At 40.5% G+C, this 72089-nt stretch overlaps 1 long non-coding RNA gene across 1 annotated transcript; it reads left to right on the forward strand.

Moving 5' to 3' along the window:
- Positions 1-30002: 30002 nt before the first annotated feature.
- Positions 30003-48788, forward strand: LOC307223485. Its single transcript, XR_013842109.1, has 2 exons — positions 30003-30088; positions 48596-48788. It is a non-coding gene; the product is annotated as an uncharacterized lncRNA (long non-coding RNA).
- Positions 48789-72089: the final 23301 nt, after the last annotated feature.

Raw genomic sequence — 72089 nt, forward strand, 5'->3', positions numbered from 1 at the left:
ACCCATAACGAACCATCACATTCGTTTCTTCAACTCTCAGCTCATCTCTTCTGTGAAGCCGTTGGCTTAGTCTCATCCAGAACAATCTTGAAAGGTTCTGAGGTTTATCAGGGAAGAAAAACCACTGCTACATCTAAAGCCCTGCCAGCTCCTAACAATCCAGACAGACCCAAGTGGGCAGGTTTGCATTTCCTGCTACTATTCAGCAAATGGGTGGGCAGATGATCCAGGGATCTTCCCAGAATAAGGCCCCAAAATAGGACATTTCAGAGATGGGGCATAGCAGGATTGGCATGGTGTCCAGCCTTTGTCTGCTTTGGTACACCCCTCTCCTAAAATGCACTATTTCAGGGACTTCTGCTGACAGGATTCCTTCTGTTGAGTATTTAACAATCATCCCATGCCTTTGGTAACAGGGACGCAGGTGGCGCTGTGGGTTAAAGCCTCAGCGCCTAGGACTTGCCGATCGAAAGGTCGGCGGTTCGAATCCCTGCGGCGGGTGCGCTCCCGCTGCTCGGTCCCAGCGCCTGCCAACCTAGCAGTTCGAAAGCACCTCCGGGTGCAAGTAGATAAATAGGGACCGCTTACCAGCGGGAAGGTAAACGGCGTTTCCGTGTGCGGCTCTGGCTCTGGCCAGAGCAGCGATGTCACGCTGGCCACGTGACCCGGAAGTGTCTCCGGACAGCGCTGGCCCCTGGCCTCTTAAGTGAGATGGGCGCACAACCCCAGAGTCTGTCAAGACTGGCCCGTATGGGCAGGAGTACCTTTACCTTTACCTTTACCATGCCTTTGGTAGGTACAGTGTGGGCTTCTGAGGTGGAAGATATCTCCCCTGGGTGGTGGAGTCTGGTGGTAGGGAAAAACCAGCAGTGTAGATTGGGTGTTAGGATTGTGCCTTTAGTCCAGCTCCTTAACTCAAACAAATGTGACATACATGCAGCTGCCTTCATCCGTTGTCAATGTCCACTCACACTTTCCTACTCTTCTGCAGTTTGTTTTCTCCTTGTTCCTTCCATTTCCTCCCTTATTGTCTTTAACAACTCGCTGTCTAAACTGAGATTGTAAACTCATCAGTGACACGCCTTTTGTTTATGCTGCTCCATAAAGTGCCATTTACACTGATGGTGGTATATAAAAAGTTAAGCATGCCTGTTCTTCTCTACTGCCTCTTCTTCCAATCCCACTGGGGGAATTTAGTTCATAGCTGTACGTAGTGTGTCCAGGCCTCTAGGAGCTGAAATGGTAAGTGCGCCCTAGTCAATCATCTCCCTACTCCACCACAGTAGCATCAGGTTGTTGACATTTTTAAAGGGGCAGCTGGTAGCACAGCTGCATTAATACAGGCCACTGTGTCAGTCTGCCATCCCAATCAGATCGCACAATCAGTGTAACACCACAAAACATAATGTTGCAGTGGAGTTTCAGCTATTTTGTCTCTTCTCAATGCATTGGTTTGAGCTGCAGGATCAAGTGTTCTGGATTTATTTGCATTTCATTTAATAATGATTTATAGCAGCATGTGGCAGCCATAGTGATTCCTTTGTCCTTTTTTTTCCTTCCCTGAAAAAAAATAAATGTCTATTTCTTCTGTCAATGCTTCAAATTGCTAAGTGGTCTAAAAGGCAAAGAGCATATTTGATTTTCAGTAAGGTATTTTTCTTTCCCATTCCCATAGCAAATTGCTAATGACAATTTCCAGAAAATGTATTCCTTACTCACTAACCTATTGTTACTTGTGTCTTGATCTTGTGCCTTTGTCAGACAGAATTCATCAATAGCCAACATTCTTAAGAGGATGATTGTAATGGATGAATATTGCAACTGCCCAGTGCTGTTTTGTATTTATTCTATTTCAGAGAAACTGTCTGTACTATCTTCTAGAATTCGTATTATGCCAACAATCCAATATTCTTTATGTCCGTAAGTCCAATTGAAGATACCAATTCATATGCATATAACTTCGTTTGTTTGTGAGGGATGGGATTTCATTTTACATTACTAAAAAGCTAGGCATGATGTGGAAGATTCATGATGAGGAACTCCTGCAGTGTCTTGAAGTTTTGTTTTATTTTACTCATCAAAAGATCCACTTTGTGCCCTTCCTATCTGCACTTCCCCCCATTCTTTCTCTCCCATTAATGAGAAAATGAATTGTCTTCTTATGTGTAAAGGTAAAGGTAAAGGTACCCCTGCCCGTACGGGCCAGTCTTGACAGACTCTGGGGTTGGTGCGCCCATCTCACTCAAGAGGCCGGGGGCCAGCGCTGTCCGGAGACACTTCCGGGTCACGTGGCCAGCGTGACAAAGCTGCATCTGGCGAGCCAGCGCAGCACACGGAAACGCCGTTTACCTTCCCGCCAGTAAGCGGTCCCTATTTATCTACTTGCACCCGGGGGTGCTTTCAAACTGCTAGGTTGGCAGGCACTGGGGCCGAGCAGCGGGAGCGCACCCCGCCACGGGGATTCGAACCGCCGACCTTCCGATCGGCAAGCCCTAGGCGCTGAGGCTTTTACCCACAGCGCCACCCGCGTCCTTCTTATGTGTAGGGTTATGCTTACCTTACTTTTGAGGTGGCCAAGCGGTGTCTGTGAGTGTCTTTTATTTCATTATGCATATCATCTCACCTGTTGCCTGCACTCTGTACCCTTCCTGAAGAAGAGTTTGGATTTGATATCCCGCTTTATCACTACCCAAAGGAGTCTCAAAGCGGCTAACATTCTCCTTTTCCTTCCTCCCCAACAACAAACACTCTGTGAGGTAAGTGGGCTGAGAGACTTCAAAGAAGTGTGACTAGCCCAAGGTCACCCAGCAGCTACATGTGGAGGAGCGGAGACGCGAACCCGGTTCCCCAGATTACGAGTCTACCGCTCTTAACCACCACACCACACTGGCTCTCTCCTGGGTGCCCATGTTTTAGCTAAAGCCTGGGGAAATACATCAGGAAGCAACTCCTCTTATCAACGGCAGAGGAAGCTGCTCAGGCGCCTGGGGCGGTGCACCCAGGGGCGGTGCAAGCTGGCCATAAGAATGGGGCACACTGCGGGGCCTCCAGAGTCTGCCTGCCTCCTTCCACTCAGCCACCCTACAACTGGGGGGGGGGAGGCAGTGGCAGATCGTTTGGGCAGCGCAGAGCCTGTACACACCGAAGCCACCGTGTCTCTCCCAGGAGAGACACATAGCTCAGGCGTGCTGCAGGCCCCACGGTGAGTGCTGCCCGGCATTTTGTCACCCCGTCAGTGGTGACACCTGGGGCGACCCGCCCCACCACACCCCCTTTCCTCCACCCCTGCCTCTTATTGGGCTTTTTCTGATCAGGAAGTGTGTGCAGTCAGAGCAGCTCTACACAGAAATGTTTACTGCAGGGAAAAATACACCTACTTCTCTTGCCCACCTTCCAACAATAAGATATTCTAAAATTCCATCAAACTGCTAAATAAATTCTATAGTGCTTGTTCCTCCTACTCTTCTTTATATATTTCTTTTGATATCAAAAGAAGCTTAATAAAAAACCATATGGTATTTTGAGAAGCATTAAATACAGAAGGATCTATTTAATACAATTCTCCAAAACAGCTGTATGATGTTGCTAATTATAGAAAATGAAAGCTAACCATGGCAGAGCCAGCTCACTGGTCTCCTGTGTTGAATTGATTCATGTCTTTTGTGCCCATCCCCAGAACAGTCAAGTGTTGAAAAGCAAAAGTTTTATTTTTAAGAAATCACTTTTGCCAACACCTATACGGAAGAGAAAAATTAATACTCAGAAATTCAATGTAATCTAGCCACAAACACTTCTTTATGTAGCATGGGTCATGAAGAGTCGGACACGACTAAATGACTAAACAACAACAAAATACCTTTATGAACTGGCTCCCTGCAATTGCTACTGACACTGCAAGGGACCTTGTCAATTTTACTTTCAGTTGGCATGCAAACATAAATTGGGTGCAAAACTCATCTGTTGTCTGGCCTAACATGATCAAATTTTAGCACAGAGAAATATGCAGCAATACAGCACATTGTTACATGACAAAAGACAATTAACACCTCAGTCCTAAGATTCCAAGGAAATGTGTTGATAATCTCAGTCTTGGACCATGAAAGAGCATTTAAGATCTACGTGTATATTGCAGAGCTTTTGTTCCTTTAGCCGAAAGAATACCTTGAGCTATACGTATCTGTCAGGCCGCTCTTGAAACTTAGTAGGGGTTGTTTTTTTTTAAAAAAAAGAGTTTGCAATGTTGTACATGCATGTAAAGGCTCATCAGATTATGCCTTTTTATACATTATTTTGTTTTTGCAAAGAACCAATATGTGAAAGGACTCCAGTCACAAGGAGCACTTACATGCATCCAGCAGCTGACACATGACTTTTACAGACACTGCAGCAAATGCATGGGCATTGTGTGCTGCACCAGCATGTGTGGGTTGTGGTTTGGCTCCCCACTGCCACATGTGTGCATTGTACATATAGATAACATGAGAAATAGACCACTATGGCCGATATGTGGACCACTGTTAGTAAAAAAATTGTCTACTTATTTCTTTCCCTTTTTTTAACAATTGTCTTTCTGTTTCTTTCCCTTTTATGTGGTGTCCTGAATATTTTAATCCCTTGAAATCAAAATTGTTTCTCAAAAAATAACAACAAAATATTAAGCAGGGGTAGGCAACCTAAGGCCCGGGGCCCTGATGCGGCCCATTCGCCTTCTCAATCTGGCCTGCGGATGGTCCGGGGATCAGCGTGTTTTTACATGAGTAGAATGTGTCCTTTTATTTAAAATGCATCTCTGAGTTATTTGTGGGGCATAGGAATTCATTCATCCCCCCCCCCAAAAAAAAATATAGTCCGGCCCACCACTTGGTCTGAGGGACGGTGGACTGGCCCATGGTTGAAAAAGGTTGCTGACCCCTGATATTAAGCTTTAAACGCTGAATTGCAAGAGCACTAGGATGTTCTGGAGCTCTCTGCTGGCTATGGCTAACAGGAGAACTGCTCTTTGTTGGCTGTCCCAAGAAAAAGTCATTTTCTATGCATCACCACATGGGAATAATTTGTGCTCCGGAGTCCTGAGCGTACTTGTTCTAAGATACAACATAAAAAAAAAAATCCTAGGCTAAAATTAATTAAACCAAAACCAAATACCTCATATTTCCTTTCTTATCCACCGAGTCATTCTTATCCATATGCCTTCTAGTGATAGCATTGGTTTACGGGGCTGTTAAAATCCAGCACAAATTGGTATTTCAAAATGTATCATGTGGAACACCAGTTTTGACCAATCTATTTAAAGTGTTATAAATCTATACCTAACATGGCAAAAGATTTTGCTGTTTAGGTTGCACTCTGTGTGGATGAACACTTCTAAAACAAGAGATGCAAATTTAATCAATGGATTTAAAACTTTACGCCACTTGAGGCCCTTGATGAGCCTTTAATCAGCCTAGCAAAGTGAATGCATCATCTAATTGTTTTTCATCTCCCACCCTCTAAATGAAAGACAAACAGATATTCGGGGGGGGGGATTTAGGTGCTATTTACATTTTTATTTATAATTTCTCCTACTCTGTGCCTTTTGCTTTTTAGTAGCATACTGTTTAAAACAGGGGGAGGGAATATCCTTCCAAAGTCTTCTTTCAAATTCAAGTAGTCAAGTGCTGTACTGACACTTCTGAGTCATGTCAAGAGACACCTTTTTGTACCCCTAGGTTAACGCAGTTGTGCTAACCATGAAAGAGGCTTCTATTTTTCTGACACATTCTCAGGGCACTTCAGAATTTATTCAGATTATTGGTGGGTGCAGAGTTTAGCTTGCTTTATTGTAAGCTGGCAATAGGTGAAACTCCATTCTAGCATGCTGCATTCTCCCTGGCTGCCTATTCCTCCTGTCCTGAAAAAGCCCCATCAGACGAGTTACCTTATAATGTATTATAATGTCTTTCCCTGAACTTTAATCGACAGGTAGGAAGCCTGCGAAGCTGGTTGCAGAATGTCTGGAATTAGTGTGCTCAATGATGTTATTTTTAAGGGAAGTCTTTCTCTTACCTTTTATTGTTAATAACTCATGATTTATTTAAAAGCACAATGACCTAAAACAATAGGTAACAGTGAACAGCTGTTAGGAGCACATTAGGAGTGGTCTTCCCATTTTACTGTGCTTACAGGTAAATCCATTGGAGATGTCATCAAATTTTCAGGAGAAGAGAGCACCCAGAAAGGCTGCAGGGTGCAGAATGGGAAGAAATGACACTCATAAAACATTGCTCAATGACCTTAAAAGTAAGCTTCACATAACAAAGTCTTGCACCACACCCATAATAATTTCACTGTTTAATCTCCCCTTTTCTATTTCTTTTCTCATTAATTGATGGAGAATAGTTGGAAAAAACATGTGGCAGAAAGTTTAGGCTCAGCAGCAGCTAGAACAGACTCTGTTGGCTATAAGGACTGGTAGGGGCCACTGCATATTGAAGTTTGGATTTCTTCTGGACTATGGGTACTGAAATAGATGAGCAATTGTGCCTGATTGCGCCGTACTAAGGCTGTGATCCTATGCACACTTACTTGGGAGGAAGCCTCACTGAACACAATGAAGCTTAATTCTAAGTAAGCATACATAGGCTTGCACTGTAAGCCTTTTTGAACCATCTGAAGTGCAAAAGACTAAGACCCACTTGTCCTGCCCACAGCTCCCCTCCCCATACCTGTTTCTTCAATATAGGGTTGACTTCCTCATCTTCAGCTAACAGTGATGGCAGCGAAGGAGAAGCTCTTTGAGGTTGGCACTGGATATTGCTATTGTGCACAGGCTTGTTATCATCTCGAAAGTGCTTCTCAACTCCTGCTGCTTCCAGTACTGGCTAGCAAAAAGCTTTAACTGAACGTTTTGTCTAAAATTTAAGTTCTGGATCTTGCAGTTTGACCCCCACTATCCCCTTGACCCACAAGTCTTCAAATCTCAACATTTCCAGGATTGAAAATTTCCATACATCCTATGCATGTTACTGAGTAGCAAGTCCCACTTGACATGAGCCAACAGTGTGACGCGGCAGCTAAAAAAGCCAATGCAATTCTGGGCTGCATCAATAGGAGTATTGCATCTAGATGAAGGGAAGTAATAGTGCCACTGTATTCTGCTCTGGTCAGACCTCACCTGGAGTACTGTGTCCAGTTCTGGGCACCACAGTTCAAGAAGGACACGGACAAACTGGAACGTGTCCAGAGGAGGGCAACCAAAATGGACAAAGGCCTGGAAACGATGCCCTATGAAGAACGGCTAAGGGAGCTGGGCATGTTTAGTCTGGAGAAGAGGAGGTTAAGGGGTGATATGATAGCCATGTTCAAATATATAAAAGGATGTCACATAGAGGAGGGAGAAAGGTTGTTTTCTGCTGCTCCAGAGAAGCGGACACGGAGCAATGGTTCCAAACTACAAGAAAAAAGATTCCACCTAAACATTAGGAAGAACTTCCTGACAGTAAGAGCTGTTCAACAGTGGAATTTGCTGCCAAGGAGTGTGGTGGAGTCTCCTTCTTTGGAGGTCTTTAAGCAGAGGCTTGACAACCATATGTCAGGAGTGCTCTGATGGTGTTTCCTGCTTGGCAGGGGGTTGGACTCGATGGCCCTTGTGGTCTCTTCCAACTCTATGTTTCTATGATTCTATGATTCTATGTATTTATTGGGGTTTACTTGTAGGTAAGTGGGTGTAGGATTCTGGCAATAGTGATATATTTTTAAAATAAAAATGGGACAGGGAGCTTTTAGTAATCCTTTTTACACTAATAAGGCTTTCTCTTGGGGGTGGGATATACTTAGATCTCATTGCTTAGACTGGAAAAAATAACAGTGAAATAGAAATTCTGCATAGCATTTCAAATAAGCCACTTTAGCCTTCAAATGTGCATGTTGTTAATTACATTTTGTTTTTTGTTTTGTTTTTTTTAAAAAATACTTATTACCTTCCTATTTGTTATAGTAATGTATTCATGATCTTTTAATGCTGACCCCATGTTGAATACCACATACTTTTGCTTAAATGTTCCATTAACATAATTCATTCTGTAGGCAGCACATTTTCCTTTGTTATATTGAAGATGCTCTGTTGAAACATGATGCTTTGCCAGTGTTCCAGTCCCCACACTGTTCTTAATTATTGTACAATATTGTTTGAGTATTTGAACACTATCCAGACCCGGTGACCTGTGTAATTCATTCCATGGATATGCTGGAGACTAAAGTGTCAGCTATTTATTTCCTTTCATTGCTTGTATATGAAGTATTGGTTATCCTTTGGCCTTAGTTCCCTGAAGTACTTCCCATCTGTCATGTGTTTCTGTAGTTACATTTGTTTCTTCTTTACATCCATTTTAAAATGCAGGCATAAACCCAGTCTTTCTGATACATAAATAAAAAAGGAGAAGTGGCGGCAATTCAAGTTGGCAACTACACTCTAGTATTCTTTCAGTGCAATTCTATGCTTATCTGCTCCAAAATAAGTTTCATTAAGTTCAAAGGAATTACTCCCAGGTGTGTGTAGGATTGAATGTAGTGAGTAGTTTTTCCCATTTTGACTGTGTACTGCACTCAATGTTGAAAATATATATCAAACAGCAGGCAAATCGGTCATATCTAACTTCACTGTATTTTGGGCTGATTGCAAAAATTGAATTGCACAGAAGCCAGATACATATCATTGATGGGTATATCAAACATTTTCTCCATAGTTTCCCTCCCATCTTCATTTTGTCAATAGTAAATAATGAAGATAATAAATTAAGCCATTATAAGATCATTTGAGTTTCCCACATAGTTTATTATTATTTATTTAGATAGAATTTTCTGCTTCTGTTTGTGGCCAGTGCTCTTCATCCTGTGGTACGCATAACTGCCTGGCATTTTGTGAGTTACCATTGGCTGAAAAGCACCATTTGGTACATGTGTTTGCTGCAGTTAATAAATGGTGGTCCAGTCAATCAGTGAATAACAAGCTGATATAAAGGGAACCGATGATACTAGCACCTGGCTTGCAGAACTTGAAGGTCTGACAGTGTGAATTGAATATTATGTGAAGACCAGTTTCACATGTGCTTTCTTAAGCAAATTTAGGAGGTAAAAAGAAGAAGCAATTCATAAGAAATCAAAATAAATCATGGTAACCTTGTTGAGAATCTTAATATATCTCTGCACTGATTATGAAGCTCTTGTCCAAAGCTATACTCCCAAACCATTAAGTACACAAGACAGCTATGAAATACCATCTCATCCTTTGTGTTTTATTGTATCGCAAATGTGAGTCATTGATTTTACAGCTACTTTGCACAGAATTGTTTATGTTCCCAGTCAAGCTTGTAAGCACTCCATTTACATGCCTGAGGAGCTGGTTAAGAACAGAAGTGTTGCCATAGAGACAACTGAGTGGTGATATTCTTTCAGGAGGGCTAAGACTCCCCTCACCTCCCCTGGCAGAATGCTGCATCATCCTAGGGATAAGAGGACAACAGGCCAAGGACTGGTCTTTGTTTTAAGTCTGGTCTGAAGCTGGGAGCTTGCTCTCTGTGAGGAATCCGAAGCTGTGACTTTGGGGACCTTACTTGAAACTTAATGGACAAGCAAGATCTGTTGGTCAGACTCACAGCATTAACACTCCATCTTATGCTTAGGTTGTATATATGTGTAAATAAAACCATATGTACTAAAGACACTACAATGTCTTATGACCTTCTTTCCAAGGAAACTGAACTCTGGATAAGTGTTGGTACCCCTGGAGTCTCTCACCACTCAGATATTGAGATGCATCACAGCCTCCATTCTGATAAATGGTGATGAAGTAACTAGGGCTAGCCCACATATGAGGCAAGGTGAACAACTGCCTTGGGTGCCAGGATCCACAGAGGTAGCAGATCCAGACTCCAAGGAATGCAGCTGATATGAAGGTGTATGAGATTGAGGGCAATTCACTCACTACCTTAAGCCAATTGTGAGCCAAAGGTGAGCCAAACCACAGATTGGTGAGCTTGATGTTGATACCAGGAAAGGTCTTAGAACAGTTACTAAAACATCCAGTCTGTGAACATTTAGAAAAGGATGCTGTGATTACTAAGACCCAGTATGGCTTGCTCAAAAACTAGTAATACCAGATGAATCTTATTTTTTATTTTGATGCAAGTTTATTGGATCGCTTGGTGGATTAGGAGAATGCTGTGGATGTAGTGTTCTTGATTGCAGCAAGGCTTTTGACAAAGTACCCCAGGAGCTTCTTGCAGAGAAGCTGGTAAAATGGGGGCTAGATGAGGTAACTGTTAGATGGATTTGTGGCTGGTTGATTGACTGAACTCAAAGAGTGCTCACTAATGGTTCCTTGTCATCCTGGAAAAAAGTGACAAGCAGGGTGCCTCAGGGTTCTGTCCTGGACAAGTTCTTCTTCAAGGGCTTTATGAATGACTTGGTTGAAGGAATTGAGTGGATTCACATCCAATTTGCAAAGTGGGAGAGGGGCTAATGCCACAGAAGACGGAATCAGGATTCAATATGACCTTAACAGATTGGAGAACTGGGCCCAATAAAGGAAATGAATGTCAATAGGGACAAATGTAAGGTTTTGCACTGACAGCAATAACGAGCTGTACAAATATAAGAGGGGGGATATCTGGCTTGTTAGTGGAACATGTGAAAGGTATATAGGGGTCTTAATAGACCACAAGCTAAACATGGGGAGGATTTTGTGGTTGACCTCAGGTGCTAAAATGTCTTGGGCTGGTCCTGGACGTAGCCACTCCTAAAATTATGGCAATGTTTTCAGGTATTTCATGGAGAAAAGTATTTAGCCTAGAAGTTATACAAATATCTATATTCATGCAGGAAAACTAATGATAAAAATAATTTTAAACTGCTGGAAATTGCATGCACACACACACACACATTTTTGTAATGTAGCAACATAAAAATACTCACAATTTGCTCCTCACTGAATATTTAATTTGCCACAACATGCCAGCATAGCCTAAGACCCTTTTGTCAATCAATGTAATTGCCTGAAACAATGAGGATCCCATGTTACCTCACTCCACATGTTATAAATTAGTTTATAATGGATGAAATTACTTGATGAGAATTTGACAGTATATGGTTATGTGTTCAAAGAAATGATAGACTGTCCAAAGAGAGATATTAAAATCCAAATCTACAACCACTGTAATCCCAAGTTATTATTCTTATAGAAAGAAAAATGTTTTTTTATGAAAATCATTTTCTCCATCATATTAAATGAGAATATGGATTTGAGACAAAATCCTTACTGCAGAGAAGGACAGACGTGAAGGGGAGGGGGGCATCACTATTTATGCAAGAATTGTTCAAATTGTACCAAAGAGAGTCTGAATAACTATCTTTTCAGTCTCAAATTAAATATTCTATTATATGCTCTGCTTCCTTGTTCATTGTCTAATTTACCGATGTGTTTTAAGTCAGGGAAGATCTCTATCTTTGCTTCAGTTGACTGGCACGCCTAGTTTTGATTATTTGTATTGCTGAGCTGTTGTGTGGGGAATGTAGTGGATTTCTGTCGTAGGTAAATGTATGAATTGTTGGCTTGTTTAGATGAAACTTATTTGTTTCTCAGTAGGTAGACTCTGTTGTGGTTCATGTCATTTCACATATTGCCAACAACACTAGACAACCCTCATGTTCACTGCAATTAACAATTCAGGTGGTTTTTAATTGTTGTTCAGTTCTTTATTTAATTATTTATTTATGCATTTTACATACCTTAGTACATCAGTTATACAACTGTCATCTTTTATCTTACACTCTTTGACTTCCACACTCATCCCTCCATGGGACCTTATTTTGTCCTTGTTAAGCTGCATCTCCTTAATTACTACCCCACTTCTGCTTATTTTAACTGCTGCTCATATATCTAACCACAGTTGGAAGTTTATCTGATTGTTATATTTCTTTAAATATTCACCAAAGTATTCCCAATCTTCTCTTATATCAGACGCATCTTGATTTCTTATCTTTGCAATCAACATAGCCTGTTTATTCTATTAGCTTATTCTGCCAGTCTATTTTTGTCCTTCCACCATTGGGCATAAATTATTCTGGCGGCTGGTATTTCCCCCTCTGCTATACTCAGTAAGAACATCTCTGGTTTCTTGGGAAATGAGACCCTTAACATCTTTTTTAGTTCTGAGTATATCATCTCCCAATACTCTTTGGCTTTCTTGCAACCCCACCACATGTGTATAAATGTCCCTTCAATCTCTTCACATTTCCAACATAAATTGGTTCCCTTTTTATACATTTTAACAAGTTTTCTAGGGTCAAGTACCATCTATATATCATCTATATATCATCTTTTGTAGATTCTCTTTTAGAGCATAGCATGCCAAAAATGTATTGTTGTTTTCTACAATTTCTCCCAAGAGGCCATATCTTTGTTGTGTCCTATGTCAATTGCCCATTGAATCATAGAGGCCTTTGTTGTTTATTTTTAAAAATAACAACCTCAGCCCAATCTCAAACATATTTACTCTGAATAAAATAGTAGTCCTTATTCTGGAATGTGTTCAATATCAGTGAATGTGCCTTAAATTCATGGGCATCATAGCCACGGTTGATTGCTGGAGATGCAATTTGCCACAAGCAGCCATACAGAAATAGAAATTTATCCAAACAATATCAGAGGCATCAGAAATAAGTGTGCTTTAAGGTTGTTGTTTGTTAAAAAATAAAATAAGGGGAGGGAGGAGAGCTGGGAGTGGGGAAATAAGGAAAAATACTGTTTTATTGTAGTAATGTAAAAACTCTAATAAACTATAGATTTTTTAAAAGTATACTGTGTAGTTCAGTACTATAAAACTATGTATAAAGGGGATGTAGAATTATATTGCAAAGAACCAAGAAAAAGTTTTCATCAAAGCTTAGCTTTGGATCTTTAATCAGAAAGGAGTGATAGCTACTGAGTTGCATTTTTTTGCTTACCAAGCTAAATCTAGCCTTACCAGCAGCCGTTACCCCTTAGTATTTTCATCCACCTCATTGACAAGAAACATGGTGTAACTCATTTGATCTATCAGTAATGGAGAAACAGCTTGAAAGACATTCCTTCATTCCTGTCAGAATGAATCAACCTTGTAATATCTCAGAAGATAAGACCATCGATTCATGACTATAATAAATATGCCAATTTCTATTGTTTTCTGTTAGCTATGAATGCATTGATTGTTTAAGCTCCAGTGGTAATCTCAATCCCAAATAATGTACAAGAGATATTTTCGGTGCTTTAGTTATTTCTCCAACTGCTTTGCATCTCATTTTCCTACTCCCCCCCTCTAATGAATCATTTTACTACTTCTAGCATAAACATGGAAAAGAGGAGAAATCTCTTGATTCCTTTCAGTAGTCTCAATTGCTGTGTGCCATTTATGGCAACATCTGCTTAGATTAGATTTCACTCCCCCCTCCCCATTCATCCCCTGTCATAATAAAATATTGACAGAAACAATTTCTACAGGGAAAATGGAAAATTAATAGATAAGATGAAGCTCTACATGGTTTTTCATTAAAGTTCTGGTGTACTCTTGTATTTATTTAGATGATAATTTTTCAAGTATGAAACTGAACTCTATAGTCTTCTACCCACACTACACAATTCAAAGGATTCTAACTTCCCTAGCACTGAACCACCTCTTCACATGTTAGCACTAATCCAGGAGCCTTCACTAATGTGGCAGCATGTTTTATGGTCTTCTTGTGGGGTTTTAAAGCTGAGAGTTTGCTAGCAGTGAGAGACTTCCCTACCTTAAGTATCAGTTCGGCTACATATGAACTAAATCCTACATTCTTGAACTATGGAGCAGGTCTCCAGGGGGAAAAGGATGAAGGAAACCTGACCATGTGAGGGAAATATTGTGTATATATCTGTTTATGTTTTATTCTTTGAAATGGACTTCTGTGGCTTTTGGCGATGCCAGAATGTAACTTTCAGAGTCCAAGGCCTTGTGCTGCTACTGTGCTGCAGGACTTTCTAGCATTAGTTGATTGGTCACAAGTTCTAAAGAGAGAGAGGAAAGCCTCTCACGTTAGAATTTATAGGCAGGGCCTGGATCAGGAAAATGCATTCTGATTGGTCTGGTAAGAAATGGACCCTAACTGGTTGGAGATTCTAGCCAGTGAAGAATGGACAATTAACTGTCAGCCTGGACTTCATTGGCCACTGTGAATTTCAGTTAAGACACAGTAAGGAACTTTGATGGTGCAGCTAGACATATGTCTTGGCATGCTTTGTTTGAAGAGAGGGGTCTTCCAAGGCTCAGGAGGCACCTGTAGTCAACAACATAGACCATGGGGAAGCACTTGGACAGGACTTGCTCTTAGCCTAACTATATGCCCAAGCACAGAGCTTTATCATAGGCAGAATGCTCACGCATGAGTAGACTGGCCCGAGGAGTAGCACAGAGAGCCAGGCTAGTTCCTTTGGTGGAAAATACAGACAGATTGATACTTCTGCAAAGTAATGCATGTTGGGGTGTAAAATCTTAATTTCACATTTACATTCATGAGTTCTGAACTGTTGATGACAAACCAGGAATGAGACTTTGGAGTCATAGTAGATAACTTTGTGGAGAGGTCAACCCAGTGTGCAGCGGGTATGAAAGTGGCAAAATCTATGTTAGGGATCATTAGGAAAGGCATTGAAAATAAAATGGTACAGTTCTGGTCACCTCACCACAAAATGGATATTTAGAGTTGGAAAAGGTTACCATTAAAGGGCAACCCAAATGATCAAGGGGATGGAGCAACTCCCCTATGTGGAAAGGTTGCAGTGTTGTGAACTTTTTAGTTTAGAGAAACAGTGAAACGTTTATACAATTATGAATGGCTTGGAGAAAGTGGGTGAAGAAAAGTGGTTTTCCTTTTCTCATAACACTAGACCTCATGGACATCTGATGAAGCTGAAGGTTGGAAGATTCAAGAGAGAGATAAAAGAAAGTACATCTTCAGGCAGCACATAGTTAAACTATGGTACTCACCCCTGCAAGGGATGCGGATGGCACTGTGGGTTAAGCCACAGAGCCTAGGGCTTGCCGATCAGAAGGTCGGTGGTTTGAATCCCCGTGATAGGGTGAGCTCCTGTTGCTTGGTCCCTGCTCCTGCCAACCTAGCAGTTCGAAAGCATGCAGTGCAAGTAGATAAATAGGTACCACTCCGGCAGGGAGGTAAACGGCATTTCTGTGTGCTGTTCTGGTTCGCCAGAAGTGGCTTAGTCATGCTGGCCACATGACCCGGAAGCTGTAAGCCGGCTCCCTCGCCAGTAAAGCAAGATGAGTGCCGTAACCCCAGAGTCGTCTGCGACTGGACCTAAGGGTCAGGGGTCCCTTTACCTTTACCTTTTACTCACTCCTGCAGGAGGCAGTGGATGGCCACCAACTCTTTAGAAGTGGATTATACAAATGCACAGAGGATAAGGCTATCAATGGCTACTAGCCATGATGGTTGAGCGCTGCCTTCATGGGCAGTATTATTTTACTGCTATAAAACAAAGGAGGGGCGAGTGCTCTTGTACTCCAAACCTGCTTGATGGTTTCCCACAGGCATCTGGTCAGCCACTGTGATAACATGATGCTGAACTAGATGAGCCATTGCCCTGATCCAGCAAGCTCTTCTTATGTTCTCTGCCCTCCAATATTCTTTGATTGGGGTAAATGACTTGTTCATTGACAGAAAAACTCCAAGGTGTCAGAGAGTCTGTATGACATCCAGCAATGGCTGCATCCACTCAGGACAGTCATAACTAAGCAAATAAGCTGTGAGGTTTTCCCGCTGGAATTTTGAGTCTGGGTATAAAAGTGTGGGCATGGGGAGCTGTTCTTATTATAATTAGTTGGTGGGATATTAATGGACCTATTGACAAACTTTATGCTCACCTTTCTTTTATATATTTTAAATGATTTTTTTTTTAAAAAAAAACTTGTTGACCTGTTAGTGCTGTAGTGATATTGTATTTTTTATTCCAGATTTTGTACTTACATCTGTTTTGCTTTTTCCCCCCTTTTTTGTAAATCACTGTGGGAAATGTGGTATATAAATAAACTTTGATCATAATTAAAGTAAAAAGATGTAGTCCAGAGTTACAGAATTTGGAGAGCTCCGACTGAGCAATTCACTTGGACAAGGTCTAGAGCCCAAATTAAGCCTTTTCTGTCTTTCTCAACACTAAATGTCTTTCTCAGGTTTCACCTCTTTACTGGAGAGTGTTGTATTTAGAAGGGTGTGTTTCTAGCCTGGAGATTTTGTGTCTTCTCAATTATCACCATACAGTGGAACTGCGGATTATGTACCATCTTCCTTATGAACACTTCAGGTAACGAGCTCCGTTAACCCGGAAGTAGATGCCCATAGTTGCGAACTTTGCCCCAAGATGTGAGCGGAGGTCACACACTGGTGGCACGGTGGCAGTGGGAGGCCCCATTAGTGAAAGCGCGCCTCAAGTTAAGAACAGTTTCGGGTTAAGAACGGACCTCTGGAACGAATTAAGTTCATAACCGGAGGTACCACTGTATTAGTTTTATGTCTACACTGGTGATACAGCAGTGGAATTTTGTTCCAGACTGAATGTCCACCTCTTTCTTGTAGCCACAAAATGTAAACCTTAGTACCATGGCCTGATTGTGTTCTTGAGCACACAGTTAGAAAAGTGGAGTTCCAACAAGTTATTTAGTTATGCTATTAAATTACCCTAGAATTTCAACAGGAAATGACAACTTTAACAATATGAACTGTCTGCCATCATCTCACTTCATTGCTATTTTTTGTCATAAAATAAATTAATTTTGTATTTCTTCTGTTCTCATTACCTTGGCTGTCAATGAGGAAGCTGTGAAAGTTCTAATAACACCTGATGTACTTTGATAATTATTGTTCTGTGCTCCACAACTTTTGACATTTTCAATTTTGCTCTTGATCTGCTGAATGGTTTTCTCTTTTCTATATGATTTTAAAGCATGTAAATATGAAATCAGCTCCTTGGCTTATATAAAAAGGGCCGTTTTCTCATTAGTCTCCTCCCAAGCAAAACTAGGGCATAAGAAAAAGGCAACAGAAAAATCAACATATTGGCTACAGCAAATGTTTTCACAAGCTTCATTGTTACTTGTTATCATACCAACTTTAATCATAAAATTAGGCTGATATCAAACACTACGGGTTGTATTCCACACTAGTCCTACTCAGGGTAGATCCATGAGAGTTAACGGACATGACTAACCTAGGTTCATTAGTTTCAGAGGGTCTTCTCTAAGTAAAAGTTATTTCAGTGCCATACTCCATTTGTATCATGTTCAGTACAGAAATCAAATATTATGTTTACACACATGTACAATTCTGTACCTGCATCTTTAAAATAGCCAGTGGCAGATGTAAATGTATGATCTTGTTGAGATTCCTTCAAGTATTATAAATGAACTCATAGTTAATAAAGTGCACATGTGTTCCTCCCTGAGTACAGACTTTAGAGTGTTAAGTAGAGCTGTACAAATCATAGCATGCTGAGGTTGGGTGCCTTCAAAGAATTTTTGGATTCTACAAGGTAGGCATGAGTCAAGGCAGAAAGCCCTTGAAGTGCTGTGTCTCCCTCAGGAATCCAGACACTAAATAAAAAGATGAAATCAAGTGTCCTCAAAAAATTAATGTCAGGATGTGAGAAGATGAAGTAGCTTTGTAAAATCAAAATTTACATCCCATCCCTAGGAAAATGTCAGGAGTTAGGGGAAACTCCTTCATGACTGACAGGTCTGCTTTGCAATCAAAGGGGATTATTTTATCAGTGCACTCCAATCCCAATGCTTTGGAGGAGGAAGCAGCATGGTGGGAGAGCTGTGCTGTGATTGACAGGCCATGTCTGCGAGTGCATAGCACAAAATGCTCTGGACCTATTATTCTGCAATTTGGCAGGCAATTTGGCAGGCAATTCTTACCCAATAACACCCCTGTCATGTCTGCAGTTTTCAGATCAATTGGTCATGCAACACCAACGAAAGATAAATAATTTTTTTTAAACTATCCTAAAATGTAAAATTTCTTCTGAAATTTTGCCAGGATTCTTTCCCCAAAAAAGAATAGACTTGCCTGCAAATTTCTTCCATTTTGTCTCAAACAGTTTAAAAATTGTAAGTATTGATTTTATAAACTACATATGAAAATTTAGATGTATCAAACACAAAAAAAACCGTGAGGCTGCTGCCTGCAATCCAGCAGGCTTTATCTATTCTGGAGGAGCTACAGTTCCCCCACCAAAAAAAAAAATCTTCTTCTGCCCAAAGTGTGGGTTATATAATTTTTTTTAATAAAAAAAGAATATTAACAGTGAAATTGAAGGCGGGAAGCAACAGGGACTTGGACTGATGAGTTGAATTGGGCAACCTATGAAGCATCTCAGATCGAGACAGTCTGTTTTACAATACACTGAATCCAGATCTAAACAAAATCTGCTCATCAGTGCAACTCCTAGTGTTAAGCTTCTCTTCTGTCACAATTGAAGAGTTATTATATTACACTGACTTTTTAAAATGAAAACCCACATACTTTATTTTATGCTGAACCAATATTGCATTTTTCATTTCTAAATACTTAAGGTAAATTAAAAAACCTTCATGAATCAATGAGACGAAGCAACAGTAACTTGTGAAGGGCTAATGTCATAATTTGCCTTCGTCTAGTAGAGTATGGATGCACTGTATGGCACCAGAAAGATAAATTCCCAGATTGTCCCAGATTGCCGGTACAAATCAGCAGACAGTGTGTCTGCTCCTTTGTAAACAGTATAAATTCCCTGTTCCTTAGTGAATCATTAGGTCATGGAGTACATATCCACAAGGTTGTATGAGTAACATGATTGCCTATCTGGAGCACTCAATAAGTTGTTTTTTTTTTTTTTAGTCTTGTTTTTATTTTTTATAAAAAAACAAATCAATTATCTTTATTTTAAAGCCCTATTGTATCTGAGACAGCCATTACTGTAACTTTTCAACTGCCAAGGCACATCAAATATATCATTTAAAATTCTAATGGCTGCCAAATACCTTGGCAGAGATCCAGAATCTCTCGACATACTTAACTATTTTACAGGAGCCAGGGGGATGGGGAATGGTTAAAATAAACCTATTAAAAACACAGTTTGCTTTCAAAAAATGTTGAGCCTATTCCCCCCCCCCACACTTTTTGTTATCACAGCTCAGTTTTTTTTATTGATGTGGTGGTTTTTCTTACATGGATTACAATGGTTTTTTGGCTGCCATTTCAAAATTCCAAATGCAGCCTTATACACTATGATATACAGGAGAAGTAGCTTTTTTCATACTTCAACTTAGGATGGGCAGAATTCACACTAAGAATCCCCCTCTCCTTGTGCTGCTGTCTCGATGAAAATCACTTCCCCACACCCATAATTTATTTTAAATCCCTGATATGCAACCTAGTGATGCATTTAGCATCCCATCTAGCATGACCCTTGTTTTCAAATGTTGCAAGTATCTCTGCTTTCCCATAATTATCATATCACATGAGGATGTTGGCACAGACTTACTTCACTAACTTGATAAGCATCTAGTAGGACTCTTTGCAAACATCCTGGAATAGCATCTGTCAGTTCAGTGGCAGCTCAGATCATGTTCTGGCATGCAGCAAGCTGGGCCTTTAGTAATTTTATGTGCAGTCAAGAACAATTAGGTGCAACTGTGAGATTTGCCAGTGCCTTCAATTCAACTGGTAAATAAAAGAGCTATTTGAAAGACAGTTCTCAATAGAAAATTCTTTCTTAAATTTGGTTAAGTGGCCATTATAATAGCCAACCCAAGTAAATATTTTCTTTTTGTAAATTTTTCTAGCAAGGGTTAACAGCATCAGGGGACATGGTGAACTTTATACGCCCCATAATAGGCTGAAAAAAATTGATATATAGGTAGAAATCAACCAAGTATGAAAAGTGTGTAAGAAAGAAAAATGAAACATAGGAGGTTGAGCCACAGCCCCATGTTTACCACCTGGGACGCAGGTGGCGCTGTGGGTTAAACCACAGAGCCTTGGACTTGCCGATCAGAAGGTCGGCGGTTCGAATCCCCATTACGGGGTGAGCTCCCGTTGCTCGGTCCCAGCTCCTGCCAACCTAGCAGTTCGAAAGCACAAAGTGCAAGTAGATAAATAGGAAAGGTAAATGGCGTTTCCGTGCGCTGCTCTGGTTCACCAGAAGCGGCTTAGTCATGCTGGCCACATGACCCAGAAGATGTACGCCAGCTCCCTCGGCGAATAAAGAGAGATGAGCGTCGCAACCCCAGAGTCGGGCATGACTGGACCTAACGGTCAGGGGACCCTTTATCTTTTTAACATGGGGCAGTCTTGTTCACTGGTGGCACTAGTGTTGTGGAGCGCTTTCTTTGCTTGCATCTGTTTAGATGAGCATTCTCCTCATCTTTTGTTTTTATTTTTTTAACCGCTGCTTTAATTGCTGGGCTGTTTTAATGGCCTTGTTTATTGCATATTTTAATTATGTGTGTTTATTCCAATGTTTTGATGGAACTGTTTTATAGTGTATTTGAATTATGTGCAGCCCTTATTTTAAAGTGGTTTTATACTTGCAAACCACCTACTAGCAATTTTGGCAAGTAAGCAGCATATAAATTAATACAGTAGAACCTCTACTTACAACCACCTCCACTTGCGGATGTTCCAAGTTGCGACCACAGCAAACCCGGAAGTAAACAGCGGGTTTGCCGCCGTTCACGCACGTGCAGGAGTGGCAATTGCCTGCACCTGCGCACAACGGCACCTCTCCCAGTGACACATTTCGCCATAAGGACGGGCCTCCGGAACGGATTGTGGTCGTGAGTAGAGGTTCCACTGTAAATACTTTTCCTGCAGCACTTTCCTGCAGAGTTGATTTTTCTGAAAAAAAAAAACCCCAGGTTTTTTTATCTCTCACATTACCCTTTTCCAGACTTTTTGCCAAATAGACTTGACTATCTTACCTGGTACCGCCACCCCAACATACACCCGCACAGTGATCTGGAATGATGCTTGATTATAAAGGATGCAAAATGGTGGCTCTTCTGCTAACATAGTTACAACTTCTGAACCATCTTCAAGGGAAGTCCCACTGAGAGGTTACCATGGCATGGATCATGGTTGCCAATTCCTTCTCCAGGAAGTTCTATAGTTTGCGAAACAGCTGGTGCTGGAAATAGGCATGCCTTGCCAATGGGACCACTTGGACGTCAAGTGATGGAGACAGATCAATGAGTATCCCAAAGTGTTGATATCCTCTTTACCCTCTATGACTTGGAGGCAAAAGTCTGAAGTGGGGAGCCTCCTCTACTAATGGAGTTTCCCTATGTAATTTATAACCCTGGAAATCGGGGGTTCTAAATCATGCCAGGCAGGGAACATCTACAAATAGAGGAGGCTTCCTGCTTCATATTTCCTGCTCCAACTCATGGAGACAGATAAGTATAATGATACTGGGGTGTAGCCTTTACTCATGAGCAGCACACCCCCAACAAGATTTATGTTAAAATGAAGGAACTGGATTAGCATCCCAAAATTTGCTTTGTTGGTAACTCTGACATTTTTGGACAGGTTTAAAGTAATAAAAGGTGCACTTTATGCTTGTCTAAACAAATCCAATCCAAATAACTCAAGTGATAAACTTAAAACATCCATTTGGGGGTGTGGGGAAGAGCAATGTTCATCTTTTAAACTTAGCTACAGGCCTGTGTACAAATGCAATACAACCAAAACCAAAAGACTTATGTTTCTTCCTAAATGTCATTGACACCATGCTGAATTTCACAAAGCACACCACTTCTCTTATTATTAATCTTGCATAAGCTACACATTTGAAAATCTTCCTTTCTTTAATTGTTTCTTGGAGCACTAGTGCCAACTAATGCTGTATTAACTTAATGCTCTTTGCTGTTCATGGGGGTGGGGTAATCTGTAGGCCACAATCTGTTTGTTTTATTCCATAGTGTATATTTTGCTTCAGGTGAAATCAGCAGATGGTTATTTCAAACATTCCTATTTGATTTACTGTATTTGGTAGTAATTAACTTTGCACTCTTTGGCAAATGTCACAAAGAAAAGGACATCTTAGCAACATTTTCTGTGAAGGTTTGCAAAAAAAAGTACTTTTGTGTAGCTCCGTTTTGGTTCTGAATAGTTGTAGATGAAGATTTCTCTTTCTGGGCTAATTCATTGTCACAAAGATGTTACTCTCTATGTAAGAAACAGTTAAAACATAACTAGGAAGAAGCAGAAACAGGTGGGGAAAAGAAGGACAATAGGTTGACTTGTGGGGTTTTCTTTTGTTTCTTTTGTTTCCTCACCCTGAGCACAAGTTATTGTGTGTGTATCTGTTGGTTGAAGGTGGGGAACCTGATTCCCTGGGGCCAAATGCCGTTCTCCAACCCCTTTCTAACTGGCCACAACCACTTTCCCCATGCCATCCCCTCACTAGCCTTGTTTCATATCCTTCTGTCATATTTTTGGTCACGCTAGAATGTGTCATTAAACTCCAATGAAGTTGCTTTCTTCAGTGGAGGATAAAGAGGGTTGGTGTAGAAATGAGCCTACGGTATGCAAAAGTAATATTTGCATTAGTTGCTTCACCCACCCCACCCACCACTGTGGGATATTTCCCCCTGATGGTTCCCCAAATTGTAATCCAGCTGTCAATCTGAAAAAGGTTCCCTTCCCCTGCTCTGGAACTTTCTTCTATTGGTCTTTACCCAAAGACAAATAGGCATTGTAGAATGATGCTCAGAACACCAATTAGATTAGTCCCTATTAATGCTCTGCTCAGTAAATACCAGCGTCATTCATTTTTAGTGCTGTTGACTTCCAGAGGTGCTGCCTTCTACAGTAACTGTTACCACAGTTTCTGCTAGCAGCCGAGACCCCTTATGCTGTGACCTTCACAGGGGTCTGAGGCCTAATCTATCCCAATACAGTTTTTCTTCATGTTTCATTTCATGCTGGGGTATCTAATCACAATCCAAAACTTGTTATAATTCATAACTCTAAACACATAATATTTTTACATTAAAATAGTGCTAAAATGCACTCCCCTCACCACAGGGTCATTACCTCCTAGTGGTGCAGCAATAAAACCTGCTAGCAGCTTTGTACAGCAAAGCAGGGTCTGGTGTGGTTTGAAATTGTATGGGGGAGGTTGAAATTGTATGTATGTTGAGATGTGTTCCTGCATTGCAGGGGTTAGACTAGATCATGGGTAGGCAAACTAAGGCCCGGGGGCCAGATCCAACCCAATCGCTTTCTAAATCTGGCCAATGGATGGTCCGGGAATCAGCTTGTTTTTACATGAGTAGAATGTGTGCTTTTATTTAAAATGCATCTCTGGGTTATTTGTGGGGCATAGGAATTTGTTCACCCATATATATATATATATATATATATATATATATATATATAGTCAGGCCCCCCACAAGTTCTGAGGGACAGTGTACCGCCCCCCTGTTGAAAAAGTTGGCTGACCTCTGGACTAGATGATGCCTGGGGTACCTTCCAACTCTACAATTTAATGATCATAGGATTCAAAACTGTGCTTCCCCCACCTGCAATTTGGTGTGATACATCCCAGCATACCACCTCTAAGAGTTCGTTCTGCTGCATGTATCGATCAGGTCACAGACTGTGCCATATGTGGGCAGCAGCTCACCATGCAAACTACAAGATATTACTACTACAAATGTGTATTTTTACAACTAGGATGACTATTCCTAAGTTTGCATCAAATGCCTCATTAAAAACAGCTTTACATTCAGTTGCATTTGGTTGTGCTGCAGTGAGATGGAAGAAAACACCCCTTTCTCTTGTTTGGAACTGGCACTGCTAATGTTTGGTTTTGTACCTTCTTAATGCTTATTTGACATGTACGCATATTTTTTAATGAGCAGATAGTGACAAACATTACATAAATATCCAGCAATTTCCTCCATAAAGAAAACTGAATACCTGACTGCATTGAATATTTCTAAACTCTACTTGATATTCTTACTGAGGTTTTTTCTGTCCTTGCTCAGATGATTCAGAGACTGTAATATGCATATCCTCTCCAGAAAGATGTGCTCACTGAATCCGAGCTGCCATTCATTTGCATCTTCTCCCCGTTTTTCCTACATTTTTTCCCATTCCAAAGCTCCAGGCATGATCATGTTTGTGGTAGAAACCTGGTCTCAGTTGGAGAACTGGAAACGGCAATTAAAGCAACAAATATCCACCATCACAATCCGTGATCAGCTGGAAACACAACATGCAAAAGGCTCTGCCCTAGGGCAGTAGCACTGTTTTCATAATGCAAATCTGGCAGAGATGGGTAAGAAAATCTGATCCAGATTGCCAGTGATGTTTCAGAGATTTAAATAAAAGTAACACCATGCTTAGCACTGGAACATGTTTGTGTTAAGAAGAAGAAAAAAACAAAGGAAACAATTACCTTTTAGCAATCTTTTAGCATTTTTAAGTCAGTATAAAAATTACCCATGGCATTATTATTTTTTCTTCATCTGCCTTTATAATGACCGACAATAGTGAATTTTCAATAAGGGTGTTTCAAATGATTCTTAAAAAATAATAATGTGACTGTTGCGCTGGACAAGTTCAGAAAATCTGCAAGGGGAAAAAACAAATGCAGCACATCCCATATCATAGTATTTCCACATGTTAGATCCGCAGTTTAGCAATCCAAACTATAGGAATACAGCTGTAGTAAATTATGGCAATGTAATGTACCACTATTCCAAACTCGGTTCAGGAGGGGGGTTACTACCACATAAGCAAGCCCAAGCCTAGCAGAGAAAGAAGAAGCATTTAAAATAGAGTTTGATTTGCACCAGCCTTTTTTCTAGTGTAGTGTCCAGTGGGTCATGTGTGACTGAGCAGAATAGAGTTTGGAAAAGGGATAGGTTCCCCTCTCTTCCAACTCCAGAACACCCTTTCTGCAGGACATATACCAGCCTCATCTTGGTTGGCTCTGGCTGAGCTGCAAAGGAGGACTTACACCACAGTATCTATTCTCTCTCTCTTTTTCTCTCTCTCCTGGAACCCAGGGTTGGTCAATAAAGCCGAATGGTTGAAGATTTAGCACACATAAAATGAAGTCCTTCTTCACTCAGTGCATATTTAAACCGTGGAGTTCACTTCCTCACTATGTGGTGACAGTCCCAAAATTGAAGGAAAATTAGGCAAGTTCATGGACAAGAATGCTACCAGTGGCTACTCATCTTAACTGCTGTATACTACCTCCTGGATCAGAGGCACGTTTTTGTTTTTGTTGGCATCTGTCTATTTCAAGAGACAATGGAGTGCCCCTCTAGGGATGAAGTCAAACTGCTGTGTTGGCAGCACCAAAATGACATCCCCAGGACGCAAGCCTTGGCAGTGTGTATGGAGGTCCTGGGCTGCCCAGATAACAAGACGTTCCTCTTGGCTTCATTGATGTAGACCAAATGAAAGCAGAGCAATACATTAAACACCAGCTGGGCTCCAGGAATGGCTGAAAGGAGACGTGCAAGGCACCATCCAACCATCTTAGGGACTCTTTTCTGGATTTTTTGTAGGATTTACTCATTAGCTTTTTCTTCCCCCAAAGACATCCCACAGGGCAGTGGAAGTTTAGGGTCAAAATTATCCTTCTCCTAGATGAGCTAGCTTTCCAGGTTTACAAGCCCTACCTGCTCCTCACTTCCCTCTAGAGCACATGCAGAAACCGCCTTCTTGACTATTGGACCCAGTACTGGTCTTGTCCGCTTAATTTGCCTATCTTCGCATGCAGGGGGAGTACCTAACTCACTCATTACCCTCACCTAATATACTCACCTGTGACCCTCACCTAATTTAGCCAGCCAATCAAAGCCACTGTCACAAGTGAGAGCTGAGTGCAGGGTGGAGGACCAAAGGTGGACAGACTATCCCAGAAGTAGCATGACGTGTCCCATCAGAGGTACTACCCCTCCCCTAATACATCTGACATCCCATTAGAGGTACCATTCCACTGAATATCAGTTACTGGAGAACAGCAGCAAGATAGAGATGCTATCCTCATGCCCTGCTTATGAACATCTCACATGTCATCTGGTTGGCTACTAGGGAAACAGGAATTTGGCCTACAAAAGTCTCTAATATGATCCAGCAGTGCTATTGTTTATGTTCTTAGGATTGGTGCTGTTAACCCTGTAAATAAATGCCTATTCAATAGGAAGAGAGGACTAAAGGCATAACAATATTATCTTACACATTAAGACTTGCTACCAATGAAACATGTATAGGATTTTAGTGTTGAGTAATGATCTAGCCAGGTTAAGCACTTTTAAGGTCCATTCAATTCGCTGCAATGTGAGAAGTGTATGCATATGCCTAATCTTCCCCCATTAAATTCAATGAGATGTAAAAATTCTGAATTTGAGCTCAATTGTGCCTCAAACAGTTCATTCCCTTTACAATAAATTATTCATGGGTAGAAGAATGAAACTGTGTCTTTTGTGAGATTTATTTTTATCTTTAGCAAACAAACCTTCAATTAATTCTTCGTCTTCAAGGCTGTGAAGGCTTGACAATGGCATTAGGGGATTATTTTTTATTAACCTCCATTAATTTGGTATTCCATAAACTTTTGAGAACATGGGAATGCTAAAAAGGAAGCACAAAATCAGAGTTCAAACTGCACTAGGGGAAAGTGAGGGCCATATGCCTCTCTCACACTTTTTGCATGCCTGGAAAAGCAGCCAGTCATTCTCAGTGGCAAAACAAGATGGAAATCCTGGAACTCACAGAGCAGTTCTCTAACCATCCCAGCAGTAGACATGAGTCAGGCATATTAGAGAATATAATAGGGTCTTCCTATCCCAAGACCCAGTCATGGATGTCTGTAGCACAAAGGCTTCAGGAGGAGCTCTAGCCTAGCTTACATGCACAGGGTCCCAGCTTTAAACCTAGGGTATAAATGCCCACTAGACATGGTGCTGGGCTGAGCCAATCAAGAGGAGCACCACATAGACAAATAGCCTGGTTCCTTTGTGGGCTAACTAACCCTTTTGGACCACCTTTCTCTTGGCAACTCTTGTAATCAATCATTCCTGCTATTTGGCCTAATAAACATGTTAAAGATATAAAGTATATAAAGATATAATATCCATAAAATGATATGGTTCGAGTGCATTGCATTTAAAATGCTATGAAGAAATGTTCTTATTAGGAAGGAGGTTTCAATCTGGCAAAAGCATCAAGGAAAGGTTGGGCATTTTTCCTTTTCAGTCTTTAGGCTAATTGATGACTCATCACCAGAAACCCGAGCTGCAGCTCTCTCACAGCAGGAAGGTGAAATCTGAGAATTCGGTCTCTTTGCCATGGATGGAGCCAGCAGCAACAGTAGTAGTAGCAAGTAAGCTCAATGATGATTATACAAGCGAGTTGCTTAGGATCTCTCTTTGGGACCAGAGAAAGGAAAGCATATTGAACTGCATTAAGGAATAAAAAAGAAGATGGGGCTACATCTTGTAATGTTTATTTGTAACAGATTTAACACTCTAAAGCTTTGTGGTGGAGAACATTAATTTCTACTCTGCACAAGGTCCTAATCACGGATTCCATTGCAACGACTCTAACATGCCAGGGAGCATCACAAAAGTACTCATTGCCACTTCCTCATCATTCCTTCCCCCCAACAGTCTTGCCCTCAGGGAAACTGAAGCCAAATTAAATCGGGGGGGGGGGGAGAGAGAGAGAGCATCTCTATCTACAACTCCATGTAACCATGATCAGCATTTTGAGATGGAGTGGCTCCTGAAAATGTTACATGCATGGAGTTGTAAACTGCACACCCCACCAGGGCTCCTTTGGCTTGGACAGTTGTTCTATAGGCAGCAGGGTAGCATCTGTTGCATGTCAATAATAATAATAATAATAATAATAATAATAATAATAATAATAATTTTATTTATACCCCGCCCATCTGGTTGGGCTTCCCCAGCTACTCTAGGCGGCTTCCAAAAAAATATTAAAATACTGTAATACATCAAACATTAAAAGCTTCCCTAAACAGGGTTGCCTTCAGATGTCTTCTAGAAGTCTGGTAGTTGTTGTTCTCTTTGACATCTGGTGGGAGGGCGTTCCACAGGGAGGGCACCACTACCGAGAAGGCCCTCTGCCTGGTTCCCTGTAACTTGGCTTCTCGCAGTGAGGGAACCGCCAGAAGGCCCTCGGTGCTGGACCTCAGTGTCCGGGTAGAATGATGGGGGTGGAGACGCTCCTTCAGATATACTGAATCATGCATGGAAATGGGTCTAGGTCAATAGGGGAACCACCGGCAGTAGCCTAGTCACAGCTCCTGAACATAGGGTGGACTGCCCATATATCTGATGGATAGTACAGCAGCCTGTGGAGTACGAGACCCACAGAACGAGTGATGAGTCTATAGTACCTAAACTTGGTCCCATTCCCTCCAGTGAATACTCCTCTGTGATCTGTGCACTTGGTAGAAGATAGGTGGCATGCTAAGTTTTTAACATAATCCATTCATACCGGCACAAACACATATTTGTTTCCATGCACAACTTTTGATTGCTATTATTTTAATGTATCAGCTATCTTTTGGTTTCAGACCATGCTAGCTTTTAATTCTGAGCAACTATTTTCATCTTCAGTGTTGCCAGCAGGAGATGAATAGCATTTAGGTGTTGCAGTAAACTCACAGTCAAATTACATAGCATAAACTGACAATAGCATTCAAATTACCTAGCTGGCTGGAATGTTGCAACTTGCCTAAATCACTTCCTTAATTCTTCTTAATAGCCCATCTAAAAATCTATTGCAAAGCAACTGAACTATTCAGCGTCAAACTTCATTAAACAAATACGCTAAAAAATTAAGCAATGACAAAAGTTCTCAGTGACGTTCTCAAAGGGATACTAAGCTTAACACATAAATTGCTAATCTACCAAGCAGAAGAAAAACATCTGTCCGTATGGAAGTTACTCCTTGTTAGTCAGTAGGTCATATTTTCAGGTTCAATTAAGCGGATGAAGCAAAAGACAATGCTGTCAATTTTAAGCAAAACACAGCTTGTTACATTGTCAGCCATTGGCAGGGTCTCATTATAGCTTTTGTTTACTTTCCTTGTACAGTACCTAGCACAAAATTCAATTCTGTAATAACCACCAAGTCAAGGTGCAAACCTAATATAATATGGCCCACATAATTTGTTTCACTACATGAGCAGCAAAGGAAAAGGTGTTCAACTTTGACAATTACAATGCTTTCATTATTTCAGGGGTGTTGCTGAGAAGGTTCGTAATGCAGCCAGGAAATTATTTTACAATGATCAAAGGTATTATCAGATATATCTGTTGCGGATCTGTGTGTGGCAATATGCACTATTGTTTTGTGTTCTAGTCATGCTAATCCATAATCTGTTGTTAGTGTACAAATATTTCCACACTTTACAGCATAAGGAGTTGACTGAGAAAAATATTCTTTATTTTCAGAATATTGTGCAGGGCTTCTAAAAAAACCCAAGAGACCTTGATAAATAATAACTGGGTTAGGAGAACAGACCATCTGTTATTTTGGGTTATCAAAGAATGGAATTCAGATGAGACTCTCATTTTTGCTCAATAATAGTTTAAAGTTAGCATTGGGTTGGGGGGTGGCTTGAGAGAGCAGTAAAATTCACAGACTTACCTCTTAATGAAGTGTGAATCATGACATTTGTAACAAGATTTATTTATTTTTTAAAAAAAGGAAAACAAAACATATTTATATCACATTTGAATAATGGCACTGATAAGAAAAAACTTTGCATCTATGGAGACAGTTCTGTTGCATTGTTAGCCTCTGCACCCTGAACACTGTCATGCTTGAGCAAACATTCAGTCCAAGCACATTCAGAGCCCTTGTCTACTAGCAAGGACTATTTATCAACTGTTATTTCCAACAACAGATTCATCCCATGGATGTCCAAGGCTGGAATCTGGGGGTCATCGCATGCAACTGGTTACAGCAGATTCAGCACAGACAAGAAGAGGTATCCTCCTTCATACAGCACATAGTCTGCTGCTATGAGATGTGGTGATGGTTACTAGCTTCAATGGCTTAAAGGGGGATTAAAATTTATGCTATACACTGAGTTGATGAGCCCACCTGTGCCAGGAACTGATCAGACCCAGACCTGCTGAACTTTAGCAAAGCTGCTGCATTTTACGCCTTCAGACCATTCTCTGGGACCAATGTGTTCTCTCCCACTGTTAACTGTAGTAAAAGAAAAGTGCTTGTGGCATGTACTCCATCGGCCACAGGCAGCAATGGCAGCATAGCATGAGTGGGGTTCTGACAGCATCTTCACTACGTCATCTTTGTTTTGCAAACAAAACAAATAAATCACTTTCTTTCCCCATTTTGGCTTTGCTTAGCATATCAAAGTTCAATGAGTGCATTTCTTTAGACAGTCCAGTGACAAATCCCACTCAGTAAATTAGTATTTTTCGCTCTATAAGACGCACAGACCATAAGACGCACCTAGTTTTTGGAGGAAGAAAACAAGAAAAAAAATATTCTGAATCTCATAAGCCAGAACAGCAAGAGGGATCGCTGTGCAATGAAAGCAGCGATTCCTCTTGCTGTTCTGGCTTTTGTGATAGCTGCGCAGCCTGCATTCATTCCATAAGATGCACACACATTTCCCCTTACTCTTTAGGAGGGATACGGTATATTATTCTTCCAGTGATTAGGTGGTGCCATGTTTAATGTTGTCTGTTAACTATTCCATTACTGGATACTTGGAAGTGATCATCATATAGACAATGCCTGTTGCAACATTTAAAAAGTCTCATTGAAGTTCTGCAAAATGGAAAGATTGTTTTGTTTCCAGTTAAACAAGATAATTCTATTGAGAGAAATAAGTAACAACGTGTTACAAAATGAGACCTCTCATGGCCTAAATTAAAAATATAAAGGCTGAACGATGCCTGAGTATTCTTACATAACTTGATGAGGAAGCAGAATTCTATACAATTAAGTATACATGCAATTTATAAACAACAGCATCTCTCCTCATAAATCTGCAAGGGCAAGAACATAAGGCCTGAAACTATTTCAGTACCAGTGTTAATTGGTCTAATGTTTACTGCAATATTTTTAAAAATGACCTTTTAAAAAAATGGTAGAGGTGTTCAGCGCCATACATTTTTATTACACACACTCCATTAGAACAGATGGAGTTCTTGCTATTTCAGAAGTCTTTTTGATTACGAATTTCATTTTGGTAAATTAAGTTAACAAATCATCAGGGGAGGGGATGGATAATGTTTAGAGAAAGTGACTGAATTATGGGAAAACAGGGGCATGGGTGAGGAAGAGTCATGAGCTCAGTTTATAGCACAGTAATATATCATAAGGAAGGTACAATGCTAGGGTGCAATGCTATTTAAAAATAATAATAGAGTAAAATGGATTAAACTACATTTGACAATTTGAAATGGATTTGTTCAAAAAAGAAAGAAAGCTTTGTTGCTAAGGAACTACAAATAATTAGGTAAGTTTACTAAACAAATTTGCTCAATTTTCATTCTATTGACCAAAAAAGGAAGTATATAACTACTTTGTATCATCAGGTGCTCTTTTCGAATGACAGTTCTGTTGCTGAAGACAGCTACAACAACACACTGGTGGTTTTTGTTGTTGTTAGAATCCATCTATTTCTGGAGACAATGGAAGAATGTGCCTTGGGGGGGGGTAAAGTCCCCCAAGGCACATTCTTCTTCTCTCTGTTGGAGAGTTACAGCACCTGCTGTGGCTGTAGAGACTGATATAGGAGAGACATGTTTTCTTGCAGGTGGATCAGATGAAGTCACCTGGTTTTGCTATATTGGGTGCATCATGACATTTCTTCTCTCTGCGCTCTTCCCAGTGGTCATTCCTCCTCTGGTCACTGCTGTGGATACACAACCTGACTGTATTGCACTTATATCACTTCATTTTCCTCCACTTGAATTTTGTACATTTGATGACTGATAGCAGAATATGTGGCATGACTCATAGTATTATGCTAAGATGATATGAAAATTATCCAGTTTTGTATTTGTGGTGTCCCACTCCCACTCACTCTATCTAAGGGTAAAAGATATATTTTCCATTTAAGGAAAATGTCAGCAGGGAGAGAGAACAGCCTTGCAAAATTGAATCTTATGTATCTAGCTTAAGTAAAACACAAGAATCGTGAAGTGGAGGGGGAGCTCTTTCATGACTTGTAGGTCCAGCTTGTAATGAGAAGAATTTTCCTTACACCACCTTTTTGCCAGCTTAGTTCTGTCAGGTCAGTAGGTCACATGATAGAGCTGAAAGGGTTTGGAATATGTATAAGTCTCTCCTTGCTCTGTCCCAGCACCAGCATGACCCTGCCACACATTTAAAACACCCCTGGGGGGGGGGGGACGACTGGCATTACCTTAAATTCCACTGGTTCAGCCAGGGTGAAGAATTTACAATTTGTGAGTACTGACTGAGCCGGAAAAGGCCAAGGTTCACCAAATCCAATCTCTCTCATTCTGGTGGATTTTGAGTTTTGAATGTTTTGTTAGTTCTTAAGGAAGCTAGAATAGATACTGCTTTTACTGTGCATCCCCATCTACACTTGCACACAAATGTACATGTGTATGCAACTGACATGTCTGAGTCTTTAGCTAAGGGTCCCTGTGCACCATGAGGCAGATTACATGAAGGGGAGTTAGAAGTCAAAGAAAATGCTGGAGCTTGGAGTAAAAACTAAATGCAGTTTATTGGGTGGAAGTTCCTAACTTTGATAGCTGCTAGTGGCTAAGTACTTATAAATATGTTTGCTGCTGGGGATATCAGTGTTTCAGGTATGCAGTGTCCTCAGTCTGGGCTTTTGAAATGTCTGAATAGTGGGCACAACTTGGGCAATTTGACTGAACTAGAAACCAGGCATCTGCATATTCTGGGGTTATTGAGCTTCTTTGCATAATTGGCAAGAACTACTCCTGAAGTTAAAGGTTGGTCTTTGTCCTGGTTCTCTAAGACATCATTTAGTTTATATTCCCTAGTCACAATGGAGCTTCTTAGGGACAAGATGTTGGGGCATAGTTAAAACTGTGCTAAGTGGGAATCAGGGTGTCTTATAACCCTTTTTACAATGCTGCTCCTTGTGATTGATGTTGGCTCCTCATCTGCATTGTTCCAGCCATGCTCATGTCTTGTAAATTTCTTTTCAATAAAAGGGAGAAAGAGGCTATTTCCTCTCTGGCAACACTTTACCATTACCATTACCATTTGTTTCCCTTCTATTCCATCCTTATTGTCAACCCCTGACTGCTGCTGAGAGTGACCATAGCTTACCAGTATTGTGTGTGCTTTGCATACAGAAGATCCTATGTTCCCTCCTGGAGCCTAATTTAAAAGGTTCAGGGAAAAATTGCTGGCATTCTTGGGAAACTGCTGCCAATCAGAGTATATTATACTAGGCTAAACTGACAAATAATTTGATCCACTATAAGCCAGCCTCTTATGTTCCTCTTCTCCACCTAATATACATTGTAAAGGCTCTGGTTTGACATCTGTGTTCTTTAAAGTGCCTAGCATCCTGTTGAAACTCAACAAATATTAAATATTATTTGTCCTGTTAAATAATCAGCTGTAATTACTTTACAGTTGTAGTCTGCAGGATTTGCCAGAAGAAACTTGGATCAGAGTCACATTAGGCTTATTAAAATGTAAAGGTTCTACAGCAAAGATATTAACATTATGTATGGAAGGAATTAGTGGCTAGACTTCATTTATTGTAGTTAGTTGGGTGTTGGCTGGAAGAGCTGCGGGTGTTAATTTTATCTTAATGCATGTGAAATGTTTGGATAACCACCAGCAGCTACTAATAGCTGAAACCATAATGCTGTGAACATTTCTCACAGCCGCACCCTTTTGAAAATGTTAGTAAAGAACTTGGTGAAATCCTTGAAGTATGTGGGAGTTTCCAGTTTGTTGTCATCCAAGGAATGAAACCTCCTTCATGTTAGCTGCCATGAGACTGTATTTAACAATACGGTTCTCTATCACTAATATAAAGGGAGAATTTTCAATGAAGCCAGTGCAGATTCTAACTGGAGGGGAAGTGGTATCTATGATGGTTTGTTTTATTATTCTGGTGGAATAATTCTATGATGCTAAATTCTTTGACAGTGCAATTTTATTATGGGCAGCTGGTGTAAATGGCCATACCTTCATGCCCATTTACTGCAGCTGAGGACCTCATCCGGCATGTTATGCACATTAGGAGGGAAAGATTTGCAATTCCATTCCTGAATATTGCTGGTTATTTGAAAACTCTTTTTAAAAGTGTATGTTTTATAGCATATATTTTCTCCTTTGACTCAAAATTGCTGCACTGATCATTCTTCACTATTTCTGCCTATCCTGTTGACACACTATTAAGGATACACCCATCCATCATGCAGAGATACACCCAAGCACTTCTCATGTGGTATGTCTGGTGCATTGGTACTAAACCCAGAGTATGAAAATATACTCCCTAAGGAAAAATAAGGTACCCTCTTAAGTAGTTTTGTGCAACATATTCCCTGAATATATTAATTCCTGAAGGGTAAAGTGTGCTGTTGTAGCCAAAACATCAACAGAATCCTATGGCACCTTTAAGACCAACAAATTCATGCACTACTACATAAAAAGATTAGAGAGGACATTGCATCTAAAAGGATGGGAAGAAAACCAGTTTTACCCAGTAGGACTGAAAAACAAAGTGGAAGAGTCAGCAATACATGTTTCCTCACAATCCTATACAGACTCAAGATAAATGGGAGTCAAGAATAGACCTGTTCCACTCCTACAATAATCAGATAATACAGTTTACCCCCAACTAGTGACTATACTAGAGGTACAAATTGGATTTGGATGAATTCTGCATCCTGAGCCAAAGCAAGATACTTTGCAGATATTTTATCAGAAGCAAATTGGAATCTGCACAAGTACAAGAAAGGGCCCCTGAACTGTTTCGCGGCACCTTGACAGACCAGACTTTTAAAAAATAAAGTGGAAGTAAGTGTCTGCTGAAAATGAAAGTAATATCTCTAAGCTTACCATAAAGTTGGGAAGGGATGAAGCAAACACCAGAATGGGAAGGGGGCATGGAGAAAGAGCTCCATTGTAAGTCTAATTTGTAATCAGAGAGAAAGATATTGCCAGCACTCTCTAGCACTGATCGAAAATGACCAACTTCTAGAACTCTTAGAATAAGTAGAACAGATATTTGGTGAATTCTTGATATTTCAATCATAAGAAAGATATACAAATCACCTGGTAACTTTCTACTTATTAATAGCACATAATGCACTCTTTTCCCTTTGAGATGCCAGCCTGTATTCTCAATACAACCCCCCCTTAAAGTGTTTGCTCCTCCTTCACTCCATTTTTGTTTTGTAGCATTCCAATGAGAACATCATCCATCTGGAATGTCCATGCCAGATCTTGTATGGCAAGATAAGCACAATCAGATTTATTGCTTAGGCATAATGACTGTCATAAAGCAACATTTTATTTACGCAAGATAAAGTGTGGTGAAACATGCAGTTGGGTTTGATTTCAATAGAACAGTCAAGATTTTCAGGAAGCACGAGTGTGCTGTTGTGATGTCATTGATAAATACCAGTAGATAGATTAATGTCACTTTGAAGCTACATTTAGCAAGTGCTGATGTTGAGGAGAAACAGCTTCCTACATTCGGAAGTTTAATAAAGTTGTGGCCTAATTTTAATTCCATATACGTTGTCAGAGTCTTTATTCCTTCCTTGTGATCCCTGGGGGCTGGGGCTGTCACCGCCTGGTCGCGCAAAAGTATTTCTACAGAGAAGCAAAGAAAACACAAGCTTAGCTGCCAGATGTCCTTATAGGCAAAAACTATATTCATTAATACCTAGAACGAACTAAGACTGCTTGAGCTGTGCTTGCATCATGAACATGTTCTTTTCTACTAAGACAAAACTCCCAGTGTCCTGGAGACATCCAAGGTCAGACCACTGGCACTAGCTGGACTTGATTGTCACCAGGCAATCAGCACTTAACTGTATTTGTGTCACATAGACCTACCACAGTGCCAACTGCAACACAGATCACTCCCTGGTGGTAAGAAAGAGCCATCTCCAGTCAGAGAGGGTGCATAGCAAATAGCAGAAAGTACAGACTTGAATCAACACTGTGACAACTGTCATATTTGAACTCTGTTAATGCTCCTCTGATTCTGCCAAACTGAACTGCTCCAGATATAGCGTCACCGTAAGGTTGAACCTCAAAAAGGAGGGAATCTAAAACACAGCTATGTCCGCCTTTGGCCAAAAAGAGCAGCAGATCCCTGACTGGTTTGAGGCTGGGAAAAAGAACATTGATGCAAAGCGCAAGGCTCTTGTGAACTACAAGCATGCACCCTGCAAAAATACATTTGCTACACTGAGAAAGGCAAGGAGTGATGCCCAGTGGGTTGCCAGATGATGTGCCAATGACTACTGGCTAAAGCTGTGTGAGAACACTCAACTCGCTGCTGATGCTGGCAATACTCACAAAATGTACAAAGGCATGAAGAAAGCCTTTGGACGAACAGTCAGAAAAACTGCACCCCTGAAAACATGAAAGCTGGCTTCAATTCCTTTCTCATGGCATGCCTCCATGGCCTACTCTTGTCGTGTTGGGAAGAAGGATCTCTGCCACAAGACATGCACAACTCCAGCATTGTGACCCTCTGCAAGAACAAAGGTAACTGCCATGATTGTAACAACTACTGTGGAATCTCCCTGCTGAGTGGGTAAAGCCTTTGCCCATGTATTTTTCAAGAGATTACAGTTGCTCACTGACAGGATCTATCCTGAGTCACAATGCAGCTTTAGATCTCAGAGGTCAACAGTCTACATGATTTTCTTGCTGCGTCAGCTGCAGGAGAAATGCCAACAGCAGAGCTGTCCTTTTTACATCGCCTTCATAGACCTGATGAAGTACTTTAACCTCATCAGCCATAAAGGACTCTTCACTTCTCAACAAGACAGGGTGCCCCCCTAAACTTCACAATATTATTGTGTCATAGAATCATAGAATCATAGAATCATAGAATCATAGAGTTGGAAAGAGACCACAAGGGCCATCGAGTCCAACCCCCTGCCAAGCAGGAAACACCATCAGAGTACTCCTGACATATGGTCGTCAAGCCTCTGCTTAAAGACCTCCAAAGAAGGAGACTCCACCACACTCCTTGGCAGCGAATTCCACTGTCGAACAGCTCTCACTGTCAGGAAGTTCCTCCTAATGTTTAGGTGGAATCTTTTTTCTTGTAGTTTGGAACCATTGCTCCGTGTCCGCTTCTCTGGAGCAGCAGAAAACAACCTTTCTCCCTCCTCTATGTGACATCCTTTTATATATTTGAACATGGCTATCATATCACCCCTTAACCTCCTCTTCTCCAGGCTAAACATGCCCAGCTCCCTTAGCCGTTCTTCATAAGGCATCGTTTCCAGGCCTTTGACCATTTTGGTTGCCCTCCTCTGGACACGTTCCAGTTTGTCAGTGTCCTTCTTGAACTGTGGTGCCCAGAACTGGACACAGTACTCCAGGTGAGGTCTGACCAGAGCAGAATACAGTGGCACTATTACTTCCCTTGATCTAGATGCTATACTCCTATTGATGCAGCCCAGAATTGCATTGGCTTTTTTAGCTGCCGCGTTACACTGTTGGCTCATGTCAAGTTTGTGGTCAACCAAGACTCCTAGATCCTTTTCACATGTACTGCTCTCAAGCCAGGTGTCACCCATCTTGTATTTGTGCCTCTCATTTTTTTTGCCCAAGTGCAATACTTTACATTTCTCCCTGTTAAAATTCATCTTGTTTGTTTTGGCCCAGTTCTCTAATCTGTCAAGGTCGTTTTGAAGTGTGATCCTGTCCTCTGGGGTGTTAGCCACCCCTCCCAGTTTGGTGTCATCTGCAAATTTGATCAGGATGCCCTTGAGTTCATCATCCAAGTCGTTGATAAAGATGTTGAATAAGACCGGGCCCAAGACAGAACCCTGTGGCACCCCACTAGTCACTCTTCTCCAGGATGAAGAGGAACCATTGATGAGCACCCTTTGGGTTCGGTCAGTCAGCCAGTTACAAATCCACTGAGTGGTAGCATAGTCAAGTCCGCATTTTACCAGCTTCTTTACAAGAATATCATGGGGCACCTTGTCAAATGCCTTGCTGAAATCAAGGTAGACTACATCCGCTGCGTTCCCTTCATCTACCAGGCTTGTAATTCTGTCAAAAAACGAGATCAGGTTAGTCTGACATGACTTATTTTTCAGAAATCCATGCTGACTATTGGTGATCACAGTATTCCTTTCTAGGTGCTCACAGACTGTTTGCTTAATGATCTGCTCCAGAATCTTCCCTGGTATTGATGTCAGACTGACTGGGCGGTAATTATTTGGGTCCTCTCTTTTCCCCTTTTTGAAAATAGGGACAACATTTGCCCTCCTCCAGTCTGCTGGGACTTCGCCTGTTCTCCAGGAATTCTCAAAGATGACTGCCAGTGGTTCTGAGATCACATCTGCCAGTTCTTTTAATACTCTTGGATGCAGTTCATCTGGCCCTGGAGACTTGAATACATCTAAACTAGCCAAGTATTCTTGTACTATCTCCTTAGTTATTCTGGGCTGTGTTTCCTCTGCTGAATCATTTGCTCCAAATTCTTCAGGTCGGGCATTGTTTTCTTTATCGGAGAAGACTGAGGCAAAGAAGGCATTGAGGAGTTCAGCCCTTTCTGTGTCCCCTGTTTGCATTTCACCATCTTCTCCTCTGAGTGACCCCACTGTTTCTTTGTTCTTCCTTTTGCTATGAACATACCCATAAAAGCCTTTTTTTGTTTCTTTTAACCTCTCTAGCAAGCCTGAGTTCATTCTGTGCTTTAGCTTTTCTGACTTTGTGTCTACACGTGCTGGCTATTTGTTTGAATTCCTCTTTGGTGGTTTCCCCCCTTTTCCATTTTTTGTACACATCCTTTTTTAATCTTAACTCAGTTAAAAGTTCTTTAGATAGCCACCCTGGCTTCTTTAGGCACCTTCCATGTTTCCGTCTCATTGGTATTGCCTGAAGTTGTGCTTTTACTATTTCCCTCTTAACAAACTCCCAGCCATCATGAACTCCCTTTCCTTTTAGTATTACTGTCCATGGGATCTCACCCAGCACTTCCCTAAGTTTTATGAAGTCGGCTTTCTTAAAGTCACTTCCCTAAGCACTTCCCTAAGTTTTATGAAGTCGGCTTTCTTAAAGTCTTGTGTCCTTCCACAAGAACATGTGTGGCACCATCAAGTAGGTCAGCTCATCCTCTAAAACCTTCGCTATAAAGGTGTGGAACAGGGCTGGGTTCTTGTCCCAGCTCTCTTTGGCATATTCATTTCCCTGCTGCTCTCATATGCCTTCAGCTCAACTGAAGACGGTGTGTCCATCCATTCAAGGAGTGACGGGGGTCTGTTCAACCTGGCATGTCTCCGTGTCAAAACAAAAGTGAGAGATGCAGATAGCACCTGCTCATTTTAGTAGATGTAAACTATTATTCTAGCAGAGAAGTGAAACTTGTGAAAGCAGATGCTGCAACAGAGGTTGCACAAGTTTGCAGCAATTTGAATTAAATCTCTGGAGGAGGGTTTCTACACTCTGGTATATCAAGGCTCTGTTCCTTTCCCCCACTCCTTTGTTGAGCATATGGTCTTTTTGCCTGGGGCTTATTGTCAGTACTGTCACCAGGGGAATGGAATTCTGCTGTATGGCTAGGTAACAAATACTGGATTATCTCCAGAAATATTTAAAGAGTGGAGAAGTCTTTAGGGAGGCCAGATACAATAATGGTTACAATCCTTGTGAAACATTTTCCTACCATACTTGGATACCACAACTATTTTAACCATGGCTGGACTGAAACATCTGGAGGCCCATACAATATCTTGTAATATCACAAGACATGGTATAGTGTTTCCCTTTTCACATGACTCAGAGCAGCAATCAGTTGATGGGGACTCAAAATGTTTATGGAATACCCTTTGTATGGCTGCTATTCAGATTAGACTGTGCTCTGAGCTATGAAGAGCTTTGAGAATAGTTGTGTGGCCAAGCTCCCTCTATGCAGACATGCCCTCTGGTAATTTCACTACAGCGAGGGACACTGCAAATCTGGGGAAATAAATCTCTAAAACATACTTAGCCTGCCTGTCTCTTACTTAAGTAGCATTTTTCATTTTGGGGATTGTATCCAGTGTTAGCCATACACAGAGCAAACCCATTGAAATTCATGACTAACAAGTAAATTGATTTCATTGGGGCTAACTTCAGAGGCAGTATGGTTCTGAATACCAATTATTGGGAATTACTTACGGGTAGGGAGATTTCTGTTGCAGTCAGGTCTTGCTTTGGGGCTTTCCATAGGCACCTAGTTGGCAACTGTAAGACTGTGATGCTGGACAAAATGGGCCATTGGCCTGACCCAGCAGGTCCTATTTATGTTCTTAATTTAGTTGGATACAACTCTTATATTCTTAATTTAGTTGGATACAAATTTATCTTTTCTCAATGAATATTGTTCCAGAAAAACCCCATTCAGTTCCCCAGATCACCTTGATGCTTGTGCTCTGCTTGAGATATGTTTTTGTAGAGGAAGGATGAACCGAGCCTTTTTTATCCATTCACTTTTAATGGTAAAGGTAATTTTCTCAGGTGGTCACCAAGTAGCTGCAATTACAGCTTCTTGTGCTGGAGAAATTTTTCTAAGACACTAATGGTAAAAGACATGGGAAGAGCAATAGAAACTCAGCATGCTTCTCAAACTGGCTACTAGGTACACAGTAGCAGACCTAGAAATATGAAGTCTATGCCAATTCCCCCCACCCCCTTTTGCAATATAAAACTGCTGACTGGGGTTATAGGAAAAATGTGAAAGCCTTTCAACCTGTGGACACTGAGATGACAACCATTTTCATCAGAAAAAAATGAAAAGAAAAGGATGAAGAAGCACTAGTATGCCACTTATGGGTTAGAAGCCATGCTGTGAAAGAAATTCCAGTAAGAAAATCATTATACAGCAATGCACGCAACATGCCGATTTGGAAATCCACAGTGGTGGAAGATTTTGTAATTATTTGAAGCTGGATTTCTGAAGAGAACCTCATTCCCTTCCTCTGTCTATCTTGGAAAGAAAGTAGGACCTACAAAAAGTAGTGTGTACATCCAGAGGACAATCAAGTAATGAAAATTAATCACTCTCAGCCAGCAATATTAAAACTCCCCTGACCACACATTAAAAAACCTTTTCTCCCTCTCTTGTTTATTTTTTTGGTGGGGGAGGGGGCTGGAGGGGGAGTGGTTTGTTTTTTTTAAGGAAGTGGGGGGAAGAAAATACCCATCAAATTGGCTGAAGCCTCTCCCCTACCAAGTACCTAATTCCTTCCTGAGCAAAATAAAATGAAAATTAACTTTGAGTCAAGTGGGGGGGGGGGCCTAATAATAATAATAATAATAAATTTTATTTATATCCCGCCCTCCCCAGCCGAAGCCGGGCTCAGGGCTGGTGATGGAGGTAAGTGATGATGGGTGGGAGATCACTAGTAACAGGAGGACCATGGGAGTTTTAAATCCCCCATTGGTTTTTGATGGCTTGTGGTTCTAAAGCCTTCAAGAGTAGGATATGGATCACATACATATTTTTGATTTTATTTCATCTAACTCTAGTTTTATGTCATTTTCAGACAAATCCTATAATTATTTACCCATAAGTACATGAGAGCTGGACCATAAAGAAGGCTGATCACCGAAGAATTGATGCTTTTGAATTATTGTGCTGGAGGAGACTATTGAGAGTCCCATGGACTGCAAGAAGATCAAACCTATCCATTCTGAAGGAAATCAGCCCTGATTGCTCACTGGAAGGACAGATCCTGAAGCTGAGGCTCATGAGAAGAGAAGACTCCCTGGAAAAGACCCTGATGTTGGGAAAGATTGAGGGCACAAGGAGAAGGGGACGACAGAGGACGAGATGGTTGGATGGTATTCTCGAGGCTACCAGCATGAGTGTGTCCAAGCTGTGGGAGGCGGTGAAGGACAGGAGTGCCTGGCGTGCTCTGGTCCATGGGGTCATGAAAAGTCGGACACGACTAAACAACAACAAAAGTTCTCCTGTGTTCAGTGGGGCTTAATCCCTAGAAATTGTGCTAAGGATCACAGCTATCCTATCCATGTTTACTGAGTTGTAAGGCTCATCTTATTCAACTGATCCTTATTCACAGATAAGTGTGCAGATGACTGCGTTCAGATTCTGTCAACTTCGGGTCTTTAGGAAAGGCAAGAAGACCTCAAATTTGCGTAAAACTGTTTTGGTAAAATAGATCAAGAAACAATATTTTCCGTGAATAATTGTACCATATAAAAGAAAAGAAACCTCTTACACTTGTCTATATCAATATGTGTTCCACTGAAGAAATGGCACTTACTTCGGAGAAAATTTGCATAGGATTGTATATTATCATGTAAGACTTGCACATGTTTAAGAACAGAACTTTATTTCCTGATTTAGTCAACAGGTGCATAAGACAACTAATTTACAGCTGCAAATATTGCTTTAGACAAGTGTTCATTAGCTACCACTATAATGTGGACTATCTGTTCTTTAAATGTTAATTTGTTCATTTACCCTTTTATGTCTCCTGAGTGGTGTGGCATCTTTTAATGGTGTTCACCTGACTTGTCCCATATGCTAGCACAGCCAATAAAATCCCACTGAATACCACTGGGTTTACTGATGAGTAAAAATGTCAGACTATGAAAATAAGATTATGGAGCATGATTGATTGTCGGAGCCAGCCGTCACAAATGGCACTTGTTTAGCATAAAATAAAGACACAGAGAGCCAGCAAATATTTTCATGGATGGAGGGCAGCTCATTCCACCTTCTTCACCCTCTCCGGTAACTTTTATTCTCCTTTGTTCTGTCCAGCCGCATGGCCGTTTGCCAATCTCATGTTACCTCATCCGGTCAAGGCTTCACACTCCCCTCTCCATATAAGGTAATCATTGCCCAGAGGAATGTCAGGGGGCGCCCTGCAGTGTTTACAAGCCTCTGCCTTGGCTTTATGACTCCCACAATTGATAGAAAAAAGTTAACAGGAGTTGATACAGATTCAGATGTACGTTTAAAAAGTAAATATAGCTTCCAGAATGGTGCTGATTAATAACAAATATTGACTGAATGTTTACTTATTGTAAACTGTTTCCTAGACAGTGTTTGAGATATACAGAAATTCAAACATAGATTCCATAGATTGATTTGCATTGCCCTGCCCACCTCAGAGATCTGTAGTTTAAGGATATAAATTACACAACCACATCAAAGTTTTTATCCCTGGGGCAGGGATAACTGGATGTCATTTTGTGTCATTCAACTATACATTAACTGGTCTTTGGGCACATTTCTCCTTTCTGCATTAATACAGCAGATCCCTCAAAAGGGACATCAGAGATTTTAGTGCATGGAAATTATTATGGCATATGATACAAAATGAAATCATCTCTCTATCACCTGATCTTCTACAACTCACCTAATTATCCTACTTGGCACTAAACTCTCTGATAATATCAAGTGTCATTCTTAGAAACCTTTAATAGAATAAATAATTGGCATCTCTCATTCTCCCACTTCCAAAAAACGCCCCATCCACATCTGGTGCCATTGTTAAGATTAGTTTTATAAAAACTATTTTCAATCACTTCTAACTTTTCTCAACTACAGAAGCATCACAGGAGCTAAATATATACATTTGCTAACTGTGATGGCTTCAGTTTCAAAAGCAATGAGCACCAAGAAACTCTGCTAATGTCAACAGGAGCTGAAGACCTTGATCGTTTGAAAAATACGGCCAATATATAGCTTCTAATGCCTGCAGTTTTCAAATATGAGCAAGCGTATTATCTGTGACTGTCATTTCCCCAAAGCCTCAACCATTGTCTTGTTCTGAAGAGATTATTGGCACCATGTTCTAGGTCTGGTGCAGAGATTGCAACATGTGAAAGGTACAAAAGCATAAATGTTCTGGAGTATCTATAGATTGCCATCTGTAGACACAGATTAAAACCTCAAAGTGGTATTCTACAGTAGTTACAGGCACACACCTGTGAGAAATTTCTTTATATGCTTTCTTCAAAGTAAGGACATCATTCTTTACAGGCCTACTTTGAAGGCAAAACTTTGCTGATTTCATGAGGACTGAGCCTGGTGCTCCATCAGCGACTTGTAAAAGATGGATTGCACATTTTTAAAAGGACACCCCAAAATAAGACAGCATTTTTGTTCTAATGAGTACGTTGGCACTTACGCTTCTCTATGGGAAATAAGAATTTGATATAAAGCAAATTAAAGGCATGGAAGAAAGTGATCTATAACTGAGACTTCTGTGCTGTGAGGTGTCTGGTCTCATTTTCTTCCTGCCATTTAGCAAAAAGAAAATCTGACAGTTTTAACACATTTTGAGATCCCAAACTAAAATCAAAAGTAGCACATGCTCCATTTAAGAATATCATTGTTTGAAAAATGATGCTGCAAGGGCATTCAATAAAGAAATCAATGGCTATATTGTGAAATTTAACCTGCCTATATAGGACTTGAAAAAATTGGTGCTTAGGATTTTGTGGACCTGTTAACTGAGAGGTTAGAATCTGTCTATGGCTTTGAATAAGATTGCTTGAATTGGGCTTGCAGAAGGTGCTGTTTCACAACAGAAAGAAGGCTGAAAGCAAACGTATGTGGTATGAAGTATAATTTCCCTGTATCTTTAAACAAACAAACAAACAAACCACCATCCTCTTCCTCAACATACATATTTTTCTTATAGAAATATGTGTATATCAGCCCCATCAGTTTAGGAAAAAGATTGTAGCTCAGTAATAGAACTGCTAATGTCCCAGGTTTAGTCCCCATCATCTCCAGGCAAGGTTGGGAGAAAACCCTTACTGAAATCCTGGAGAGGCATTGTCAGTCAGTGTAGACAATACTGAGCTAGACAGACCAGTAGTCTGATTTAGAGTGAGACAGCGACCTTTGTTCCTATGTTTTTCCATTGGCCAGAATGGAGTCAATTAAGGATACTAGGTCTATAGAACCTATTAAGAGGTTAATTTGCCCTGCCTTGATCACCATACATCTTGTCCTCCTGGTTTCTGATGAGCCTGTCCTATGGCAAATGAAAACTTGAGGCAAAATCCTCTCCTGGGGAAACAGAAAAATAGTGAGGTCTTTCTAAGTCCCATTTTATTGCTTTTTGGAACAAAAGAGCTTTGCTCATTTGCCTTCTTATGTGTCTGACATTTTGAGCTCGGTAGCTTGCCAGCCATTGGAACCAATGGAAAACACAGAAGAGTGAATATTTTCTGTGAATTAGGGATGGGAGATAAACTCATTCAATTCACACTTCCGTTGCATTGCCTAAACCACTATTATGAACCATAACCCAGTTGTCCTTATAAATTTGCACTGTTGTAAATTTTGTGGTGAAGTTCTCCAAACAAACAACCAAGCTTATATATTCATGCACAAAAAAATGTGTATATTAGTAAAAACTGTACAAAAAAATGGGGATTATGCTAAGGAAAATTGCTTGCAAAAATATGCATATTAGAAGAAATATGCATTAAAACAAGAACAACATTTTGTGTGGACTTTGGGGGGGGGAGGGTGATCATGAACTACCGTAATGCAGAAATGAGGCAGATTGAACATAAGGTTGTAAAAACGGTAAACAGAGAATAGGGTTGCCGAACATCTGCCATACATTTTCTGAACATATCCAGAATACAGTGTCTTGGCAGAAATTGGTAAAAAAATAAAAAAATTAAAAGTCTGGGGAAATTAAAAAAAACTTTGCCCCAAAATGCTAAACAACAAACTTGCAACTACAGCGGCAAGAATGTTACTTGCCCAAAAATGGAAAGATGAAGAAGTTGCTGGAAACCAGTTGCTGGAAACCACAGGAAGGAAGAGTGCTCTGTTGCTTGAATCCTGCTTGAGAGTTCCCCACAGGCATTTAGTTGGCCACTGTGAGAACCTATACAGTGGTACCTCAGGTTAAGTACTTAATTCGTTCCGGAGGTCCTTTCTTAACCTGAAACTGTTCTTAACCTGAAGCACCACTTTAGCTAATGGGGCCTCCTGCTGCTGCCGCACCGCCGGAGCATAATTTCTGTTCTTATCCTGAAGCAAAGTTCTTAACCTGAAGCACTATTTCTGGGTTAGCGGAGTCTGTAACCTGAAGCGTATGTAACCTGAGGTACCACTGTACAACATAGGTGACTGGCCTGGTCTAGCAGGCTCATGTTTACATTATTATGCTCTTAGCGGCAGTGATACTACACCAATTAGACACTACCATTTGGGTCACAGGGGCAATGAGAGCAGAGACGGGGGGTTTAAGGGGGGCTTTGGTTGCCCCCTGCTACTCTGGCACCATCATTGGTCCCACAATACCAAAACTAGTGTCTCACCGGCACAGCTCACTGCCACTTTTGCACTAAGGTTAGCTACCGTCATACCTCATGTAACGTCCGCTTCATGTTACATTCTTTCAGGTTATGTCCCGTGGCAAGCCAGAAGTACCAGAAATTGTTACTTCCGGGTTTACAGTGCACACCAGCCAGAAGCTTTGCTCACATGTTCCAGCTTCCCTACCTGCCACCCAACTAGCCAGCCATCAAGGGAGAAAGGGAATAGTTTGGCCACTGTAAATTACAAAAACTACAAAGGTAAAAAAAAGAAGTCAGTGATAGTGGGAAACAAGAAAAGGGTACAATAGTCTGTCATCTCATCCCCCTCAAGCCTAGAAGCACCCCTGATACAAAGAAACTGAAATTGACCAATTCAGTCATCCCTACTGTGGATTTTCTCCTTACAGTCTATCAGTAAGGCCTCTTTTCTTTGGCACAGCCAATTTAAGTTAGGTCTGCGCAAACACAATAGATTGTTCCCAGCATAACACTAGTCAAAACTCATTAACTTCAACTGAATTTGTAACGAAAGCTACATGGAAAATAATGTTTTTGAGTAGCAATAATTCTTAGCTGCTACTTAGGTTAGCCACGGTATTACCACTTCTTTATGCAAGTAATTGTGATAGACATGAAGGATATCTGATTTTACATTTGCTGGTGGTCATTTACGGGGCATTCAAATTTTAAAAATCAAGAGCATTGTGAGAAACCATCAAAACAATATATAGTGTTTTTATATTGAAATACAAGTACCAAACTGAAAACAACAATGATTCTCAACTGCAGTTGCATTTCCAACAAAACATCTCAGGGTGTGATTTACAATTAGCAACATCTTGAAAATGAGCCTTCCTTTTACATTTAAAACTGCAACCACTCAATCCATCAAGTCTTAAAATCTTGCTCTTGATTAATTGCATTCTCTTATGCCATTTCTCTCAAGAAGGCTTCATAAAATCAAGGCCACATTATTCAAAGCATTCTTCAAATGAGATGCATCCCCAGCTAGCCAATTCAATCACTACAGAGCTCGCAAACAGTAGGTGGTTTGTGTTTTTGCAAATTTGGGATTCATTACAGAGGCATTAGGATATAATTTGCTATGACTTCGGCATGCTTTTCTACCTTCGCATCAGGATTCAGCTGCCTCACTCTGTGGACTAGCTGAGGGGATCTGGGGGTGTTGTGGACTAAGCACATCACACTAGGGAGAAAGAAGCTGTTTCACAGCAAATCACTCAAATTGATTAATAAGCTGCATTGATTGGCTCCTGAGCAGAGATGTCCAGTTGCTCTCCAGTGAGAAGATTAGGGTTTCTCAAAACAAAGTACATTGTGGAGAGAAGCCTCTACAGGCCTCAGTCAGTGTTGTTGGTAGAAACTGATTTTCCTACAAAGAGAAACAGCATTTCAAATACTGAGGTACCATCTGCATGTCATCAATGCAAAAACTGGAAACAGGAGCTATGAGCTGAACCATATCTGAACATTATATTGAACAGGTGACTTGTATTATTCTTTAAGATATATAAATAGATGCTGGCATTAGGAATGCAACAATTTGAAAGGAAAATCCAATTTTAATAATAAAATGTTGACCTAGGTAAGCATGGTAAGCATCAGAACTGAAGCCTTTTTATGAAAATTGACAGAATTCTGCAGCACATAAGAGCATCTGTGCTTAAAAATATTACAGAATATAAATGGGTTTTTAGAATGCTACTCTCTTTGTAGAAAACAGAACAGCTTTAGAATATAGCTAGGTAGGACTTTTTCCTCCTGGAAATGTTCATAATGTTGCTTCAACTGCCCTAAGTGAATTACTGAGATATGCTGTGGGCACAAATATCACTTTCAAATGAAAAGCTCAAATGCTTGATATTTGGAGACAGAAAGGACACATTTAGTGCCTATTAAACCAAGATAAATGACTGGTTCAAAGAACATTCATTGTCATTCTCCATTTTCCTTGCAGGTCTTATCCAAATTCAAGGAGGATTGGAAATTCAAGGTGAAGCTTAAAAGTTCTCCTTTCTGTGTGAAGAAATGGTTTGAGGTTTGATGTCTAATGGTACTGAATATTTTAGAGAATTATTTTGGATGCAGGACTGTTCTCAGCAGTCTTGATCTCTTCTATGTGATCAATCCAAATACATTCCTTGAAGTTCTCTATGTTTCCTCATATCAGCTCAGCCTACAAGACTTTTGGTCTACAAGTTGAACACAGCCTAGTTACCATCCATAATATTCATGGGACTCAATAAACCTGCTAGTTTTTACTTCCTATCTAGGACTGCAAAAAATAGGAGGGTTGCCAAATATCTAGCAGGCCATGATAGATTAAGCTTCAGGGTTATGCAATTCTGTCTTTTTCAGTTTTCAGACTATGCCACCTCAGGGCCAGAGACACTATGTAACCATCATAGGCCCCAGTTCTAGGGGGCAGAGTCCATTTGCCCTCCCAATACTTTTCTTCTGGGGGCACAGCCCCCTCAATATTTTTTATCCCCCCACCTGCCTGCCTGCTTGCCTCGCTTCCTACAAACATGCAGACAGGTGAGCCAGTGGATGTGGTGCTCTCCTCTGGCAGGGAAAAGCAACCTCCTCAGGGGACTTCACCCCTGAAACTACTGCAATGGTGGCCCAAGGGCTGAAGAGTGTGCCTGTCCAGCCGACCAAGGGAAGGAGGGAAGAAGGCAGAATGAGTGCCCCAACCATGCTGTCGATGCTCGCTGTGCCTGTCTGGGTGCATGACAGGCTAACCACCCCACCCCACCCCACCCCCCGACTGGAAAGGAGAATGGCACTGGCTCCCCTCAATGTTTTGCTCAAGTTGGTGCCACTGGTAAACATACTTTTCCAGACTCTGCTTATTGTTAAGTGTGTGCTGGTGGGACATCCCAGGAGCAAAAAACTGAAGTTCAAGCAAGAGGAACATAAGATATGAAACTGTCAGACCCATGGTCCTATGAGATCAGTATTGTCTATATTGTTTGACAGTGAATCCAGGTTTCAGATAAGAGTCTTTTGCATCCCTGCCTAGATATGCCAGGGGTTGAACTTGGCACCTTCTGCATGTTCTACCACTGTTAAGCCTTTCCCAGCTTTTCTGATGTATTATTAGAGTTCAAGGACACATTCCAGAAATAGTCAAGGAGGATGCCAAGCAGGTGAGGGGTGTTGCATGCGCAAAGGGTGCATAGCTGAGGAATGGGGTGTGGTATGGGTAATAATAATGATGCTATATTTGTTGCCTGCCCTTAACTAGGTGGTGCCAGAGTGGGTCATCCTCACCATACAATGAGAGATGAGGATTAAACAGAGGCTTGGAGGATTGCATTTGGTTCCTGAGATCCCCTACCCCTGCATTAGTCCAAGTAGCAGATAATAATAATAATAATAATAATAATAATAATAATAATAATTTCATTTCTTATATCCTAACCAATCTGGGTGACTTCCAACAAGATACAGAGGGTCTGGGTGGAGAGACACATCAGACATTAAAAGCTTCCTGAAACAGGCCTGCTTTTAGATGTTGTTTAATTCTTTGACATCCGACAGAAGGGCATTCCACAGAGTGTGTGCAACTACCAAGAAGGCCCTCTGTCTGGTTCTCTGTAGCTTCACTTCTTACAATGAGGGAACCACTAGAGGGCCCTTGGAACTGGACCTCAGTAATCAGGCTGAACAGTGGGGGAAGAGACACACTTTCAGATACTGTATACAATCCGAAGCCATGTAGAGCTATAAAGGTCGACACCAACACTTTGAATTGTGCTTGGAAATGTACTGGGAGCCAATGTAGTTCTTTTAGGACTCATGCTATATATTCCCAGCAGCTGCTCCCAGTCACCAGTCTGACAGCTGCATTCTGGATTAATTGTAGTTTCTGAGTCACCTTCAAAGATATCCCCATGTAGAGTGCATTTCTCTGGTCCAATCAGGAGATAACCAGAGCATGTACCACCCTGGCAAGAAAGTGGGCAGGAAGGTAGAGTCTCAGCCAACAAACAAGAATGGTCCATTGTCTGAAACAAGCAGTTTCTCTTCTTGAGAAGCTTGTCTTCTGATTCAAGGACGTCCCTAGATTTCCCAGAAGCAGGAACAGCAAAGGGTCAAGATGCTGTTTTTCTGATATTTATTTGCCTCAGTATCACAGCTTTGAACATTTGAGAAGAAGGAAAATGTTGTGTTCCGTATAGGCCATTCCTAATGGCTGCCATTCAGTCTTGCCTTTAGGATAAGGGTTTGCTTCCACATGTCCTAACATGATTATCGCTTTGTAATGCTTTACAATGACATCTAGAACAGCCTCTAGCATTGCTTTCTAGTACTCGGTTAACTTTTATTCACCAACATTTAATCTTTTGGAAAGAAAGAAGGAAAAAAATATTGCCTCTTTTCTCAAAAGATGTATGCACATCTAAATTACAAAGTAAAACTTTTACTCTTCACTTTTTCCTGGTCTCATTTTGTTTGAAAAACTTATCCAGAGGGATAATCCACAGGGCTCCTTCTGCATTTTAGCCATTGCCTGATGATTCTGTGAGTTCCAACTGAAAAGCAATGGCACAAAATGCAATCCACATCTGACTGCATTTTTGCATCAGCCTCGCTGCAAATAGGAGATTCTGTGTGCAATTGAACATGTACAGCACACAGAGGAAGCAAAGGCAGATTTAAGGGGGGGTGTTTGGTTCAGCCATCGTGGGGGGAAAGTTACAAGTGAGGCGCCACAGGTTTCTGTCCTGAGCCTGTTTTTATGTTTATAAATGACTTGGATGAAGGACTTGAGTGTTTGCTATCAAATTTTCAGATGACACCAGAGTGGGAGGGGTAGCTAATGTGGCAGAAGACGTAATTGGGATTCAAACTGACCTTAACAGAATGGAGAATTGTGCCCAAACTAACAAAATGAATTTCAATAGGGACAAATGTAAGGTTCTACACTTAGGCAGGATGAACCAGCTGCACAAATATAACATGGGGGGACATCTGGCTTACTAGCAGTACATGTGAAAAGGAGCTAGGGATCTACTGATTTCAGTGGGACTACTCAAAATATGACTTTGTTGGATGTAGCCTAGTATTCTTGTCATTGGTATTTTCTTTAAAACCATTGATTCATTTCAATTAAACTTCTATCAAGGTGGTTGACAATCAAGTGGGTACCCATAAACAGACTGGTTTCCATTTGTTAGAAAGTATTTGTAGATCACTGTCTAGCCTGAGAGCAAAAGACAAGAATTTGAAAAATATGCATGCAAGCAGGAACAAGCTAGTGTGTCTGGTATGCAGAGAGTTTTGTTCTCTGTATTCAGAAAACCGGATAGAATTTTGCAGTTGAAGTGGAAGAGGTGTGGTCATGAAATACAAGCCAGGAAGATTTCTATATGAAATACAAGTGGATTAAAAAAAAAAAAAATCTGCAATACCTTCAAGAGCAGTAATGACAACTGATACCCTAGAAAAGAAGGAAGTTACAGGAACCAGAGTCAACAATAGAATTACGGTTCATTTTTTTAAAGGGGGAAAAAGAACCAATTACATAAAAACCTTCCACATAGTGAGCACGTAATTAGAACTGATGTCAGGCTTCCACGAAAGATTGTCAGAGAGATTTAACGATCTTCCTGAATGTAAGAATAATGATTAAAATAAAGAAAGAACAAGGAACACGAATTAACATGTTCCATTGGATTTTTTTTTTTTAGAAAAGACAAAAGAATCAAGGCTCTACCTCAGTTATGCCATAAGTTGGTGATCACTGGTTAAAAATAGAAATAAAAATGCTTATAACATCCTGATTTGCATTCCCTTCTGTCTGCTGATAGAATGTGAAAAAATAATAATAGAGCAACTGTTTTTATATAAAGTATGCAGCAAGGGCATGATATAACTCCCGGTGGAAAGACAACTATTGATTTCAGCAGGTTTGGAATGAGGCAAGTGTTGATCATCTTATATAACTGTGTCCACCCAGAGGAGAGACTTACTATTCTTCCTACAACATTTGAAATATTTCAGAAGACACTCCTCTATGTAATTCAAGTTGTCAGTATAAAAGTATCTAGCAACTTTGTAAAAAGGCTGAACTTAGAGACAATGATGTGGCTTGTAACTACACACACACACACACACACACACACACACACACCAAAAGGTGTTTATGTGGTGATGTGATGTGATGTGATGTGTTGTGAGAGTGGAAAGTTTAATTAGAGACAGGATCATTCCATTCAAACATGTGAAAAGAAATTATCCTGGTTATGAAATGAAATGATTGACATTTTCTGAAGTGAATTTTTATTTTCCCCCATAGCAATGTAACCTTGATCCCACGTTAAGTGTTTCCTTCATTTCCTGCCATTGACATGGAAAGTTCTTTGGAAACAACTATGCATGCTTTGTGGAATAGAAACTTTCAGAAAATAAAATAATTTCTCCATCTCCTAATGGCTTGACAAGGTTGGATCAGCTAAATGAGTTATAGAGAAGGTTTAATTATGTAGCTGTGATAACTGTCCAGTTAAAACTGACTAGCAAAATTAACTGATCAGCCAGCTTTGTTCAGATTGCCTTACATTTTAAAAAAATAATGAGACTAATCCATATAGAAGATCCACATATGGTTACCTCTACCACAATGTAGTCTTATGAAGCTTAGCCATGCAGTTTTGATGACTGATCATCACAGACTGTCAGGGAACTGCCATCGGAGCCAGAGGGAGAGGGAGGGCTCCAGAGGGATTCCGGAGAGCGTCCCGGGAGGGAGAGAAGCAGCCCATCTTCTGGGGAAGGAAATCAGCGTAGCACCAGTGGAGAAGGGGGGCAGATGGGGGAATTGGCGAGGTGGCTCCATGACTCCTCGCTGGAGACCAGTGGGAAGAGCACGGGTCCTCCGCTGCCCACACCCTCCCTGCGCAGAAGGCTTCTGTGCAGGGAGAGTAGGCAGAGACTAGGCGTCAAAGAGCTTCTTTGCTGGAAGAAGTTCAAGAAACACCCACTGACAGATTCTGCCAGCGATTGAGACAGCCACGAGTGAGTGGCTGTCCGGACAGAAAGGGTTCACTCAGGCAACCCAGCCAGGTGTGGCGCCGATTTACGCACGAGCAACCCCTAGAACCATTACACAGACCTACGATGTGTAATCACAGATTCATCACATACACTCTTCACTCCCAAATACAGTCCATACTACATAAAATTATATATACCCTGTTACCTTTCTGAATTTTCTTTGGCCCTATTTATACATTATCCCAACCATCAGGTTGCTGACCTGCACAGCTAAGCACTTGTGTTAAAAAAATGCCCATATAACCAGAGGCACCAGGTTGCCCCCAAGCTCGGGGGGTGCCTGGCGTGAATCACATGCATGTGATGTTGCACACAGTGGAGGAGTCTGAGCTGCTCTGGAGGAGCTGGCCACTGGACTTGCGATGCACGACATGTGCAGGGCTGCCTCAAGAATGAGCCTCATGGTTACAATGAACCTCAGTTTCATACAAGCCACTTCACACAAGCAACCAGTTAATGTTTGCTATTTGAACAGGTCAGATACCATCCCACTGGGATAACAAGTACATGTTGCCTTTAACATGTAGGATTACTGAAATTCACATTCCATGACCATAGGTTCCTTCTACTACTTCACTGAAAAATTATTCTGTATCTTTCTAGGCTGTTCTCCATCAGTTAAGAAAAGAAAAGAAACTTTAAAAAGACAGGGGAGAAATTGTGGTGAAACATCCAAAGGAGTGGGTTTTTTATTGCTCAAGATGACTGAGCAGTTTTGTGAGTGTACTTTCATTCTACAAATCATCTCTCCAGTGGTCTGCTTTCTGCAGCCGTCCCAGGTATCTGCATTTCCTAAAAATCCCATTACATCCTCAGCTGGGCTTTCCTGTAATCAGAGTTCTCCCATCCAACTGACCGCTGTTCATTGCTTGCTTTTGTTTTGTTTCAAAAAAAGTATTTTTAGGATTTTTAAAGGGAAGTAAGAACTTCACTTAAAAACAAAACCAGTAAGTACAAGGATATAAGGTGCTAAGTAGTCGGCCCCAATAACCTCCCACATTTCAATTAAAGCCTGTGGGGAAGCATCATGAGGTAATTTCTCTCATGGGGCTTTTTCCAATCAGGAAATGAGGGCAGCCAGGGAGGCTGCAGAGTGCTGGATAAATGTTTAATGGAAAGAAAAACCTACACACTGCCCTTGGCTATCTCAGGATGATAAAGTTAAACTCAATGCTAAAAACATTCTAAATGTGCCCTGTGAATGGAACATAGACAAAGAGAAGTCTCTTTCATGGGAGAATAAAGCCTTTTTTATAAATTGGAAGACAGGTTTCAGCCCAACCCCTTCAATGAAGTCCTGTAAAAAATGTTCATGTGCTTTAAAGTATTTTAAACTTCTGGTTCTCTTTTCAACAGGCCTTGTTTGCTTTCCTTCTAGTATGATGGGCTATTTACCCTTTTAAATCACCCCAAATATATGCTGCATTGCATATTTAGAAGCAATCATTGCTTTAAAGTCAAATGTCTGGCTATGGAGAACAAGCCTGTGCTAGTTACCAGATATTAACTAACTGGAACTGCCTGGAAAATAGACCCTTTAGAAGCTATGATTTTATGTACCCTGCAGGAAATTGCTTTACAGAAGCTCGTATTTTTAGAAATCCCTCCAGATTATTTTCTTTAATGGCAGCCACTACATTCACATTTATTAGCACATTCTAAATCAAATCTAGAGCCGAAGTTTATTTGTGAGACTTTTTCCTGCTGTTTGCAATTACCTCTCTGAGCTAAAGTCAATGTTATATCAGGAAGCATCTGTAGATTTTAAAATAAATGCCATCAATTGTTTCTTGCACTTCTGTCGTTTTCTTTTTTTTGTAATCCATCCAACCAATCAAGCACCCAAATTGGAGAGCTGTTTAAATATGCACTGAAGATGCCATTGCATACTCAGCCATAAATGCTTAAAGAGAAAATGATGCTAACCAGCGAAACACAGGAATAGCTGTACAGAATATGAATACCAATAATGACTAGACAACTGAAATGTGATGAATTAGAATTATGAGATAATTCTTCCTATATTGCTCTCTTCCCTATATGCTAGTACAACATGACCCTAATTGTTTGGACTAGAAGAAATAGGTGAGTTTAACATCCATGTTCTGCCTTCATTATCACAGGCAGTAAGCCTATGAATTACCAGTTACAGTGGTACCTCAGGTTACGTTACCTTTAGGTAACGTAATTTCGAGTTACAAATGCGGCAAGAGTTCGCCACACATGCATGCACAAAAGTGCTCTATCACGCCACGCATGTGCGCAGAAGCTTTTCAGGGTAAGTATGGACCCCCGGGATGAATTAAGTTTGTATCCGGAGGGTCCAGTGTACTGGGAATCACAAGTGTGTGTGGGGGGGGGCCTGTTATACTCAGGTCTCGTTTGCAGGTTTCTCATGGGCCACTGAGAACAGAATGCTAGATGATGGTGATGATTATAGATTTATATAAAGCCTTACATCACAAGATCTCAGAGTACTTCACAAGATAAAAATAAAAGGCAAAAGCACAAATAGTTAAAACAAAAACAACAAAACAATAACCCTCTTCCCACAAACATACTGAAGAGGCTGTGGGATATTAATCAGACCAAAGAAGAACGTTTTCACTTGACACCTAAAGATATATAATGAAGGTGCCAGGAGAACATCCCTGGGGAGAGGATTCTGTACATGGGCTGCCACTGCAGAAAGATGCTGTTCTTGTGTTGCCACCCTCCAGACCTCACGTGGAGGAGGCACACAAAGAACAGCCTCAGATGATGAACGCAGAGTCCAGGTCAGATCATATGGGGAGAAGCTGTCCTTGAGGACTAGATGCAACAGGTCTCTTATGTTCTCATGAAATAAAATCGCCCCCATGTCCTCTCCCAACCCACCCCTGCAAATGTAAGTATCCCTTTTCCTTTTTTCCACTTCTAGCACATCTTGGAATTGGCTTTCTGCCTTCCCCTTTGCCTCATTTCTCAATCTCAGTTTGGCTTTCTTGCTTGGGAAGATTCATCTAGGTACTATTATTAAGTTATGTATTATTATTATTATTATTATCATTATTATTATCATTATTATTAGTATTAGTATTACTATTTATTATTATTAGATATTTATACTCCACCCATCTGGCTGGGTTTCCCCAGCAACTCTGGGCAACTCCCAACATAATGTTAAAAATGTGATAAAATATCAAACATTAAAAACTTTCCTAAACAGGGCTGCCTTCAGATGTCTTCTAAAAGTCATATAGTTGTTTATTTCCTTGACATCTGATGGGAGGGTGTTCCACAGGGCAGGCACCACTATCAAGAAGGCCCTTTGCCTGGTATAACCAGAACCAAGATTCTCTGGATGGTTTACAGAAACTTTCCCCACCCTTCAATAAAAATAAAAAAGTTTTTTTTCAAAATTGTAAGCATCAGAGAACAAAACCAAGCAATACAAGACTCACAAGCAGACCTCAGCACTTTTGAAAGCCATTAAGAACCTCTAAAATGTCCTGTAATCTCTCCCCCCCCCACCCATAAAATAAAAAATAAACTTTTTCTGACACTGAAAATAGTACAAAGTGGGTTCCATATGAGCCTCTCTTGAAAAGTCATCCTACAGCTTGGCTGCTACTGTGACTGCTGTAATTCACTTGGTATAAATCAGGCATGTCCAACAGGTATATTGTAATCTACTGGTCGATCACGGGATGTCCCTGGTTGATCTTTTGATCAACAACTCTGGCTCCCTAAAAAAAGCTCAAAAACTCTGACACTGGGTAGATCACTGCCATTCTTTTATACAGTGAGTAGATCGCAGTCTCTTGGGAGTTTGACTTCCCTGGTATCAATAATCTGGCCAATAGCCATTTAGAGCTTTACATCAGGAGTGGCTAATCTTTGACCCTCCAGAAGTTCCTAGTCCTCAATTCCCCTGAGCCCCAGTCAGCATGGTCAATGGGCAGAGAATATGGAAGTTGTAGTTCAGTGACCTCTGGAGGACCACAGGTTAACTACCCCTGCTTTATAGCCTAAAATCAACTATCAGCTATGGACTAATTTGGAGGTGTTGCTTTTCAGATGGTGATACAACAAAGAATTACTGCCTGAAAGTAGAATGTTAATTAATTAATCCAAGTGTTGCAAAACAGCTGCAAAGGTGAATGAATTTAGTAGAACTAGGGTAAAGCAGTACCACATGAGCAGAGAAGAGAGAATGTCCAATTAGTCTGTTGCTGCCTGGTTCCTGTTGGGTCCATTCTCTTTGATCATTTCTTCTCTTCTTTGTTCTGGAATAAGGCCCTAGGCAAGGCTTGCTTTGATAAGTTAGATGAACAGAGAACATCTCTTTTTGTTGTTGATTTCAAAAGGCATCAGAGACTCTGGTCTAAGATGGGCATCAACAAGAGTGTACACTTTGCAGAACAGATTATCTCCAGCCATGACTTCTCCCTGTTTTAAAGTGTATAAGACCTCTTATTATTAACCTCTCTGGTCACAATTTTTGTACAATTCATCTTTCCAGGGTTTCATATTGACAATCCCTTTGTTTCCCTGGAAGTATTGATGAGCATCGACCTTCATAATCAAGTCTCCAGTTCACATCTATTTCAGGCCTGGGGAAAGCAAGAAAGCAAGCAAAGTCCATCCCATCACATTTTGCAAAATAAAGGGTTTGCATACATTTCCCAACATTATCTATTTATGGGGACAGCTTCTCCATAATGTAAGAAAAGCTTCATTAGCTTACATCGAAGTCACCAAGATATGCAGTTGACTTGACAGAGAGAGCAGCAGGACATTTATGGGGCATTGCAAACATAAAATGCTTATCTTTTATTTTAGATGGATCAAATCAGACATGACTAGCAAGTATTGTCTGAATGTGATCCCTGGTTTTTTGAGTTTTTTAAAATGGAGATAGAGTGGCTACATTAAAGATGCACACTCATTCACTGTCACAGTCACACTGTAAGCACTAACAAACAGAAATGAATTGTTCAAGTGGAGAGTCATTTGTTTTGTCTTTTGTGCTAGTCAGTTATATATTAAAATAAAGCATAGGGATTGATGACTCATACACACAATGATTTATGTCACAGTTCTTTATCTTCTGGTGGCTTTGTGTATGTGTGTTGTTTGCTTTTTGGCAGTGCTGTGAGTACTTTGAAGCTATCACTGCAGAATGAAATGGCTGATTTCTGGTTCCATCTGAGGTGTACTCAGGGGGTTCACTGGTGTGCAAGAATGGACTGCATCCAAGAGAATGAGAGCTTTATCTTTAAATATGCCAGTGATGTGGCAGACAAAGTAATCACTGCTACCTCCACCAATCCTTCTCTGGTACTTTTGTCTGCCTTGGTCCTCTGCTTTCAGCAGCTTTTCTCCAACCCTATCGGAGGTGGAGAAGTTGGTGAAAAACAACAGAGTTAGGAATGGGCAGGAACATCTGCTCCTACCTTGTCTCCAGTTTGATTGTTGAGGTTAAAGCTACCTGCTTTTTCTCCAGATTATCGCCTGGAAACCCTCCCTAAATGAAAGTAAAGATAGGACAGCAGCACAGAAAACACTGAAATATAGGGCAGAAACTTATGGATTTTTCATAAAAAGTGATTCAGCAAAATGGTGGAAATTTCAAAGAAACTGCTAGGGTGCAAATAGCACTCTCTGATTTAGTTGATGGTAGGGATGGCCACATCTATAAATTTCAGTTTCTCTTAGTTTCTCTCACCCTCCCCTCCCCAATCTTAAGTTCAGGTCTCTAGTGTTCCATGCATTTAAAAAAATGTTTTCCTGCAAATTCGTCAGCAGATTCTTCCTAAGATACACCTGTTCACATGAAATTTCCCCTCATATTTTTAAGATGTTTATATTGTTTTATTGCGTGCTGTCTCAGGCTCCTTTGGGAGGAAAGGAAGGATATAAATTAAACTGTTATTAGCAGTGTTTCCCAAACTTGGGACTCCAGCTCTTTTTGGGCTACAACCCCCATCATCCCTAGCCTGCAGGACCAGTGGTTATGAATGATGGGAATTGTAATCCGAAAACAGCTGGAGACCCAAATTTGGGAAAGATTGACCTAAAGGATATTGCCTGCTCTGCTGTTATTTCTCTCATCTTCTCTCTGTATCCCTGATTGAATTTAGTGTGCTCCTGCACAACTCTTGTTCATTTCAATGGGCAACTTGCAAAGGACAGCTCCCTAATGGCTTGCTCTCAATAGTCCACAGTGCAAACTTTGAATGCTGCATATATTTCTCGTTCGGAATAAGTATGCTACCACCAAGATCATAGGCAGTATGCTTCCAAATACTAGTAGCTAGTCAGCTGCAAGAGAGAGCTGTTGCCCTGATGTTCTGTTTTGGGTCTTGCCAGAGGCATCTGGTTGGTTACTGTGAACACAGGATGCTAGACTACACAGGGCTTTGGTTTGATCCAGAAATGGTCTTTCCTATGCCATTGATACATGTTGCTTCTTCATATATATATTTGGTAACATTTATAGGTGTCACATCTCTTGACATTTTGATGTTTAGGTTCTTCATTGTAAAATATCAGCAGGCAATGAAGTGGGGTCAAGGTGTCATCACTTTAAAAACCATGCCAATTCACCTCATGTTTGCTTGAATTAAACATAATGGGGGAGATTTTAGAAGGCCTGCAGGAGCTACATGTTCTTTCTAACGTGTCACTGGAGTCTTACTGGATTTTTAATATGTTGGCATTATTATTAAATATGTGTATATTTATTTATCATCTATCTATCTATATCTATCATCTATCATCATCATCATCTATCTATCTATCTATCTATCTATCTATCTATCTATCTGTAAATTTATCTGTGTGGATTTGCAAGCCATTCTATGATCTCAACACTTATAGACTCACTTCTGACTCTTATCATACATAAATTACATACTGTACTGAGAGAGTATGAATGGCTCTTTTTAGAATATAAGGATTTTCCAAAGCAGAGTGTAGCTTGGTTAAGTGCACAGTGTAAGACAAATTACTGGCCATAAGGTGTGAAGAAGATTACTGAAGTTAGCTTCAGCTGGAGTGGTGTTAAAAGAAAGATAATTTACAGTGCACACATGCCAATTATCTGTGGAGAGAAGGCAGGCAATTTACTTGCATGTATAGTTGAGATAGATGCCAGTGACATCAACTCTCACAATTGACTAATGTCTTCAACCTTCGGTGGTATGCTAGAGACATTTGATTCTGAAAGGATGGATGGCCTTGGAATAACATGGGTTATCTTTAGCAAAGTATCTTTTATTTCATTTGCAGGCTTCAAAGACATCTTTCCATTTTTCATCAGAAGTAAAAAAAAAGAAATGAAAGAGATGAAATCTGGAATGTAGAGGCTGCTTTCAGATCACACACTCTTATAAGCCTTCTTCAGGCATTCTACTCGCACTTACAAGCAACACACAAGCTGTACAAATGTGCATACTTCTGACCTATTCAGAATTCGCATCATCTGCCATAAATTATTGAAGTGGGGAGCCTCCTGTGTTCCTGGAGGCTCTTGGTGTGATCTAGAACTCTGGAAGATTACCTTATGCATTGCCTATGACAGTGATTTGCAAATCAACCTTCAACTTAGGAATCTGTGCAAACAATTTTCTATCCTATCTTTTGGATAAAAAACTGATACTCATTATAATTCATCTCACCTTTATCCTATCCATTCTCCAGAAAGCTCAAGGCAGCATATATGGTTCACTCTCTCTACTTTATCCTCAAAACATGTAAAGTGGGTTAGTCTCTCCCAATGACATCAAGGGAGCTTCATGACAGAGTAGAAACCTGATCCTGAGTCTCTCTGGTTTTAGTCTGACAGTTTGTTGGGTTCTCTGTCTCTGTCTATCTCAGCTGATGAGTGGAGATTAAATCCCAGTGCCTAAGCTGCACGATTATGTTTCCTGCTAGGAACAGGGTGGCACTGCCAATGCAGGATAAAAACCTGACCTTTTGCCCATCAGCTGATGTCACCAGTGACATCAGCTGATAGGTGTATGCACTTGGTTTGGGGAAAATGGCCTGGCAGACCAAGATTGGTCTACAAGTCATTCCCCACCTTTGTACATAAGGTGTATGCACTCTGTAAAGTGTGCATACAAATGTATCTGTTTCTGAAAATAACATTAAGGAATGTATTATGTTACGGGGAAATGATTTGCAAACTGTGTTATTATTACTAATAACCAGTGCTTTTTCCAGGGGATATTCAAGGATACACAGTACCCTTTTTTGTTGTTCAGAAGTGTGGCACTTACTATAACAACTTCATGGTGAGTACCAGCACCTATTTTTCTAGGTGAAAAAAGCACTGGACTTACCAAGTCTATTAAAAACTTTTCCTTTTGTCTCTTAAAATAATGGTGCTGACCATCTGAAATAACATCACAGTGTTTGCTTCTTTGCAAGCAAATTTTATCCATCGCACATTGCAGCACCCCGCCTCCAACCAATGAGACAATTAGGCCATTGTCTCCTATTATGAGTCCTCTTCCTCCCTGAGAACAACTTTGCTTTCTTGCCTGTATCAAGATTGCATGGCACAATTAAAAGGACATACAAACTGTGGTTTCTCTAAGCACTTTGACTTCATGTGATAATAAGTACCTGCTGCTGTGGATGTTGCAGATGCTGACATTTCCCCATACTTCTTTCCCTGTAGTGTTGAATGCACAGCAAACAATAGATCACACTCTTTTCTCGTTGACTCCAGCATTCTCTTCCAAAATAACAGTGCCATCTGCCTATGAAAATGTTGGTTTTCTTTACCACAAAAATTAATGAATCGCTTGAGCAGCTTACACATCATAACTCATGAAAGATTAATCTATCTTAGGCGTGTGCTCATAAAATGGTTTTTAAAGCATGCCCTATCATTTGTGTGGAAGTCACTGTGTATCTAAGGCTGCATTCACACTGCAGTTTATTCTGTTTTCTCTAACATTCCCCTAACTCTTCATTTTGGCATTATATTTCACACGATGTAAATGCCACTTCCAGAAATATAGCAGAATATTGCAGAATTTCGGTGTTCATTTATGTGTTATTTACAAAGGTATTTTCCCCCCTAAAAGCAAATAACACAGAAATGAGTGCTAAACTTAGCTCAAATTTTATGCTGAAATTAACTGTTAGGAAAACGGAATAAAACTGTTCTGTGAAGGCAGCCTAAGTTTATATATAAGGCTATGTGTACCAACAAATATTATATACACACAAGGATATATCCTCAAATTTGGATTGTTGTTGCTTTTATCTGACAAGAAGCTATTTGTGAGGAAGTGGTGAAGATAAGTTTCTAAAAGGTAAAGTAAACTTAGTGTTATTAAAGTTATAGAACATTTTTCTTCCCAGGTGCTGTATTCCCTTCTAGGCAAGTTCCCAGGGCCCACATGCCAGTGGTGAGTGGAACCAAAATCAAATGTGGGTAGAGTAATAATTGTTAAGTTATTCAAACATTCCTCTCTAACCTTCATCCAAGCAAATTCTAGCCAGGTAAAAGCACTCAAGTGGGGTGCAAAGCAGGGCTGATGAGGGTTGTGAGAAGGTCCGAAAAGAGTCATTAGGGCTCAATATTTACAAATATTGAAACCCTATTTGCACTAGATGATTAGTTTCACAATCAAAATGCGCTTTTATTTCCATGTACTTTCAAATTCAAAAATTCTGAGAGTTAAAATAATCATATTTAAATATGTGTGTTTCTTGAGTGACTTATATTTGCTTTATATTTTTTATTATATTTGCTTTGTCACAGATTCAAGAATTTTCAGTTTTCTTGCACTTTGAACATAAATCTCAGTTGGGATATAGACTAGACTCAAACACAGACTGCCTCTTCATCTACACTGATACATGGTAGACTAGGCTGCTCACTTATCACATTATTTCACAACTGTTTTGAGAGACAGTATATAAGCTATTTCATCTCTTGGCATGAAAGATCTCCAGTGATATAGCCCTAAACAATTACTACTCAGTACATTAATTTCTTTCAACATACAGCTGCCTGGCCAAAAGCCAGATAGTTAACTTGCCATATTCACACAAAACACCTGATTTGCATACATGCATATTTTGCCTAATTTTGAAAATCTGGTTCTGCACTTCTTTAGCACAAGCCAAAACCATAATATACAGTCATGTGTTCTCCTGTAGAGAAAGAATTCCCTTTAAAGCTTAGAGGGATCCCATTCTATTCAATCCAGATCTTCAATAAGACTGCCAAATGCTCCCTCCCAAGCTGAACTATAAGTCTCATTGCAACAATGCAATGTGTACAAAAATAAATGTCAGAATTTTTATAGATTTCCCAATGGTTCATAAAAATTGTAAGCATTGCCAATAAATGTCAACATTTACCAGGTTTCTAATGTTCACTGTAATACACATGATACAATAAGGCCCTGTGTTAATTGTAAGCTTCGTACGCACAATATTTGGATAAACTCGGTTCTGAATGAATGAGAATTGTTTTCATTTCGTGTTCTCATGCCATTGGAGGAGGAATTTATTTAGTCCATTTCCCAAAGCAGTCCAAACCAATCTGAGACTGAAACTTGCTTTCAGAATAAAACACACAGTCAGATTATGCATGTTTCCAGATATCAAAATGCAATTTCACTGTACAAACAGTACACACAAAAATGAGGCAGATGTATTGGGAAAACAATGGGGAAAGTGTATTTATGTATAGCTGCATATTTTATGTAAAAAGTGTAAAAAAACTATACAAAATCCACACAAAAATACCCAGTTTGAATGCATATGTTTTATGGATTTTAATCATCATCATAATAATTAATACCAAATGAAATAGGTGGAACAGATTTATGACTGAATTCCAATTAAATTGAAATATAGTGGTACCTCAGGTTAAGAACGTAATTCATTCTGGAGGTCCGTTCTTAACCTGAAACTGTTCTAAACCTGCGGTACCACTTTAGCTAATGGGGCCTCCCACTGCCGCTGCGCTGCCACCGCCCGATTTCTGTTCTTATCCTGAAGCAAAGTTCTTAACCCGAGGTACTATTTCTGGGTTAGCGGAGTCTGTAACCTAAAGCGTCTGTAACCTGAAGTGACTGTAACCCAAGGTACCACTGTAGAATGAATTTGGCTTCTCAGTCCATCCATACATGACACATGGAGGCAATCAACATTTAGATAACCTTGAATAATTTTATTTTATTTTTTTACTGAGAGTCAAGACACGTTTAATAGTAGCAATGGGTGATATTTGTGTGGATTGTCTCCATGCTTCTTGAAAACAATTCATTTTTGAACATAACATTCACAAGTGCTTATTGTGTGATGACCTCAACATTTATGTGCATGCACACACAAACCGCAAAAGATTGCTAAGGCATGAACATTCATGACATGATACAAGTGTTCTATAGTGGGTACTCGCAAAAATTACTACCAGAAAGGTGATGCACACTGTAATCTGGTATCTAATAAATATCCATTGTGTAAATTATTATAAATACACCCAGTGTATTTAGTTACGGCTGCCCTGGTGTCAATCTTCTTTGAATTTCTATTATGTTCTGGATTCACTATATGCTTCAGTTAAATAATTATTAATATTATAGTGATAGGTTTGATGAATTCTAGGACAGAGTGTAAATGTTCAGTTTTGTTTGGTAAAGTGTGGGGTTCCAGATTTGTGTTGCAGTGAGGCAGAACATGAAGCAATGATAAAGGGTTCCCCACCCCCATCAAAGAGAGAGACATATTAATTGTTATGAAAAGAGGTGCAATGTTGTGACAACATTGTACGTTAATTTGTGTTCTGATTAGGTCTGAACCAATTAACTAACAGCTTAATTATGGAGGCCAAAGGCAACACTAATGTTCACAATGCATTGTGATATAGTAACAGAAGAACAGAGAGTAATATCTCTTGAATCAAATGAGTAATTTTGTACTATCTGGAAGAGTGAAAGAGGGACAAAGTTTTATGCAATTATGAGTAATGGGTCTTAAAATAAACAGTCTAATGGGCAACTCTGAACTAGTTTGTCGAAATGATGGAAGGCAGGCCTGATTTTGATGCAATTAAGCATAAATTATTTTCATTGGGATTGCAGTTGGAGATGAATCAGTTTGATAGATTTTTTTTCCCTTTAGGAAAGAAATGTCTAGATTGAGGGGGCTGTAACTCAAATAGTGCTGAACCATAAACCCATAAACCTGTCATCAGTAGACTGTATATATGCATGATGTAAGACTGCAATGGATAATAAGTTTTCAAATACATAAGAAAGAGCCTGCTGGATCAGGCTGATGGCCCATCTAGTCCAGCATCCTGTTCTCAGTGTGGCCAACCAGTTGCCTATAGCAGTGTTTCCCAACCTTGGGCCTCCAGCTGTTTTTGGACTACAACTCCCATCATCCCTAGCTAGCAAGACCAGCGGTCAGGGATGATGGGAATTGTAGTTCAAAAACAGCTGGAGGCCCAAGGTTGGGAAACACTGGCCTATAGGAAGCCTACAAGAAAACCTGAGTGCAGCAGCAGTTTTCTGAAATGCTTAGGATAGATAAGCATACTTGTGTGGAGTCCAATTATGGCAACCTTTAGGTGGTACTGGCAGGAAGATAAGTTGTATTTACACAAATGTATTGCCATGTATACATGGCAGTTTGCCTGACAGCAGGCAACTATTGCACATTTCCTGATGAGAATTCTAATTCAAGATATCAGTTCACCTCCATGATGAGCATACTCTCTTGAGGTACAGGTAAGAAGTGTGCATGCACACGAAAATTCATACCAATAACAAACTTAGTCGGTCTCTGAGGTGCTACTGGAAAGAATTTTATTTTCTTGAGGTAAATATTGTGTCATTGGCTTTGAATTTGTGTACAGGTGTGAGTCAAAGTTCTAATTTTGACCTCAAAAACCCTAAGATAAATAATTGCTAATATTTTAATGATTGTTGATGTATGAATCCTAGCTATTGGAAATAAGTTTAACAAACCTAGAATGAACTACAGATGCCCAGGTACTCTTCAATATAATTCTGTGATTTATATAAAAGTGTAGGTGTGTTGCCTTGGCCCTGTGACAACGGATGCCCAGCGCGTGCTGTGGCTCACTGTGGCATACATGAGTGATGTCAGCACAACCTGCAGCATACCTGAGAGGATTTGGGGGGGGGTAGCCCCTTCATTTAAAATTTGTGGGTGCTCGGGCACCCAGGGCCCCGGAGGGTCAGCACCCCTGTAAAAGTGTCTGTATATTTGTGCAGGTTCCAGTAATCACTTACCACTCAGGCTGGGTTGGGACTGAGTTGGAACTTCCAAGAGCAAGAGCTGCTATTTAAAGATGGGCTTGAACACTCACACCCCTTTCTTTGGAACAATAACTATTAGAGCCATTCAAATAAAAAATTGATTCTTGGCATAGACTGAGGACTAAACAATTTTATTTTAATGCACATATTATTCAATCTACTATTTCTCAGAAATGTTGTGCATCTGAACATGTGATTATTGCTGTAAAATCACATACAGTTCAAATTACTGCCAAGTCCATCTCCCTCTTGTCATAGATTAGCAACCTTTGGGATGCTGCCTAGACCAGAACAAAGAAACTGCATATGTCATTGTCTGCAGGGGGAAAACTGGCAGCAATGATATATACTGATGGCTCTGGAGGAAGCGGATAGGTACAGGCCTTGCTTGTGCAGAAGCCCCAAATAATGCAGTCCCCAAAGCTGTGACAATCTATGAGTCTATTAACTATCCCTAAACCGAGAAAATTAACCAGCTTTATTCAATGCCTCTGCTCGTATCTTAATCTCAAACACATCCACAATATTCCATCACTACATGTGCACATGGCATTCCCAGACACACATAAACCATATTTCACAATTAACCTCTGTGCAGGGGACAGCTCCAGCCATTCAGTGAGAATGCTTTCACTGTGCTCTCTGTGACATGGGAGTCCATGGCAGTTTGTCATGAAGAACGTCCATGTTCAGAGGCACTATGGTTGCTGAGAAGCAGCAGCCAGAGAGCGCTACTGAGCCCTGCATGAGGATGGAAAAAGAAAAGTGATTTCTATTTCCCTTGTGTATTTCCTGCACCACCACCCTTCCCACAACCACACTGCAAAGAGCAGGAGAATCAACTCTGCAGGGAGTGCAAGGGGGATTTTTTTTCTCTCCTGCTGGCAAGTGGAGGACTCAGTCCTGCTGGCTGCAGGGGACTGCTTCACCTGTGCATTCCCTGCACTGTGTTCCTCTGCAGTGCAGTCACACGGAGAAGGAAACATTGCGTTTCCTCCCCTCTCCCACATTTAACATTAGCCTTTCCCGCAAATTTATTTGAGGCTGGACCCAGGTTGGGTTGGGGATTCCTGGAGTTGGCACAACCTGGATTGGGTCACTGGAGCTTCGGCAGCTCTATTGTCCACTATAAACTGTTGTCTGTATGCATACCACTGTATACACAGAACAGGGCTAGGTCAGCCATTGCTAAACTTCCGCTCCCATCATCACTGTCCATTAGTCATTCTTGCTGGGGCTGATGAGAATTGGAATCAACAATATCTGGTGGACCACAAGGTGCAGCAACACAGGCATAGAAGAACTGTGAATACATACATAGGTTATGACTTTAGTGTCGCTTTGGAAAGAAATGCAATCATATATATATATATATATATATATATATATATATATATATATATGCAATATTCTGTTGATATTAGGTTTATGGCATGGAATTTGGTGTCACTGAACTACTTTGAAGCAGCACATTTTGATGTTTACCCATTTATAATTTTAAATCACATGGCAAATCCAGGTATCAAAGCTTTGCAATCACAAGGTGTTAGAATGCCACTGAAGCGGGAAGATTACTTTTGCCATCTTTGAAGTAGCAACAGAAGATGGACATCGCAGCAGTGCTGAAAGTGAGAAAATTGAGAAGCACGTGTAGTGTTTATCAGTCTAGCATCTCAAGCTGTGGTTGACTTTGGTTGCATTTAACAGACAAGTGCTGACAAGCTTTATCAGAGAGACCCTTTGTGTCAGAATTGCTGCTTATCAAAAGGTTTTGTAGCTCCTGGTTGTGATTAAGTGATCTCACATGTTCCTTATGGAGCAACCATATATACACATAATATGCCTAACAATGAAAAGAGAGGCTATCATTCACTATCCTAGCTTACTAGAGAATGTTATGATAGAAGGGCTATCAGGAGAGGTTGCTGCTACAGTTCACTAGGTGAAACTGCCAGTAGTAGCTGTGTGTCAGTCAAGGAGGAAATTAGAATTTTTAACTTCACATTTAGTGATGGATGGAGGTGGTGCCAGCACCGTTCAATAAATGGTTGCTAACTGAATGGTCCTGAATGATACCAGGAACAGCTATCCAGTCAACAGTGAAGCACTTACTAACACCAAGATCTCCCTCTACCAGTGTAAAAAAAGTATAAGGATAATAGTTCTCCCTTTGCAACATAATGGCTGTTTGCAGTTTTGCTCAGCAAAACCACTGAAGGCTACTCAAACTTTACCAAGACTCAGCTTTTTCAATGTTATATTTTGAAAATGAGTCATTCTAGAATTTACTTGTTTATTTTTGGTGCAGATAAAGAGAAATGGAAGAATAATTAACATACAATTGCTACACTTTTCATTACTTTTTGATTAACCATCTCTACTCTCTTTGTCACCATAATTCATGGTTTCGGTTAATTACAATTTAATTGTTTTTCTTTTAACAAAGCTTTTGGGTTTGTTTGTTTGTTTTTTTACTGCAAACAAGACATATGTTTCCTTAGTGAAAGTACTTTAAAAAGTAGTGTAGTGCATATTTTATATTTTTAAAATTGCAAAATGTCTCCCTAAAAAGGTTTCTTTTATTAACTTTATAATTTCTCCTTAAAGGCATAGCTTTCTTCAAACTGCTGTGTTAGATTCTGCAGTTAACTTGTGAGCATCAAGTTACTTATAAATTTAAACTAAAGTTTAATTTAACTAAAGTGAAATAGCGAGCAAGGATGGTTCATATAGATGTTGCCCTTCTAAATCCAGTCTCACATATCCTAACGGTACTGCATAGTGTTTACTACCCACATGTCACAATTCCATAGAGAGATCAGGACCCAGTGCTATTTTTCTAGAAAAAGAGGTGCCAGTACTAACCATGAACTGCTCCCTCTTTTTTAAAATATTGCAGTGGTACCTGCCTGAGAGGTGCTGAAACTCACCTGAGAGCAGCTGGAACTGAGTTCTGGTGAGTTCCCCCTTAAAAAAAAAACCCTGCCAGGACCTCAACAAGATAGCCTGTTTTATTCACTAGGAAATCCTTCAATTCAGGAATCTGTTGGAATCTATATGTCTCTAAAAGGTAAAGGTAAAGGGACCCTTGACCATTAGGTCCAGTCGTGAACGACTCTGGCGTTGCGGTGCTCATCTCGCTTTATTGGCCAAGGGAGCCGGCGTACAGCTTCTGGGTCATGTGGCCAGCATAACTAAGCCACTTCTGGCAACCAGAGCAGCGCACGGAAACACCGTTTACCTTCCCGCTGGAGTGGTACCTATTTATCTACTTGCACTTCGTGTTTTTGAACTGCTAGGTTGGCAGGAGCAGGGACCAAGCAACAGGAGCTCACCCGGTCACGGGGATTTGAACTGCCGACCTTCTGATCAGCAAGTCCTAGGCTCTGTGGTTTAACCCACAGCACCACCCGCGTCCCTATATGTCTCTAGGAGAGGACAATTTTAATGTGTCCCCCATTCCTGCTATGAGCAAATGATGTTGTAAAGCCAAAACGCACCAAGAAGTGGCAATTCCATTTTGAGAACCCTCGCTAAACTACAGTATTAAGGCATGAGATTAAAAATAGCTGCCAAATTTTCCAACTTTTTTCCTAGCAGGGCTCTTCTGCTTTTATAACAGCTATGTATCAAAACAATCAAACAGCAGGGATCCTTTTTCTCAGTCAGCAAATCTCTATGCCAGAAAAGAAAAAGTCATCTGCTTATATTTGCCACCTCTGAAGCTGTTAAAGACATGGGAGCCCTACTGGGAGGTGGGGCAGCTGGATATCCCCAGAAACCATTTATTATTTAGACCCTTCACAGATGATTAAATAAAATAATGGTCTAATTTGTTTTCAGTGCTACATCTCCCCCGATGCTAATTACATGGATTTTAGCTGAATTAAATATTATTATTTTATATATAAACAGATTTCTCATGGTATGTTTACACATTGCTCCAGCCTTCAGATGCCTAGATGCAGAAGCCCATTTTCAGAATTCCTCTTCTGAGCCTGCTTCATGCTCAGCAGTAAAATAAAAGTCTCTATAATCAATTTATGTTTCCTTCAAGCAAATCTTAAAATGCTGATCTCAAGAGGGTTGTCTTTAAGTGTTGCATTGTGTTGCGCTGTCCTATTAGTCAAATGCTCCCTTTAGATTTGGCATGACTTTGCCACTAATGATTGCTAGTTAATGGGCAATCACAATAACTGATCACTTGGGCCATTTGGATGGTCTGTTCAGGCTCATCTCCACTATGGGAAAAGATTGTGAAAATGGTTTGACCAGTCACAATATGAGCTAAAGGTCAGCATACCCAGAACAGGGGAATGACTTTGGATCTGGATGGTGAAACAGAAATAATTTATTTAAAGCCTGACGCGGTGGGAAATTGTTCCTTTGGTTTTGGGGTGTATGGGTCTGCCTATCTATGTATTGCTACCTGCATATTTGTAACGTCCAATGTGTATACACTCCTACCTTGGAAGTCGAACGGAATACATTCGGGAAGTCTGTTTGACTTCCAAAATGTTAAAAAACCAAATTGTGGCTTCTGATTGGCTGCAGGGAGCTCCTGCAGCCAATCAGAAACCGTGGAAGCCCTGGTGGACATTTGGGTTCCAAAAGAACGTTTGCAAACTGAAACAAGCACTTCCGAGTTTGCGGCGTTTGGGGCTGTATTTATTTTTAAAACCATTATGGAAAGCCATACTGGAACTTCCTATTTCTTGAGTCACTAAGAAGTAGGAAGCAAATAGATTTGAGCTGAATTTTTACCTTGGGAATTTTTCAGGATTACACGGCTCCTTTGGAGGTGGAACTCTAAAATGTTCCTCTAAACCCCTAAAAGCACCATTTCTCACTGCAGCTGAAAGCAATCCACAGTTCTTGCATTCCTATTTGATACTGTCATTTTGTTTCCCAAATGATACCAGCCAGTCAGGGAACACACAATGATAACATTATCAAGAAGCTATACAGCCAATCATGTTTGGGTGCATGCAGTCACAGTAGTTCTACTTAGTTGCTTTCAGTCTCTGGGAGCTTGTGACCAGGACTTGTAAACAGGAGCACTTGTGAGGGATTGATGAA

The sequence above is a fragment of the Podarcis cretensis genome, assembly GCF_951804945.1.
Source record: "Podarcis cretensis genome assembly, chromosome: 9".
Taxonomy (NCBI): Eukaryota; Metazoa; Chordata; class Lepidosauria; order Squamata; family Lacertidae; genus Podarcis; species Podarcis cretensis.